This window comes from Rana temporaria, chromosome 11 (assembly GCF_905171775.1).
Source record: "Rana temporaria chromosome 11, aRanTem1.1, whole genome shotgun sequence".
Lineage (NCBI taxonomy): Eukaryota > Metazoa > Chordata > Amphibia > Anura > Ranidae > Rana > Rana temporaria.
In genome coordinates this window covers 66,444,453-66,516,541 of record NC_053499.1, presented here as the reverse complement: position 1 = coordinate 66,516,541, position 72,089 = coordinate 66,444,453, and positions in this window count along the sequence as shown.

Genomic DNA, 72,089 nt, shown 5'->3' with positions numbered 1-72,089 from the left:
CAAACAACTGTATAAAGTCCAATGGTCTAATTATTTTTTATTTGAGAGAATATTCCTTTCTTTGGGGGCCGAATTAGAAAGAAATATGATCTGGCATAGCAATGGCCCCCCGACCCATGAAGTACTCAACATATTTGTCGCGTACCTCACGAGCTGATTGGGGGGCCAAGCCAGCGCGACCAGTGTCCAGCCCGGGAAGGGGATCTGAGGGTAGTCTTGCCTCAGAACCGATGTCGGGTAGGTACGTCTGGGAGTGCCTGCGTAAAAAGTTGTGCAAAATGCAGCAGGCAAATACAACGGTGTCCAATTTATATTCCGCCAGATGTATCAATGTCCTGAACAGGCGGAACCGGTTGGTGAGTATCCCAAAGGCATTCTCGACTACCCTCCGAGCCCTGGCCAACCGAAAATTAAACACACTCCTCTCTGAGGTGAGGGTCCTCTGGGGAAAAGGCCGCATGAGGTGAGGACCAAGCCCGAAAGCCTCGTCCGCTAGGAACACAAACGGAAGTCCTTCCACATTATCTTCATCTGGTGGCAATGCCAGACCACCAGCTTGGAGACGATCATAGAAATCAGTCCGTGCGAACACTCCCCCATCAGACATCCGGCCGTTCTTCCCCACGTCCACATATAGAAACTCATACTGTGCCGACACCACCGCCATCAACACAATACTATGATAACCCTTGTAATTATAATAGTAGGACCCCGAGTGGGGTGGGGGCACAATGCGGACGTGTTTCCCATCTATTGCTCCACCGCAGTTTGGAAAATCCCACCGCTGGGCAAATTGGGAAGCCACAGACTGCCATTCCTGTGGTGTGGAGGGTAGCTGTGGGGACAAACAAAAAAATATATTTAGTACTTTGGAATAAAAACATCCTACAAGCATCCTTGTGACACTTCAAAGTATTACAATTGCATTAGAAAAATGTGCATGGAGAATTTGGGAAATGAAATATATAGGGCCACTTCATTAAGAGACTCCACAGCCCTCTGATGGGGACAATTAAAGTTTGAAGGGGGGGGGGGGACACAAAAACCAAAAAGTCCTGTTTTAAAAAATGGCAAGGTGGGTTTGTCCCTAGGATAGCATGCTGGACAGGTTAATATTGGGTAAGGGACAAATATGCAGGTAGGCCAAGAAAAAAACATGTAAAGCTGATATCAACATGCATAGGGAGAAAAGGGAACGTTAGTTAAACACACAGCATATCTGGGAAATTAAAAATAAAGTTAGTTAGCAACATTATTACAGCCAGGAAACTTACCTTAATATACTCCTCATGCATAACTTTGATGATGGCAGCACACGTGTCCGGTATGATGACCCCAAGCGCCTGCGGAGAGATGCCTGTCGAGAACTTGAGGTCCTGCAGGCTCCTCCCAGTCGCCAGGTACCGCAACGTGGCAATAAGCCTCTGCTCGGCCGTGATGGCTTGGCGCATCACAGTGTCCTGCCTCGTGATATAGGGGGACAGAAGTTCCAGCAGACTGTTGAATACGGGGTCCGTCATGCGGAGAAAATTCCTAAAGTCATTAGGATTATTCTCCTGGAGTTCCCTAAGCAGAGGCATATGTGAGAACTGGTCACGCTGGCGCAACCAATTCTTGGTCCAGAAACGCCTCCGCCCCCTGTTTCTGGCCAAAGTACTGGAAAAATGAACATATCCAGCAGCCATCCCATAAACAGCACCAACTCGCGAAAATTGACGCTGCTGCTCCATCATGGCTTCAAACCGGCCGGCTGGTCAGTCAAGAACACACTGAAACAGAAAGCACTCGCAAATCCAGCACTACCTGCGACAAACGCGTGACAAACAGATACGAGCGCACAGGATGCAACTGCTAAAGCAGAAACAACCTGCTAGCCTATAGCCGAATGACAACTACGTTACCGCAAGCACACGCACTGAACCCGTGAATACACGCTGTCAAAGCCTGGAGACCGAGAAGCGCGAATCAGCTCTAACCAAACCTTCACTAACACGAGCAAACCCGTAACTAGCAAAAGAGGAACAGAGGGCGGCGCCATTAAGTTTGGTCTTCCCCTTTATAGTGACGTCGTACGTAGTTTACGTGCACGCGTTCCGGTACGACGGTAATTTGGTCCGCTGGTGTGTACAAGCCAGCGGAACCAAACAAAAATCAGCCTAGTACGCCGGAAACTGTCGGGCAGACAGTTTCCAGCGCACAGATCCGGTCGTGAGTACAAGGCCTCAGAGTTTGGCCCCATTCATTCCTTCAAGAAAGTTGTAGGGATGGTTGCCACAGATGGTTTCTCAAAGTATGTATGTTTTCATAAGAAACCAATGGGGCCAGGGCACATGTGCATGCATAGCTATTTTTGGGTGAAGTGCTGTGCAGGGCCATACAGTAAATATTGCTGAATCTGCACTTTAGGAAAGCATTTCAATCAAAAATAAATGAAAAGGTTATAGCTGAGCTTTAACCACTTCATTACCGGGCCTATTTTGGCACTGTTCTCCTTTATGTAAAAATCACAATTTTTTTGCTAGAAAATTAATCAGAACCCCCAAACATTATATTTTTTTTTTAGCAGACACACTAGGGAATAAAATGGCGGTCATTGCAACTTTTTTTCTCGCACGGTATTTGCGCAATAATTTTTCAAACGCCTTTTTTTAGGGAAAAAAACAGTTTCATGAATTAAAAAATAACAAAAACAGTAAAGTTAGCCCAATTTTTTTGTATAATGTGAAAGACGATGTTATGCCGAGTAAATAGATACCTAACATGTCACGCTTTGAAATTGCGCACACTCATGGAATGACGCCAAACTTCGGTACTTAAAAATCTCCATAGGCGACGCTTGAAATTTTTTTACAGGTTACTATTTTTGAGTTACAGAGTAGTTCTAGTGATAGAATTGTTGCACACGCTCTAACGCACGCGATGATACCTCACATGTGGGGTTTGACCGGTGTTTACATATGTGGGCGGGACTTGCATGCGCGTTCGCTTCTGCATGCGAGCGACCGGGACAGGGGCGTTTTAAATTTTTTTTTTTATTATTTTATTTTATTTTTTTACTTCATTTTTTTATTTTTACACTTTTTTTGTCATTTTTTTTTTTTGATCACTTTTATTCCTATTACAAGGAATGTACACATCCCTTGTAATAGGAATCACTGTGACAGGTCCTCTTTATGGAGAGATGTGGGGTCAATAAGACCCCACATCTCTCCTACAGGCTTACAAGCATGAAATCGGTGAAAAACATTTCACCGATTACATGCCGACAGCCGCGATTGCGGATTTGTTTACTTCCGGGTACCGGGCGTGACGTCATAACGTCGCGCCCGGCCCTCCGACGGCCATAGAGATGACTGTGACCGTCTGGTCACCAGTCATCTCTATGGTTCAGCAACGCGCGCCGGCCGATTCGTTCTCCGGGCCCCCGATGGCACGGGAGAGCCCGGAGAAGCACCGGATGGCTACGGGAGGGGGGGGACGTCCCCTCCCGCTGCCTAGAAGAACGATCGAGCGGCGGAACCGCCGCTTTGATCATTCTTCTGGTGCACAGAATCGCCGGCTGAAGACAGAGATATCTGAATGATGCCTGCAGCTGCAGGCATCATTCAGATATCACCACTCAAAGTCCAGGACGTCCCAGGACGTCCTACGGATCTGAAGTGGTTAAATCAGCTGATTTATTAAGCTGAAGTTTTACCTGTTTATATTATGCCTTTCTGAGTTCATCTCTTCCCCCTTGCTAATGAAATTTTATAATAAAACCTTTCTGTTTTCATTGAATAATTGGTTTGAGGCCCCGTACACACGGCCGAGGAACTCGACGTGCCAAACACATCGAGTTCCTCGGCCAGTTCAGCCCTGAAGCGGGCCGAGAGCTCCCATAGAACAACGAGGAAATAGAGAACATGTTCTCTATTTCCTCGACGAGTTCCTCGGCGGCTCCATCGGGCCGAAAATGTACAGACGACAGAGTTTCTCGGCAGAATCAGACTCTGACCGAGTTTCTCGCCGAATTCTGCCGAGAAACTCTGTCGTGTGTACGAGGCCTGAGAGTAACTTAGTTTGAGAGCATTTTGCAAGACAAGCAAAATGTTTTAATAAAGTGATGTCTTGATACAAGTAGCGTCACTTCACAACTAAGTATAAAAGAGAAGAGGGCCACTTCTAAAGCCTCGTACACACGCAAGGTTTTCTCGACAAGAAAGATTTTTGCCGTGAAAACCGTGCAGATTTTTCTCGTCGGGATTCTCGGCAGAGTGTTTCCTGCCGAGAAAGCAGTTGGTGTGTATGCTTACCTGTCCAATGGAAACCTGTGCATGCTCAAAAAGTCTTTGATGCATGCGGGGTAGCATACAAGGGCAATGTAGGGTGTAGCAAGATGACGGCAACAGCATCGAATGTTACGAGCACAGGCTCATCGTAGTCGATGACATCACCGCGTTCTTGCCATTCAAAGGAACAACGGTTCTTTTGAATGACCGTGTGTACACAGGGCTTGGCAGGGCTAGCTTGCCGGGAATCCCGTCAGGAAAACTAATGTTTTTTTTCCCAACGGGATTCTGCCCGTGTGTACAGGGCTTCAGTGTAGCAATATTAGTTACATTTAATGGAGGTACAACATTTAGCATCAAATTGTTACACTTAGAGGCACCTCTCTTTTCTTTTATACTCTGTAGCAACTGATGGATTTTCTTTATAATCCCTTTGTGGAGGCTTCCATTTGTGGATGGAAATTTGATGGTTATACAACCTATCACATTCCTTTAATCTTTTTACATGGACGATAAGCTGAAGGATTTATGAATAAATGGTTGTGGAATTAATCCATTATTTCTTATGGGGAAATTCGCTTTGATATACAAGTGCTTTGGATTACAAGCATGTTTCTAGAATGTATTATGCTCGCAATCCAAGGTTTTACTGTACCTCTTTTTAGACTTAGTGACGCTATTACTAGATTGGAGGTAAAATTGGATTAAATCAGATTGAATAAATGTGCTTTGTATTAAAACAATGTTTTTCATATTTGTCAGGAGTGTTAGATATAGCAAAGCTTATTTAGAGGTTACCTAATAATCACTCTCTTACAGGCACGTTGCCTTTTAAAAAATACCTATTTACATACGTTTTAGAGGGATCATTGCCTGTACACAAGTTACATGTACATGGTACTCCAATTATACCATGCTAACCACAATTTCCTTGTCCTCAAAAGAGCTTCTGTACTTTAATGAAGCAAAGAGTCATATTTTGTGCTTTGTTGCATCCTGAAATCAAGTAAAAATGCACAACAAATGTTAAATATATCCATAAGAATTTTTTCTAATGTGTATCACATGCATTCATCATATAGTCCAAAAAAATATATGATTATCTGCACACAAAAGCTCAGGTGTGAACATAACGTAACTGGCAAGCAGTGCAATAGTATAACCTTTTATTGCCACCATTAAAACATCTTAATTAATTTCCTACATAGGCTATGGGTTAGTAAAATTCCTCAGCTTCACAACCTCATTAACACAGTTTCAATGTTTCTTTGGCAAAAGTGTGTAGGAAGCACTCTGTTTAGTGGGCTTATATATTACATACTATATAGTACAGTGAATGTAAGTGTGCAGGCATCAATGATTTTGTTACAACTAAATCAAGTCATATAAGATCTTTGGTGAGAATGAACAAAAACTCAGACATTTGCTTGTCTATTTATTGCTCAACTAGCATTCAAATTCACCATGACCTTGCCTCCTGACATTAGTGGGCATACATAGCAGAGCACTTCTATGTAATATCAGTCATTGCTACTTATCTTCCTCCATCCAATAATGCATGTGCTTCTATGGCACGCAGCTATGTGCACTTCCATGTGACTCACACTTTCTTCCCCTTCTTGGGTTATTTAACTTGCCGCAGCTTCTGGCTCACTGCCCGAGCAACTCTTTTGAAAGCTAGCTGCCATTGATATATCTTCCCACTATGGAATCTGTATTCTCCATTGTTTACCATGTACCTACTTCTGGCGTGTTCCTGGTTATCATTGTCTACTGCCTATTATGTCCTTTGGCTTGCTCCTGATTATTCATGCCTGCTGACCATCCATTCCTATAGCTTGTTCCTTATTATCTGTCCACAGCCAGCCCTGACCTCTAGACAATTCTCAATGACCGCTGACCTATGGCTTGTGGTAGTCAAAACAGGGTAAATTCAGGGGCCGTGACCTGAGGTTAGCATGCAGTGAAGCCCAAACCCTCATGAGGGAGTTATTGTTGAATACTGGCTGGTTCATCATCCATAGGATTGGTGTCCAGTTGAGTCACTCCCAGTATTATCATATGCCGATACATTTATGCTGTGCTCTGTAGGTAGACTCAATATTCGTGTTTCTAGAAGGACATGAAGCACGGGATAAACCTGAGTTGGAAGAACAGGTACATACAGTACTAGTGAACATTCCAATATCAGATGTACATCTGGAGAAGATAAGACACCAAATAGGATAAGGTTCTAGAAAAACTGACTTGTGTCATGTGCAATGGCTGGCCAGAAAAATGAAAGAACTGAACTACAGGGATTCTGGCCTATGAAAGATGGCCTCATTCGAATATCATATTTATGGGTGTGGAATACTCCTTCACGGGCTTGGCAGAGACTGGCTCCAGATATTTTTCATTTTGAGGGCAACGATTACCTGATAGTAGTAGATTACTACAGCAAATACTTTGAGCTAGTACAGCTGAGATATTTAAAAGCATCAACAGTCATATGGGCCTTCAAAACAATACTTTCAAGACATGGAGTGTGTGAAGAACTTGTGTCCGATAATGGTCCACAATTCTCATGTTCTGAGTTCCAGTGCTTCCTGCGTGAATGGGGAATCAGGCACAAACCCACAAGCCCCTATCACCCACATGCCAATGGTCTAGCAGAGAAGTATGTTGGCATAGCCAAATCCATTATACTGAAAACGCAATCATCAGGGCAGGATGTGTACCTAGGACTATTAAACAATTGTGCAACACCTATTGAAGGTTTATGCTCACCTGCACAGCTGCTAATGGGTAGAAAACTGATGACCACAGTGCCTATTGCACCACAGAAATTACAGCCTCATTCTATTCCACAAGATCTAGTAAAAACTCAGAGGAACATAAACCTGAAAAGGTAAAAACTGTATTTTGATAAATCTACAAAATCCCTTTGTCCACTCTCTGTTGGGCAAGCTGTGCGAAACAGAGTCACTAGTAATACATGAGAACCTGCTTGAATTATCAAAGAAGCCAATTCACCAAAATCATATATAATCAAGACCAAGTGTGGTCAGAAACTGAGACAAAACAGGCGTCATCTTCGTCCAGACACTGTCATTAGAGGAACCGAATGACAATGGGGATAAAGAACAAGCTCATGATGGCACAGGAGTTCTAAACACAGATATTGAGTCTACTGAGGATACCGAGGACAGCATAAACATATCGGCATATGATAATGCTAGGAGTGACTCTCAACTGGACACCTGGATTAGCCAGCGGTTACTTTCTCTCGCTATGATCGAGCTATTAAACCAAAAATATGGAGGGACTTTGTCTTCTATTAAATGTTTCATACTTGAGAGGGAACATGTAATGATGTGTATGCTTTATGTTATACCTCAAGTTCAATTGTTATGCCTAGTTCCTTATGCATGTTAGGAAACAGCTAACAGTTTTAGTCATGTGATCTGGGGGCGGGAGCTGTGATATATTTTAATATGGATGCTGCTTAATAAACACCAGGTTCATGTTTAAGTTCCTTGCTGTCTGCCTATACTTGGTATTAAAACGTCACAATGGGGAATCCTGCTTCAGGCATTTTCATGTGGGACCATCCTCCTACTTCATTGAGTCCTGTTCTAACTCCTAGGTGTTATCCATTCTAGAAGTGATCCTAGACTTGTTTCCAAGATAGGGTGGCCACCTGTCCGGGATTCACCCGGACAGTACGGGTCTTGAATCATGTGCCCGGGTTTTGTACTGCTTGACACCTGGGCATATTACTCAGCGCAGACTAGGGCTAGAACATCTGGGCAGGGGGAACATTAGAACACCTGCCACTGTGGAGACAGCAGAAAAGGTATTTCTTCTAAATACACAGTGCATGTGGTGTGTGTTGAAAATCCGAAGCTCCTTTCTGTCTCTCTCTCTCCCCCCACCTCCAGTTTCCTGCAGACAGAGTCTCTCTGATCTCTGACTGAACCCCCCCAATCACCAGTGCGGTATAGTGAGAGAATCGGGAGGCAGAGCTCACTATAATTTCTGTCAGCTGGCTGCTGTTCACACTGCATGCAGGGAGAGGTGAGCTGAGTTTTTTGTGACAATTCTCCATGGGTGGAAAGTTGTAAACTTTCAGGAGGATTTTTTTTTTTACTGATGCATTGAAGGGTTAAGATGACATTAGAATCGGAAGAGATAGTGAGTGTGTGTGGGGGGTGGGGAATCTGCAGCCCAATCACAGCTAAGAGTCTATCTCCCAAACCTGAACACTTGTCTGTACAAACATCCCCAAATCCTCATTCCAGATAATGTGAAGTCATTTATGACCATTCATGTAACCCTGTGTGTATATGGTCTGATTGTACACTCAGAGCTTGGATACAACAGTGTTACGTGAATGGTCATCCATTAACTTCACATCATCTAGGTATACAGAGTGCTAGGAGCTGCTTTACAGTATATAGATATATACTTCTTATACCAGATTGTTTTCACTGAGCAGTATTGTATATAGTAGTGGATGAGATTTTTTTTCATTATAGACATCGCTATCGCACTTATTCTCAGCCCCCTACTCCCCCCAGCTTACATCACCCCCCAGACCAGTTCATTCAGACACCACTCATAGCTGCTTCCTACCCCCCAGCTGAGAGACATCATTCCATGGTCACTTTCCTTCCCTTCTCTACCCAACACCGCTCCCTGGTAACCCCATAGACACTGCAAGAAATCTTTCCCCATACTGCCCCCATCATACCCACCACAGTCCTCTCCTATATGTACTGCCCCCATCATACCCACCACAGTCCTCTCCTGTACATACTGCCCCCATCCTACTTACCACATTCCTATCCTGTACATACTATCCCATCATACCCACCACAGTCCTCTCCTGTACATACTGTCCCATCATACCCACCACAGTCCTCTCCTGTACATACTGCCCCCATCATACCCTCCACACTCCTCTCCTGTACATACTGCCCCATCATACCCACCACAGTCCTTTCCTGTACGTACTGCCCCATCCTACCACCACAGTCCTCCCCTATATGTACTGCCCCCATCATACCCACCACACTCCTCTCCTGTACATACTGCCCCAACATACCCACCGCAGTCCTCTCCTGTACGCACTGCCCCCATCATACTTACCACAGTCCTCTCCTGTACATACTGTCCCATCATACTCGCCACAGTCCTCTCCTGTACATACTGCCCCCATCATACCCTCTAAATTCCTCTCCTGTACATACTGTCCCATCATGCCCACCACAGTTCTTTCCTGTACATACTGCCCCCATCATGCCCACCACAGTCCTCTCCTGTACGTATTGCCCCCATCGTACTTACAACAGTCCTCTCCTGTACATACTGCCCCCATCATACCCACCACAGTCCTCTCCTGTACGTACTGCCCCATCATACCCACCACAGTCCTCTCCTGTACGTACTGCCCCATCATACCCACCACACTCCTCTCCTGTACATACTGCCCCCATCATATCCTCCACGCTCCTCTCCTGTACATACTGCCCCCATCATACCCACCACAGTCCTCTCCTGTAAGTACTGCCCCCATCATACTTACCACAGTCCTCTCATGTACATACTGCCCCATCACCCCCTCCGTACTCCTCTCCTGTAAGTACTGCCCCCATCATACCCTCTGCACACCTCTCCTGCAGATTCAGATTAGGGATGAGCTTCGTATTCGAGTCAAACTCATGTTCGACTCGAACATCGTATGTTCGATCGTTCATTGAATTACGAACGTTTTGGGCCGTTCGTGCCAAATTCGAGTGGCGTGTCACGGCCCATAATTCACTGCAGCATCGCAGTGCATTTCTGGCTGACCCGCATGCTTGGCCAATCACAGCTTGCAAAAAACGGAGAGCCATAATTGGCCAAAGCCAGGGTGGCTTTGGCCAATTATGGTTTAGGGGGTTTAGTACACACCCCACACTAAAAAAGGCCGCCTGCAGGTCGGCCTTGTGTAGTGTGTTGCAGTGCTTAAGAGAGAGAAGACAGAGAAAGAGAAAGAGAAAGAGAGTGTAATTTGTTGTAGGTAGATAGAGCAGGCAGGTAGGCAGGCAGGCTAGTCAGTTAAAGTTACAGTGTGTGGAGGATATATATGCATCCCAGGTGTTGTATATATATTTATACACTGTATAGTTTAGCTAGATCCGCTCTTCCTAATTTGCTGACAGGCAGGCAGGTGATTGTGCTAGCTGCAGTATTCTCACGTGGTGTACTGTCTGTGTCCTCTGCAGTGTGAACCTAAAGATATGTGGTGTGTGTACTGCCTGTGTCCTCTGCAGTGTGCACCTAAAGCTACATGGTGTGTGTACTGCCTGTGTCCTCTGCAGTGTGCACCTAAAGCTATGTGGTATGTGTACTGCCCGTGTCCTCTGCAGTGTGCACCTAAAGCTATGTAGTGTGTACTGCCTGTGTCCTCTGCAGTGTGCACCTAAAGCTACATGGTGTGTACTGCCTGTGTCCTCTGCAGTGTGCACCTAAAGCTACGTGGTGTGTGTACTGCCCGTGTCCTCTGCAGTGTGCACCTAAAGCTATGTGGTGTGTGTACTGCCCGTGTCCTCTGCAGTGTGCACCTAAAGCTACGTGGTGTGTGTACTGCCATTGTCCTCTGCAGTGTGCCCCTAAACTACGTGGTGTGTTTACTGTCTGTGTCTGTGCTATTTTTCTCAATGATTTTCATCCATATTGCAGGGACCAGACATTACATTAAAGCCGCAAGCAGTTTTAAATTACTTTTTTCTTATAGTAATCTCATTTTGTGCAGGGACAGTTCTAAACATGTGCCACTTCACAGGCATACTATAGACAACCAGCAGGTACGATATTTAAAGGAATTTATCATTTTTTTTCACGTTAAGCATCATTAAAATCACTGCTCCAGAAAAAAACGACCGTTTTTACAACTTTTTTTCCTTTTTCCATTGATACATGTTCCCTGGGGCAAGACCCAGGTTCTCAAATACGTTGTAAGACAATAACTTGCATATTAGGCTTTAAAATGAGCACTTTTGAATTCGAACGTTCGAGTCCCATAGACGTCAATGGGGTTCTAAATGTTCGCGCGAACGGCCGGTCCGTTCGAAGGTTCTGGTGTGAACCGAATGGGGGGGTGCTTGGCTCATCCCTAATTCAGATATAAAGGGAAACTCTGTGGATTCAGATGTAGAAGGGGAACTCCTGTAATTAACTCCATATGATTAGAGTTTGTTTTTAAACACAAAATTGCTGTGCATTGCTTTGTACAGAGGTAATACATTGAATGTACTACAATAAAAATAAATTGGCATGAGCTGCTGAAGTGTTCGGGTTTGGCTTGATGAAAAGGTGGCAACCCTATTCCAAGACCTCATTATTTATCCAATATTATACTTAGATTGCAGGAATGGTAGACTATAAATGAGTGAAAAAAAGATTACCATAGAAAAATGAACACACTAGGAAGAGAAACCTATAACATCCTTATTACAGAGTAAAATCTATTGGACAAAAAAACTGCACCAAACACATCCAAAATTCATACAGCAAGGGCCATTTTACAACTAAAGATGCACTTTCACTTTGCACATTCAGGGCAAAGTGACAGTGCCTATGCAAAGCCCAAAGCCCCCAACCACTTTATACCTTTCTCTACAGCATTTAATTTGTACTATGGCCACTACTGAAAATACTCAGTACTTCTGAATATGGGGGAGCATGTGACCCCCATCCAATAATGAAGTGCAGTCAGCCACTAGACCCAAACACCTCCATAAGCTGGTATGGGTAATTTCACAACTCCACCTGATCTTTAAAACTAACTGATGTGGGGTATTTTAGGGAATAATGCAACAGAGGAAGCATCAGTGAGTGAGCACTGGAGAGATGCATATCAAGTGGTTAAAGGGGCTTTATACGTTGCCTTGAATGAGCATAGTGAATGTGTATCTTTAAGTATGTTTTTTTTTATATTTGAAACTCTACAAATAAAGAAATAAAATAACGTTGACATGCTTAGCTTTGAGATCTTATGAAACATATATTGGACTGCAGCCACATCACATTAACTTGTGGTAGAAATTTCCTTTTCCTAGGCCACCCACCATTATTCTACCCAAAGGCATGGCATGTCTATTAGATATTTCCTTATATACATGGTTTGTTTTTGTACTAAATATACAAATCAATTAATAATGAATTTGAGATCTTCATAATGAAAATATATTTTCGGTATAATTACTCAATGTTGCTAAAATGCGTCATATGTTTATTAAACCTCTTTGGAAAAGGTCCACTGTATACCTTATTTAGGTTAAAAGGGAAAATATTGATGTCAGCCCTGACCTGTGTTTAGCTCGGTTTTCCTTTTCCTTACCAACCAGAGACAACTGTCTCAAGTTAATTGTTTGATTAAATATTTTTTTTGTTGTTCTATGGTAACGGTACAAAAAAGCCTTTTTCTTAATTTAAATGAAAAATAAAAGAAAATGGAGTTGATTGTAAACAACCTAACTCAGGGAACAGCTGAGTTCATAACTTAAAAACAGAAGTTTAACTCATTTTTCCATTACTGTAAACATATTAAATGCTATTTATTGTGATTAAATGTGTGTGGCCAGCTACAGTCTAAATAGGAACATTCTCATGGCTAAAATATCTAAACATCCCATAAGTTTAACATCATTATTAGAGATGGAAAATCTAAATATTAATTTTAATCCAAAGGTTAAAAAATTCAATCTTTCCAAACTAAACCCATTGTAATAACATCCTTTGCAGTGAGTTTGCCTGTGTTCACAAAGATTCAGGCTACAGGTGGTATAAAGAAGTTGTTTATGTGATATTTTGACATGTGTAGTAAACAAAAGCATTAAGAAAAATGCTTTTCTTAAGCAAACATTTTAATAGCATCATGTCATCGTGAGCTAGAGAAATGCAAAACAACAATTTATAAAAATGTTAATGAGCCTTGGCCTGTAATTTTCTGAATATGGAAACAATAATAATCCTTGTTACCCATACCCCATTTTTGGACAACCACCTGTAGGATGAAAGTTAGGCAACGTTTATAGCAGAGATTTTTTAACCTATGTTAAAGGAAAGCTTCAGTATGAAAACAAGTGCGTTCCACAACACAAAAGGGCTTTGTACCGAGCCCACATTATCACCAAAAAATTCAACTATATGCTTACGAATTTTGTCATTCGTCTCCTGCACCTGTAACAAAAAAGTGTGAATAAGAGTGATTGATGTGTCCTCTGTTGCATCAGGCACCTCATCCCTATGAGTTATATTATGGGGTTATGAAAGGGAATGGGAGGGATTATAGCGGTACCTTAAACAAGTCACAAAAAGTATAGTCAAATCAGTAGATAAATATAAGCATTTTATTGAAAATACAAAAATAGTATTAAAAACATTAACAGTAGACTAGACTAGAATTGACATGGGCTGTTACAAAGTCCCGACATGTTTCGGCAAAACGTTGCCTTCCTCAGGGGAATGAATCAATCAATGTATTTTGTACAATCTATTAAAAGATACATACAGGTAATTAGCTCAGAGAATATGAAAAAAATGAATGTCTCAAAACAGGGTTGCGTTCTCAGAAAATAAATGAACAAATATGGATCCAATATGTGGAAAATAACCATTGTGAAGGAGCTGAGACAGACGCTGTACCTACCCCGGGTCCACACTGGAAGCAGAGCCAGATGCAGCAAATTGCAAAGTCACCCAAAACACCAGTCAGACCTTAGTGTGGTTTCAGGGGGCTAGTATTGCATTCTAAAAAACAAAAATTCAAAAATGACTAATTAGGGATTAAAAGGACCACAAAGTAATAACCTGTGGTAACCTATCCCCAAGCAGGGGCTAACATAGCCTCCATTCATACCTGGGTTTAAACATATTGAGATTTAAATGCATGGGCGCTGAATAGACTGCCAGTGGTGAAAAATGGCAGCAGTTTAATCAATGAATGGATTGCTCAGTCTTACAGCACAATCCAATGATTATAGAGGCGAATAGGGATGAAACCTAGAAAATATAAATAGAGACCATTCATAAGAAGGTCCTAAATTACCAAGGATGACAATCAAGTCAACCGAGAAAAATGTAAAAGAAATACCAAAAATGTTTTTATAAAGTAGCAAATAAAAGTTACCTTTTTACCAGACAACACCAAATGTCAGCGCCCAACAGGCTCAGCAGCAAACAAATGCTGACTGAGCCTGTTTAAATAGCCCCCCAGCTGATCAGTGATTCTCATCACTGAACAGCTGCGGACAAACGAGTGGCCACTGCGCATTGTATTTTCAATAAAATGCTTATATTTATCTACTGATTTGACTATACTTTTTGTGACTTGTTTAAAGCACCGCTATAATCCCTCCCATTCCCTTTTATAACCCTGTAACAAAAAAGTGTTAAGCCTCCAAACAGAACTCGGTCTAGACGAAACATGGTCTGCAACAGACAATACAATAGATGCATGGTCACTCCAGGATATAGTATTAATAGACACTGATTTAGTTTGCAGCAAAACTTGTTGGTCTACTAAAAAAAGGTAAATTCTGGTATATACTCGATGAGGTGGGGGAAAAAATGTAAAATCCTTCTCGTCAGCATGTAAGCAGCACCAGGCATCATAGACGTTATGCTTGTGGATCAATGGTAATAAAGCAGGATGGTGACGGTTGGTTTAGTAGGTGGAGTCCATCGCAGGGTCAGGGGTCACATTAAAGTCTCCACAAACAATGAGTAAACCTCTGCGATGCAATTAAACTTTGTTGATCAACCTATTGAAAAAACTAACTTGGTGTTTGTTGGGGGAATAAACATTAACTATCGTGTAAGTGATAGAGTCCAAATCACATATTAAAATTAGAAACCTCCCCAAAGGATCTCGAAATTGGTCATGACACCTTTGGACTTGGAGTCTGCATTAGCTGTAAACACATGCGGACAACGTCCATGGGAGCACTTCGGTGGTGCTTTGTTGTTAATGTCTGTCTCCTGGGCACAGAGAACGTCACTCTGATGTGTAAGTGCTTCCTTCCATAACGATTTCCGCTTTACCGGGTGGTTAATTCCTTTAGCATTTATAGATAAGACGGTAATTGGCATAATGGAAAAGGAGAGAAGATTTCTGGTGTATTGGCCAATACCTCAGGCTGATGGCCCAGGGTTTCACTGGAAGACATGATCCTGGTACAAAACCGCAAGATATGCGATGTACTTACAGACCTTGACGTAGGTTAGGAAGAATAGCACTGAAGTGACCCGGTCAGGCACAGTCACTGATTGCTGCAATTATTAGTATGAAAAAAGTTTAATACAAATTCCAGTATATATACTATAGTTTGTAGATGTTATAAATTCACGCAAACCAACCAATATACACTTATTTCGATTTTTTTTAATAAAGACATGTACCAGAATACATTTTTGCCAAAAACCTTCCAGAACTAAAGTGGCTAAAAACAGTGCAAATAAATAAAATTCTGCCTCTCATACACTGAAATCCTAAGCAATGTTGCCTGCACGCCTGTACGTTTATCTGTTGGACTACAGAACACATTCCCTTATGTTATGGAAATGATGAGAGGGAGGAGGTAAACATGAGCTGGTCAGGGCACTCAAATAGGTAGTTAGACACAAAAAAATGATTGGCAGATCAACTGGTTTATTTGTATTACTTTTTTTTTAAGGTTATAAAAATAGATAAGTACCTGTATGCATGTATTGCAGAGATGTACAGAACATGTTTTTTTTATTTTGCCCAGGCATACATTTTTATGTTTTTCCAGATGTCTGTATACAGTTTATATGATAAGCACACCTGTGGATCAAAACATGTCATTATGGCTTTACCCCAGCCTACCTCTACAAAGCTGTCACGTGAATTGCAGATCCAAGATCAGACTTACACTGTTTTAAAGCCAGTCAATGTTTCTGAACATCAGGGGCCACCACTTTTACTGTACTGCATTTAGGCTCCCATTCACAGAGTTGCTTATCTCTTTTTGCAAAAGTCATATTGTTATGTTAAATACAGACTTTCCTTTCTAGCGCATGATATATTTTGCCTGAATAAAATTGGATAAGGATTGTTTTACTAAAGGAAGCAACACTGTTCACTTATTGACTCATATGAAACTAGGTTCACTTTAATCACCCTAGTAGTTGCAACCAAAAATATGTTTTTCCTATTTTTGGCTTGCACAGGACTCAAAGAAACTCTTCTTTCTTTTTTTTCCTCTTCTAATTTCCCATGTGAACGGGCTTCAAACTCCTTTTCTGACTTCATCCCCAGCTTCTGATAGGTGCCAGAACTGAATTGTCAGAATCAAAATTGGAAATGGTAGTCAGAATTAAACGGACTAAAATGTCAAGATAGTTGGTACACAACAGGAACCAGAAGTGATGTATGAATCTTCATGGGTTACATTTTCTAAAGGTTTCACAATTTGTTTTTAAAATAAATAATTAAGAAACCAAAGATGATACAGTAGTGTAAAATTGTCTAGCAACAACACATATTAATGAGGAGAATATGCAAGAATAAAAAGGACTGATGCGTATTGCATTTGGTAGAAGTTAAGGAATGTCCACAATAGGTGCTCTTTGCTGTGCTCTTTATTACCCAGTCGGGTAAAAACAATAAACTTGTGGTGAGGAAAGTAAAGTTGAAGAAGAAAGGAGAACCACAGATTCAGGCATGATGATAGGGAAACAGTCCTGCTCCCAAGCGTAACACTTTTCTGCGCCACTCCTGCCTGAGTGGGTTTAGTTTATCCGGACAGGCCTCGCTCACTGACCTGGCAGCCAGAGTATCACTCGAACATTTGTAGGATAGAGTCTCTGCCACAGACCCTCCTTGGTGAACTTGAAATTGAGGAAAAGTCTCTGCCACAGACCCTCCTTGGTGAACTTCAGAGAGACACCTCTGCCACAGGCCCTCTCTGATAATCCTCCTTAGATGAATTACGCTGGGATCTCCTTAAATTTGTCGCCCAGGTACCGACTGTCAGGTGATCAATCCTTCAGTGTCTGGCTACCTTGATCTCCGGTGGTTTGTTGAGGCCCTTTTGGATCGCCAGCCTCTCAATGGCGGACTCCCCACCGAACAGCAATACAGCTTGGGACCCTCAAAGGTGGGAACCCAGTCACACACTGGGTCCCCGTTGCTGTTCAGATGCTCTGGGCCAACATAGTCCCCTAACCAGGAACACCACGTGGCATGCACACCCCGGCCAGGTGGGCCATATCGCCGGGGTGCTGTGATGTGGTCACCCTAAAGGTGGGTGCCACACTCGAATAAGAAGACCCAGAACCAATGGCGTCTGCCCCAAAAATACCCCTCCCCAGAATGCACAGCGAGGTCAAACCCTCCTGATTGGCTGCTGGGAAAGAGCACCCAAACCTTGACTCCACTGCTGCCACCTGCAGCACCGGGGTTGGAAGAACACCCCAGCACAACAGAATAAGCCCACAGCACAGCCAAGCTGAGACAGAGACCCTGTTTTACACATAACAATTTGGATCAGAGTTTAACTACACTCTGATCTCCCTCTAAATTTAGATAGCACCGGTACCTAAAGTAACCAGGCGCTACATGTCATACTTACCTCCACTGTGCAAAGTGGCCCCAATCGTCCTCTTCTAGGGTCCCACAGCGGCTCTGTCGGCTCCTCTCCACAACAGCTAACCCCCTCTGGGAAGCTCTCTTCCGAGGGGGTTACCTTGCGGGCATGCTCCCGTGTCATACACTCTGCATCCATAGACGCCAAGTGTATGACACCGTCCCATCCCCCGGCGGCTGCGTCATTGGATTTGATTGACAGCAGCGGGAGTCAAAGGCTGCACTGCTATCAATCTATCCAATCATTGCCGAGACTCCGTGGAGAAGAGGATGCCGGGGATGAGCTGAGCAGGTGAACTGGCTCAGGCAAGTAAAACAAGGGGGTTGGCGGGCCGGTGCTTGCCATGTGTTTTTTCACCTAAAAGTGAAAAAACACAAACCTTTACAACCTCTTTAAGATACTGCAGAGGATACAGCAGTGTTTTTACTGTTGTACTGTCCAGCAGCAGGACAGTTTTATTCAGGTATAATACACCTAACTCAGGTACTGTATATATAACTTATTTTGTATCTAAAGGGAATAAAGGAGTGTGGTGAAAGGAAATTATATATTGGGACATATCTCATGTTCACACTTTTATTGCACTTTTTTTTTCAAACAGTACAGTGGCATGCTGAAACAAAAGGCAGCTCCACAAGTAACAAGTGCATGCTCCTATTTGAGCACTCAAAACTTATAAAAAAGGTCCTAGGAACACAAAAAAATAAAAAAAAAATAAAAGTCCCAAAATGCCTGAAACAAAAGCTGATTTTAAAGGGAAGCCTTTAAAGAAAAGTATAATGTGGCCTGACACAACCTAATTATAGCAGTGGAAAACCTCCATCCCTAATATTTGCTTAAACAAAAAAGGAAGAGGAAAGAATGGGACTTTTTACGAGACTAAATAAATATCTAGTTTGTATTGATCATTAAATTCTGTATTAATTCCAATCAAGTTTAAAAGTATCAATAATCTTTGGTAAAAGATGTGATATACTGTAAATAACAGTTCACTTGTATACACATACAAATATTATACAAAGTAAAATACAACACAATTAGCAGTACAATTTCATAGATCATTGATCCATTAATAATAAACATAAGCAATTGCTCTTAGTGAGCCAAACTTGTCTGGGTATCAGTTCAAAATGTAATCGACGCATGTTTCATGGCTCTTGCCACTCATTAAGTGTAAAATGCTCTGAAATTAAATCAATAACATATCTATAAATATAGTATACCCTTTAACCACTTCAGCCCTGGACTATTTTGCTGGTCAATGACCGGGCCACTTTTTATGATTCGGCACTGCGTCGCTTTAACTGACAATTGCGCGGTTGTGCGACATGGCTCCCAAACAAAATTGGCGTCCTTTTTTTCCCACAAATAGAGCTTTCTTTTGGTGGCATTTGATCACCTCTGCGGTTTTTATTTTTTGTGCTATAAATAAAAATAGAGCGACAATTTTGAAAAAAATAATAATATTTTTTACTTTTTGCTGTAATAAATATCCCCCAAAAATATATAAAAAAAACTTTTTTTTTTCTCAGTTTAGGCCAATACGTATTCTTCTACATATTTTTCGTAAAAACAATTGCAATAAGAGTTTATTGATTGGTTTGCGCAAAAGTTATAGCATCTACAAAATAGGGGATAGTTTTATGGCATTTTTTTAATATATTTTTTTACTAGTAATGGCGGCTTTCGGCGATTTTTTATTGGTACTGTGACCTTATGGCGCACACTTCGGACACTTTTGACACATTTTTGGGACCATTGGCATTTTTATAGCGATCAGTGCTATAAAAATTCATTGATTACTGTAAAAATGTCACTGACAGGGAAGGGGTTAACACTAGGGGGCGAAGAAGGGGTTAATTATGTTCCCTCATTGTGTTCTAACTGAAGGGGGGTGGGACTGACTAGGGGAAATGACAGATCGCTGTTCATACATTGTATGAACATGCGATCAGTCATTTCTCCCCCTGAAAGGACCGGGAGCTGTGTGTTTACACACAGCTCCAGGTTCTTGCTCTGTAACGAGCGATCGCAGGTGACGGGCGGTGATGCCGCCCGTTGGGTGCCCCCTAGTGGCTGAAATGCAAAATCATGTTATATTACGTGATTTTGCACAGCCGAGCCGACCTGCCGCCGTAAAAGTACGGTGGGCGGTAGGCAAGCGGTTAAAGAGAGAACCATATCTCAAAAAGGGGGGTCTATAACTTACAAAATGGTCCAATAGCGATGCCCAACCTATATCCAAGGGATGATGGGGGACAAGGATGATGATCTCCCCTGGGGCTGAGGTGAGGAATCCCATCCAAATCGGGGACAGCGGCCGGTTAAGAACAGGCGACTATATCACAACCATGTGAATCTTGCGTGTGCTTGACAACCCACACTGCTCTGCAAGGATATGTAAATGAGACAATGTGAGATGATAAGGTGAACCTATACCAGTGAATAAATGGAGGTGATATATGGTGTGTTCTAACTAAAAGGACTGCTACCATTATGTATTATGTGTACGCATGTACCAAGTCCAAACCCATCATTTGATAACTATGTGCACTCCATAATGATGGTGAAATATAATAATTGATACTAAAATAGACCTTAAAGGAGTTGTAAAGGAAAAAATTTTGTTTTTGCTCAAATGACTGTTTACAGGGTATAGAGACATAATAGTTAACTGATTCCTTTTAAAAACGAATACAAATTGATAAAAAAACAATCATATAATGTACGTTTAGTTTCAGTTTTGTTTTTGCATGTTATCCTGTCTCTGTGCTGTATAGAGCCATAGAGAAGTGAGGGTTTGGAAAACGAAACTAGAAGCTCCCAGTACTGTGGTCCAAAGGAAACAGACAACCAGGAAGTGTCCAGAACAGAGCAGAATTACAGCAACATCAGAGCAAAAACGAACAATGAGGACATGAAACCAGGACTGCAGTAAGGTAAAGGAAGCTATTTAGATAAAAAAAAATCCTTTAGTGACCCTTTAAAAGTGTTGTGTGTGATATAAATGAGCCTCTGTTACCTTATGTCAGGGGTGCCCAACCAGTGGCCCTGGGGCCACATGTGGCCCACGGAGCCCTCTGATGTGGCCCGCGACCTTCTGCTCTGGAATGGAATACTGTTATTAAAGGTCAGTTTATTACTAAAATCAGTGTATATATGGGCATATCTGTTCTGCAGGGGTTACTGGACTGCTTTCAAACTAATCCGCAGAAGCAGAGTAGCGCACCTGCGGGTTACCTGCACTGAGCCATAGACTTCTGTTATTACCTGCAAGTTTGGTGAGCTTTCTGAAAGTGCACCAAACCTGCAGAATATAATAGAAGTCTATTGCAAAGTGCAGAAAAGCCAAAGGCACACTGCGTTACACCCGTGGTGTGGGTAAACCGCAGCACATCAGTGTGAAAGCAGCCATGGGCCCCTTTCACACAGTCAGTCTGACCCAATTGGACCCTCCATTCACCTTCAAGGAATGGCAGATGTAAACCGACTTGTGTCCTACCTCCAATCTGATCCGATCTGCATATGCAGAGCGGACATGGATCTGCCATCCACCCCCTCCGCTGATTGTGGCCCACGACCAGTAACCAAGTCACTTAAGTGGCCCTTGCGCTTCAAAAGGTTGGGCACCCCTGCCTTATGTGTATCATTCCTTGGATGTGAGCATGCCTGGGATCCCTCTCATACGAATGACCCATGTGGAATGGTCAGCTGGCCAGTCCGAGCCACTCTTATCTCCGGTGAGGGACGGGTCTCCACCAACAGCATGAAAAAAACCCACCAATGCAATGGGGAATAGCGACAAGCTTTGGCTTCATCAGCAGCATATGAATCCACTGCGGAACCAAGCAAATCCCACCCCCGACTAAATGTAAAGGGGGGAGAGAATTCACCCCATGCACAGGCGTGATGACGCAAACCGCAATGCCGATGCATAGGAGGCAAGGCCCCACCCCCAAGCCTGTTTAAAGGAGAAGGGGGAAAGGGGAAAGACTGCCATGCATCACATCCCCTGGGGTCAAAAACCATCCTGTCACCATCAGGAGGGTTAACAACATAAAGTAAAAAGAAAAATACCTCCAAAAATGTATGAAAACTCCAAAATATCTCCTACAAAAAAACGCTCCCAAAAGTTTGCAATTGTCGGGAGACTGCACAAAAATGACTGCTGACATCAGATCAACAACAAAATAGAAAAAATCTCCCAAAATAAGGAAAATGGCAGCAAAGAGGTAATTGCCCCAAAAGCTATCAATCAGAAGGAAAGTATTGTTTTCTAACTGCCCTAATTTCTCTATTTGTATTGTTGTTCAGCCTTTCCTATGCTGTTCCTACAATAATTTACAATTCCTTGACATTATGGCTGCTCTGTGCCTTCCCTATTTTATTGGGTTAGATTGTTTAATGGAAAAAAAAGTATGCATTGGCCCTTATAAGCCTGTTGGCCATAGTCAAAATGTCATAAAGTGAATTATGGCTTAAAAATATTCTCCCATGAGACTATGCACACAATTTCACCAGGACTATGAATTTCAAACCCTAGAATATTCTCCTCTTTTTTTCTTTGCCTTTTGATCTGTTAAATATACCAGTGGACACACTTTTTTGTATCTGTTTTATGAAGCAATAAGAAAAAAAATGTCAATCTTGTCTGAAATTCTAAGCTGTCCTACAGTACCTGCCGCCGAGAATGTGTTTTTAGCACGACGGCATCGCGCTGATTCTCGGCGACAGGGTGCCGACATCTCGCACTCGCTGCAATAGTAAAAGCACATTCCAGCAAGTGCGTCATAGAAGCAACGGGAGATCCGACTTGGATTCCTGCCAATTCTACACGTGTGCGGCGTTTGTTATGAATCCTGAGGAGGAACTCCCCGCCGGATTTTAAATAAAAATCTGGCATGGGTTCCCCCCTCAGGAGCATACCGGGCCTTTAGGTCTGGTATAGGTTGTAAGGAGACCCCCCTACGCCGAAAAAACGGCGTAGGGGGTCCCCCTACAATCCATACCAGACCCGTATCCAAAGCACGCTACCCGGCCGGCCAGGAAAGGAGTGGGGACGAGCGAGCGCCCCCCCCTCCTGAGCCGTACCAGGCTGCATGCCCTCAACATGGGGGGGGGTTGGGTGCTCTGGGGCAGGGGGCGCACTGCGGCCCCCCCACCCCAGAGCACCCTGTCCCCATGTTGATGAGGACAGGGCCCCTTCCCGACAACCCTGGCCGTTGGTTGTCGGGGTATGCGGGCGGGAGGCTTATCGGAATCTGGGAGCCCCCTTTAATAAGGGGGCCCCCAGATACCGGCCCCCCCACCCTAAGTGAATGGATATGGGGTACATCGTACTCCTACCCATTCACCTGGAAGCAAAATGTTTAAGTTAATAAACACGACACAAGGGTTTTTAAAATAATTTATTAGTCTGCTCCGGAGGCACCCCCTGTCTTCTTTAGCTCTTTTCACCAGGGGGGGCTTCTTCTTTGACGTCTTCGGGTGGGGGCTGCTCTTCTTCGCCGCCGTCTGGTTCTCTTCCACCGCCGGGGGGGGTCGCTTTTATAAAAGCGCCCACCCCCCGGCGGGTTTCCTCCGACGTCTTCGGCGGGGGGTGGTGTGCTTCTCAGGGGGGGCTTCTTCTTCCACTATCCGGGGGGGTCTTCTCCGCTATCCGGGGGGTCTTCTCCACTCCCCGGGGGTCTTCTTCTATGTTCGCCGCTCTCTGCTGTTGACTCGGCGCACCCCGGTTCTTCCTCCCACTGTCCGGTGCCTTCTCCTTCAGGGCTGAATGTCTTCTTCTTCTTCTGTGCTGTGACGTCTTCTTCTTCTGTGCTGTGACGTCTTCTTCTTCTTCTGCCTTCTCCCGATGTTGACACGTCGCCTCTTCTCGCTGCAATGACAGGTGCGCGGTTTGCATCTGACTTATATAGGCCTCACAGTCCCATCATGCTCTGGTACCTACCCACGTGGGTAGGTATCACGTGGGTACCGGAGCATGATGGGACTGTGATAAGCCTCCCGCCCGCATACCCCGACAACCAACCGCCAGGGTTGTCGGGAAGTGGCCCTGTCCTCATCAACATGGGGACAGGGTGCACCCAAGCCGCTCGCTCGTCCCCACTCCTTTCCTGGCTGGCCGGCTAGCGTGCTTTGGATACGGGTCTGGTATGGATTGTAGGGGGACCCCCTACGCCGTTTTTTCGGCGTAGGGGGGTCTCCTTACAACCCATACCAGACCTAAGGGCCCGGTATGCTCCTGAGGGGGGAACCCCCTCAGGATTCATAACAAACGCCGCACACGTGTAGAATTGGCGGGAATCCAAGTCAGATCTCCCGTCGCTTCTATGACGGCTTTGTCTCCATCGCGGCAAGCCAGCTCGGCGCTGGCTCCCGCGATGGGGCTCGTAGGTGGTCAATCTCGCTGAGAAAGGGAGCGAGATTGACACAATATCGCGGTCACCTACTGTATGTCTTCTGCATACTTCTACACAAGAACAACTAGGCGGGAGAAACAGACTCTTTGAGTTAGACATGTGAAGTTCCTTTCATTCCGAATATAAATTTGGACACATTTGAGTTATTCAGAGATTTGGGTGCACATGAAATTCCAAATTACATTTCTAATGAATTTTACCAAAATTCTAGAAAAAAAATAAATTTTTTTTTGAATTTATGAAATTCGACTCAAAATTTGATTCTGATTGTAACTTGAATTGCACCTGAATTCAAGAGAGATTTTGAACTTTAAACATATTGCTGAAATCAAAAACTTTAGGCGTTATTTACTAAAGGGAAATTCATTACAAGTGTACTTGGAAGTTCAGTCACTGTAGATGTGAGGGGGACATGCAAATACAATAAAAACAGCATTTTTACTTGAGCATGATTGGATGATAGGAATCAGCAGAGCTTCGCCACATTTTAGATCTTCCCCTCAGATCTACAGTGACTGTACTTCCAAGTGCACTTGTAGTGAACAGTGGATTTGCCTTTAGTAAATCAACCCCACTGTGTCTTATTCGGGTACCAATTTGAAATAATGTTGTTTTTTGTAAGCCAAATGGGATTTCAAGATTCCTAATGATTATTTGATGAATAATCTGAATTATATTTGATGGATCAGAACACAATAGTCTAAGTTGGTAAAGTAAAATTAGAAAAATAAATACAGAAAACTATTTTTCAGAAATAAAAAAATTATAATTGGCATGCGCTTATGTATTCACACCCGTTGTTATGAAGCCCATAAAAAGCTCTGGTGCAACCAATTACCTTCATAAGTCACATAATTAGTGAAATGATGTCCACCTGTGTGCAATCTGTGTGCATGATCTGTCATTACATACACACAACTTTTTGAAAGGCCCCAGAGGCTGCAACACCTAAGCAAGAGGCACTACTAACCAAACACTGCTATGAAGACCAAGGAACTCTCCAAACAAGTAAGGGGCAATGTTGTTGAGAAGTACAAGTCAGGGTTAGGTTATAAAAAAATATCCAAATCTTTGATGATCCCTAGAAGCACCATTAAATATTTGGAATAAACATATTATTCATACAAGTCAATCATTGGAACACAGAGTTAGTTGATCGATTTGTCGATCGATTTGTCAGTCAGTTCCAAAATCAAACTGCACTTTTTAAATGTAAACATTTCGGCTGTTGCATTCTAATAACAAAAAAAATACATTTTCAATTTGGCCGATTTCAAATTTATTGATTCAAACATTTTGAATCTAAAAAAAAAGGGGTGAATTCATAGAAAATTTGATAAAATACCTAAAGCAAATTCTGAATACAAATCCTGAATACAAATTGAACGATTCAACTGAATTTCACTCAACTAAATAACTAGAATAACAAATATAAACAAAACAAAAAAAACAACGAAAGCATTTTGTCATCATGCACATGTTTACTTTGAGTTAACACATAACACAAAGAGTCTGTTCCTACCCCCTAATTGTTATATTGGACTACAAAATGACTAGCCTTTAGGTTGTAGCGACCTGAGAATGGGAGTGGTTGAATAGTTTAGAAAAAAGACAGTGGCCAACCTCAGACATGAAATATGAACAAAGCATCTCAAATCTCACATCCCACATCCTAGAGAAAAAAGGTGACAGGTGAGAGAGCTCCAGCACACAGCCTGTAGTTGACAGCCTCAGCTCTGTTATTGTGTGCTGTCTGAAGGGGCGTGTGTCCCTTCAATCCAATCAGGGCTCTTAGCTCCCTTCACTAGCTCTGCACAATGTAACTTCAGCTTCCCACCCCCACTTTTCAGAGGGGAGAGATTCTGAGTAAATTTTGCACTTTCAACGGCTGTAGAGAAAAGAGGGCTACCAATCAACAGGTACAACTTATGTAGGAGGATTTGTTTCACCTCTGTGTATCACCTGAGGCCAGTCACTTCACTGGGTATATGTAAGTGTTGTTAGTGTTTACAGCTTTAAACAGAAAAATCTGATCAATCTCTATGGGAAAAGTCTTCACTTCTGTCAGAGGTGTATTTAGGTTTTGTGCTCCCCTACGCCTGACTAAACTCATGCGCCCCCTAATTTAAATACGACCCACCCTTCCTGTCAAGGACACACCCCTTCCTATTTAAGACCCACCCTGTCCTGCCAGTAGCTTCTTTGCAGCGCATTAGGAGCGGTGAATACACTACTGCTAGCAATACTCGGTCCTGTTTCTTCAATACATGATATACATATCCCTCGCTGCTCACTCAGCCCCTCATGATCAATTTGTACCTGCTGAAAAGCTGCCTGAAGGACTCCACCATCGTTCTATTCTCTCGCTCCTCCTCCTCTGTTTACAGAGAGACAACCCGTTCCCACCCAGAGCTGGAGCCTGGAGAGCAGATGAAAGGCTGAAGGCTGGTAGGCAGAGCATTAGGCTCCGCCTCCACCAGCTAAATACGTGCACGGTGCACCCACAAGGTGTATGGCCAGTCAGCGATCATTCCTTTTATGGGGCCGGCCACGGCAGTTGCTCCCCACAGTATGAGGCGTGTGCCCGCCGCCCGTGACATTGATGAAAGTAACAGTAACACACACAGCAAGGCAGCCAGTCGCGGGAGGCGGCAGCGCCGCGGGAATCGGCCACGATAAGCTTAATCTGAGTCGGGACTCGGGGGGAACCGCGAAACGCCAAGATACAGCTCTGACTTCTGTGCAAAACATTGTTTTCTACAGTCTTAATAAATACGACCCAGATGCCAAGATTATTTTGCAAAGAAACGTTTATGATTTTTTTTTTCCCTTCTTGTATTCCTTATTTAGAGGATTGAAATACCTTTGTGCAGAAAAAAAAGATAATACTAAACAGTTTATTATAGTTAGTTCTCAATGGTAAACTAAAGTTGATGTATTGCTTGCAAAGTTTGTCATTATTTAATCTTTATTTATACAATACATTTTTTTTTCTTTGAATAATTAACTGGTAATTCTAAGGGATTAGGTTAAGAGGTCAGATATAGTTTGGCAATGATTTAACTGGAAATGAGTCATTTCTCTTAATAACAAAATGTCACTGAATATGACCATATCAACAAGAGGTAAGAATTATTTTTATGGAATACATTGTTAAAACCCAGATATTTGCATTGGTAAAATGCAGGCATATCAGCTTACTGAACAGTTTATATTTATGATGAAATACAATAGGTCCGGGATTTATTTTATGAGTGTACAATTCTACCTATGTAGCTAATCTCAAAGTACACAAGTTATGCTTTGAGCGTCTAGACGTAATTGCATGTTATTGTTTCGGTTTCACTGTGTCTACATTACGATATGTTACTATAGCATAGATCCTATTGCTAAATGCATATATTCTGTCTTTATGGAACACTGGGAGATGTGTTGGTGCAACTGTTAGGTTTAGTCCTACAAACCATATTTTAAGATGGAAAAAAACATTTCACCTACAGTTCTATCCAAGGGTTAAAACATTTCAAATGTTTGAAAAATTATCATTATTCACGAGTATAAAAACTTTTGCAATTTTTGGATATCAACTAAATTTACTTGTATATTATTATTGAATATTGTCTTATTTAGAAATCAATAGTTAGTGTCTTTTTTATACATAAACTACATTTATATGTAACTGTAAAAAAATATATATGTCTTTTTTTTTGGGTGGATTCAAATGAAGTGGCCTAAAAACGTGATAATCTTCTCAATATCCTACTAATGTCCAATGCTGACATATATTATATTCTGTAGTAGTTAGTAAACGGTCAGATTTTGAGAAATGTTTAAGATTCACAATGAAGGTTTGTATTAAAAAGCAATTCCAAGCAATTAGTTAACGTATAGTATTCGTATAGTAACTTAGATCAGAAAGTTCAAGCAGTTTAGCGCAATCTGAATTCCATGTAATTCTCTGCAAAATAGGTACATACAGCTCTATAGACGATCAATAGGAGGGTTGCAGTCCTGTAATTTCTGACACCTCTGCTGTATAACTACCTCTTTTTTGTATACTGCATTACCAATAAAATTTTAACTTCCAAGAAAGATTTGAAACTGATCAGTGTCTCTTGAACCATTCACTACATCAGGGTTTCTATATGCAATAACTTGTAAAGCGAGTGTTCTAGCATTACTAACAGGTGTGTTCAAGGGCCTTCTAAAAACAACCAACAGGAAGTGGGATAGATTGGAGTAGTAATGCAATATTTTTTTTAAAAAAACTAAGCTATTCAGCAGGTAAGCTGAGTTCTAAAATTTAAATGTTTAATTGTAAGTGTAGTGGTGAAAAAATAACCGCCTAAACCCCCACTTGCAACCCCTAGTTAGTTTTCAGATTTCAAAGCAGCCACTAAACCAAACAAAGAATAAGGTGACTTGTGTCTATTTCCTTATAGTTGCTGTGACACCTCAGTGCTCTCTGGCAGCTCATCTTACTGCTGTAAGGTAACAGCATTAGATAAATGGGTCTTTCTCTAGGGGCCATATGTCTCTGTCCACCTCCAAGAATATTTTTAATAGTGAACACAGCCTGTGGACCTCTGAGATCAGAAAGGCCTCCTCAGTGAGAATCCCCTGATGAAGTCACGTAGATGAGCCGATACGCGTCGGGATTGGGGGCGTTAGGCACACCGGAGGTGACGTAGGAGGATGAGCTTGACACTTGTGGATTATATTTCTGTTTTATCGATTTAAATGTGAGTAATAAATAAGCAGTTATTTAAATAAACTTTTGAAAATGTACTACACTATTGGAGATCTCTTCCTTGCATATCGCTATTGAGGAAAGTATCGGGTAGGTACCCCAGGATTCTCACAGAGAAGGCCTTTCTGATCCCAGAGGTCCACAGGCTGTGTTTATTATTGAAAGGAGGAGGGAGGAGACATATGGACCCCTAGAGAAAGATCCATGTATCTAATGCTGTTATCTTACAGCAGTAAGGTGAGCTGCTAGAGAGCACTGAGGTGCCACAGCAACTATAAGAAAATAGACACCAGTCACCTTATTCTTTGTTTGGAAGAGATGGTTAATCTACCCCTTCAAATTTAAATTGATTACTATTTGCCCCTTGGTGGTAATCAACGCCATGAATAGCCAATGTGCCACGTCCTAATAGTAAATGAATAGAATAATGGACACAAAATGGCCTTTGTAGGCACAAATAAAAAATATAACAATTTTTAATATTTCACAATTGTGAGTAATAAATTAGCAGTTATTTAAATAAACACTGCTGTGTCTGCACTTGGACTTTATTTGGTTATATATCAGTCACTACACACGCTTATGGTTGGCATGAGTGTGGTCACTTTGCACATTGCTGCTATTATTAATCTTTGCACTTATTTATTTTTCTGTGAATGTGCATTATATGTTATTGGTTGTTTTTTTACACATATACATTCATTTTGACCACTTGTTTGATATATTGATACTTGACAGCGCAACACCATCACTCACTGCACTTTTTTAGCCATGGATTTACTAACCATTGTTTGCGGCAGTTAAGTTACACATTTATTTAAAGTGATAGTGCAGGAGCATCACATGTTCACTAAACCAAACATCTCACACTTATTTTTTGTAATATTAGGGCTAGGATAATCATTTAATGCCTCTTCTAACTGATATTCCAAGGAGCACTCCTGCTGCAGTATCACTCTTTTCTTCCCCTGCTCAGATCTGAAAAACATCTTAAGCCTATGTTAGAAGTCTAAGGCCTTGTACACACAACCGTTTTCCTTGACAGAATCCATCAAGAAACTTGGTGGCAGAGCTTTTTTGTTGAGGAAAACGGTCGTGTGTATGTTTTTCGTCGAGAAAACTGTCATAGAACTCAACGAGAAAAAAAGAGAACTAGTTCTCTTTTTCCTCGTCGAGAGTCTCAATTTCCTCGTTATGTTTCTCGTCGGGCTGGTTTACGAGGAGAAACACATTTGTGTGTATGCTTAGAAACCCGCGCATGCTCAGAATAAAGTATGAGATGGGAGCTCACCTTCGGTAAAAGTAGGGTTTGTAATGGAGATAGCACATTCGTCACGCTGTAACAAACTGAAAAGTGCGAATCGTCTCTTACCAAACTTTTACTTAACACGCAGTAACATGAGATTAGCAAAAGCAGCCCCAAGAGTGGCGCCAGTGGAATCGAACTTCCCCTTTATAGTGCTGTCGTATGTGTTGTACGTCACTGCGTTTGAGAACAAGATTTTGTCTTGACAGTGTGTATGCAAAGAAAGCTTGTCAAGGTTCTCGATAAGCCTAACAAGAAACTCGTCGAGGAAAACAATGTTTCATATACGACAAATTCCTCGGTCGTGTGTACAAGGCCTTACCTTTGGTCACAGTAGAATGTCTTCCAGGTGAGCTGGTGGTTTCAGAGCCTAGAAGTAGTAGCTCTGCCTTTGTTCTTCATTCCCAGGACTGTGTGTGAGATCTTTTATGGATTTTCGAGCCTAAATCTTTCCAACAATATATACGAGGCAAAGTCTTATCTCATAAAATGTAACTCTTGATTCCTCTTCTTTCAACATAAAGTCCTCAAGCCACTCAACAAAAAAAATTAAAAAAATGGAGAATGAATGCAGCACAAAATCTTCACATAGAGAAATGTCTTAAAGGTCACAATTGATAAGGTCAGCAACAATAGTTATTTAAAAAGTTCCATCCTTCTTGTCTTAGCAGTCCCATTTTTTTTTAATATTACAGTCCTTCTTTTCTTATCTTAGCAGTGGCTCCAAATGTAGCCCCTTAGTAACCTATTCACACACTTCAGTGTGGCTACAAACTTATTTTGTCTATATACAGGTATACTGAACTGAATGTATTGTGGTGCCTCCACTTAGTTGAATCTTGTACAGTTATATTAGACCCTCCATTTAAGATAAATTAAGACATGTTACTTACTTCTGAATCTTGAATAAAATCATTAACTTTCTTCTCTTTAGTGTTATTGCAAAAACCTGTAAAAGAATAAGGGTACATGGAATACTTGATTACGTGCAAACAGTCCATGGGTAATGCTCAGACTTCCCCTTACTGATCTTTTCTCACAGCAGGATAAAGTAGCTACTACAAATCAGAGGTTTGTATGTTATTTTTGCACCCGATGTTACAGCAGCAATTGACTATTGGAGGTTCAAGTTTTACTTCAATGTTCCACCTCTGTTGTGCTTCACTCAGGAATAGCATGTGTAGCGCCTGGTTACTTCCAAGTACCGGTGCTTTGTTAAATTTAGAGGGGGATCAGAGAGTCTCTGCTGGCTCTGATCCAGTTAATCTATTCAAATTGGGTCTCTGTCTCAGCTTGGCTGTGCTGTGGGCTTATTCTGTTGATCTTGGGGTGCTTTTCCCACCCCAGGATGATAGGTGGCAGCAGTGGAGTCAAGGTTTTCCCCAGTAGCCTATCTGGAGGGTTTCTCTTCGCTGTGCATGCTGGGGAGGGTTTTTATTACTTACTGGGTAATAAAGAGCACAGAAAAATACACCTCTCGTGGACATTCCATTAATGCTACATCCACCATACACCCTTATGCCGCGTACACACGGTCGTTTTTGTGATGAAAAAAAAATAAATTTTTAAAAATGTCATTTAAAATGACTGTGTGTGGGGAAAACGTCGTTGTATGTCTTCTGAAAAACGAGAAAAAAAAATTGAACATGCTTCAATATTTTTTATGTTGTTTTTCAAAACGTCGTTTTTTGTGTCATTTAAAATGATAGTGTGTGGGTAAAACGACGTTTAAAACAATGTTTTAAACTACGTTTTTAAACCCGCGCATGCTCAGAAGCAAGTTATGACGCGAGCTTGAATGGAACAGAGTGCCGTCGTACGTGCTGAACGTAACCGCGCTTTGCTAGAGCATTTTGAAAAAACAATGGTGTGTAGGCAACTTCGTTTTTTTAAATATGAAGTTTGAAAAACGTTGTTTTGTTTCATGATAAAAAACGTCGTTTTATTTCATCACAAAAAACAACCGTGTGTACGCGGCATTAGACGGCGGAGGAGCCATGAGGTAACATGCCACCCAAAACAAACCAGCAGTTCCTTCGGGGGTAGTGCTACACATGGGTTAGGCCTTGTACTGAGCAAGTTCCTTAGACACTTTCTCAATACTCAGCCATTGGGGCAGAGCTTTCAGGGTCCTGAAGCCAGAACAACATAACAGATTGCCTGACCGAACCCACTGGATATAATCTCTCCAGCAATGTGTGTATATAGGAATAAATCGATCGATAGAGAGATCGATAGATAGTTAGATAGATAGATACGGTAGGTAGATAGATAGATAGATAGATAAGTAGATATATAGATAGATAGATAGACAGACAGACAGACAGACAGACAGACAGACAGACAGACAGACAGACAGATAGACAGATAGATAGATAGATAGATAGATAGATAGATAGATAGATAGATAGATAGATAGATAGATAGATAGATAGATAGATAGATAAACACCTTTGCAATAGAGAAAAACTTCTCAGGATCATAACTGGTTTAATAATATAGGCACTGGGGAAAGGCAGATTTTACATTCCTGTGCAATTTCACAATGATTATACTAGCTGTACACTTCTTTGATTTCTATATGGAAATAGTTTAGGGCCAGAAAGAGTGAAAGACTTTTTATATACATCTCATAGAGAATACCACCTAAGACAAATTTTGACCGTTGTCTCATGACAAGAGGCCCTGATGCCTAGAAGCTGCAGTTGCCAAGTATCAAATAATAGATGACGTGATCTAAACTTGCCACCCACTAAGAATGTTTAAGTCTTTTCTGAGGTCCGTTTGTTAATCGTTAGTGTTAAACTGTTATTTAATAAGGAAGTAGAAGTAACATCATCACCATCATGCCTCCTACAACAGATTGAACAGCTCTTATAAGTTAAAAGGAAAATTACTACATCATTTAATTTCAATCCTAACAAGAGCATTTGCAAATCATGGAGTAAAAACCACAGGAAAAAACAAGCCTAATATAAATAAGTATTGTGCTGATCTACTTTAGTTTAAATTTAGATTACTTGGCAGATTAAAGACTTAAAAGAGATTTTACTAAATGGAGCAAACTTCCTTCAAAAATTGTAAGAATTAACTTCATTGTTTGTTCAAATATAACCAGCAATAATTTGATTTGTAATGTATTTCATCTGTTCTTAAACTGTCCTATATTAGGGGGAAAAATGGCTTTCAGACACATTAAACTGGCCTTCCGACACAATAATTATCATGCAAGTGACTGATTTACTTTAAAATAAACATGAAGGGCCGCTGGAGCAGGAATTTCCTGCCCCACATAATGTGCATAAAAGAAATGAGCATCAGTAATCATTGTCAACAGCTTCTTGTAACTAAGAATTGAATCATTTATCTGTCTCAATGTGCAAATTATTATCATTTTCGGCCCCAAAGAGAAAGTCGAGAATAATATATGTTATAAAATAACAAAGCATAAGGTAGGATGGAGAATATTTTATTTATATGTGTTAGGTTTTATTTGGCTGCTACATTTCATAAATGTCTGTGGATTCATTTTGTGTGTATATAGCATGTTAGATTGTTATGTCAAAAAAAGCAAATATGCATGTAATTATAAACAGCCACCCAATAAATATGACATCTAAGATTTGTATTTTCAAAACATAATTTTATTTGCTATAAAAAAAGCCATTTTATTTCATTAACACATCATGCTATATCCTAGAGAAGGTTTCCTGCTTGCACTAAGAAATCAGAGTTCTTCCTTAATTTAGCATTATAGCACCTCATCCATCTACCAAAGGATTCTATAGGATTGTACAGTTCAATACCTTTGACAATAGCACAAAAATAAAACCAAGACGATTAACTGCTTGCCGATCAGCCGCCGTTATACGGCGGCAGGTCGGCTCGGATGCACAAGATCACGTAGCTATACGTCATCTCGCGAATCAGATCGTTACAAAGCGAGAACCGAGAGCTGTGTGTGTAAACAGCGATCAGTCATTTCCCCAAGTCAGTCCCACCCCCCCTTCAGTTAGAACACACACAGGGAACATAATTAACCCCTTCCTCACCCCCTAGTACTAACACCTTCCCTGCCAGTGGCATTTTTATAGTAATCAATGCATTTTTATAGCACTGATCGCTATAAAGATGCCAATGGTCCCAAAAATGTGTCAAAAGTGTCTGAAGTGTCCTCCATAAGGTCGCAGTACCAATAAAAATCACTGATTGCCGCTATTACTAGTAAAAAAAAAATATTAATAAAAATGCCATAAAACTATGCCCTATTTTGTAGACGCTATAACTTTTGTGCAAACCAATCAATAATAGTTTTTTTTATATATTTTTGGGGATATTTATTACAGCAGAAATTTTCGCTCTAAAACCGCAGAAGTGATCAAATACCACCAAAAGAAAGCTCTAAAAAAAGACACAATTTTTGTTTGGGAGCCACGTCGCACGACCGCGCAATTGTCAGTTAAAGCGACGCAGTGCCGAATCGCAAAAAGTGGCCTGGTCATTGACCAGCAATATGGTCAGGGGCTGAAGTGGTTAAACAAATGGACAAACAAGACACCCAGACTCCAAAATGGCCAAGGCACTTTATTGGGATTAAATATAAACATTTGTTAAGTAACCAACTTTAAATTTTAAAACACATGCTACAGATTTAGCCCCAAACCATTTAAACCAGCATCAGAGTCCATAAACCACATTGTCCAGACCCCCATTGCCCCCATTGCCAATCCTTAAAACAGCAAAGTGGTGAAGAGTTGAGATGATAAAAGAATATGTATGCAGAAAAATGCATTCATTGGCGAGTATATTTCCTGCCGAAATGCTGAGGTCAATGATAGGTCAGTAGAGCTTAAACTTTTTTTTTTGTTTTGTGACAGTTTGTTCCTTTATATATCCTTCCCATTAACACAGACTGCACCTGCAAAGACCAACACAGAGACAGCCAAATTATATTGCAGACCTTAAAGGGAAACATACACTGAATTTTTTTTAAAAAGATAAAGGGTCTGGCAGCCCCATGGGGCCACAATATAGCATGTACTCCAGGGAGTTCAATCCTATACTGTTAGTTACCATGTAACTGATTAAACATTTTTACTTCATGAGGTGTTTCTATTATTTATTTGTTTTGCATATCAGCTTGGAGTTTAAATCTGGCCATACACTAATAGATTTTTTTTTCTTTAATGGATTCCTCCATCCACACTAATGAGGGCATACAAATCGTCCATGCTGGCTCTGGCTAGTGTGTTCTGACAGCCAGCACCTGCAGCTTTCAGAATACCAAAATACTTTTTAACCTAACTCTTTTATCAAAAGTAATTTGAACAATCCACATTTGTAAAGCCAGGTGGTGCAGACAGTGACACCCAACGCTCAAATTTTGTCTGATTCAGCAGGAATTGGACAAAAATTGAGCCAATGTGTGGTAGAATTAAGTCACACCCTTTAATAAATAATAAAGTAGAACTCCACTCTTGTTAAAAGAAAAATCTGTCCCCTCTTGGTAATCTGTGTATATTACAGGGATTTTAAAACCTTTTTGCAGATTACTACCCTTTTCTGCTTTGAAGAAATACCTGTTTGTGTCAGTCCTTTGCAGACTGATTCAGAATGATGAGATGCGGTTCATTACAATCACCTGGTACTCTTTCAGTGTCCCAACAAGGAAAGCTTCCATGTCTGCATAATTTTTGAAGTATTTAACCCTTGGGGAATATCGCCAATTAAAATTCCTAATGAATGAGATTGCCTAAAATGTGATTTATCATGTTGCAGACTTGTTGGAAATTGTCACAAATAGAACTTTCATGTTTGGTTGGTGATCATGGACCCTCTGTGCAGCCTGCATGCTGGATGGCAGTGTGTTTTATAACATGAAATGACACATACAGGGGTGGGAGGCAGTGTGTTTTAAAGCAGAGTTCTACTCAAAAGTGGATCTTCCGCTTTAGGGATTCCTAACCCCCTGACATGTCACATTTGGCATGTCATTTTTTTGGGGGGAGCAAGGAATTTAGTTTTGACAGGTACCCAGCTCCCACTTCTGCTTGCACTGCCTAGATGACTCCTCCTCTCCCCTTTCCTCCCTGCAATCTTTTGGGACATGTCACGGGCCCCAGAAGATTTCTCGGCCATTTCGGAATGCGCAGCACGCAAAGCCGGAAGCTGTCACAGCCAGGTGCCAACACTAGTGATGCCGGTGGCAGGGAGAGGTGGGGGAGAGAACAGAGGCTTCGGGCAGCAACATCGCTGGACCGTGGGACAAGCGAGTGTGTTTTTTAATAAGAGTCAGCAACTACACTTTTTATAGCTGCAGACTTTTAAAGTGGATGTAAATCCCAAATGTTTTTTTTTTTTTTTGATGTCACAATGTACAGTCTAAGATTTCCTATCATCTGTGCCCATTCTTGCCACAAAGAGTTAATCCAGCTCTGAGCAATCCTCTTTTATTGTTCAGTGAACAAAAACTGACTTACAGAGAAAAACCTTAGTCCGTTCCTCCCCCTTGCTGTGAGTGACAGGTTATTTACATATCTCTTGCACTAGCCTTATTTTTTTAATTCCCACCCCCACTCCTTTTCTGAAGTCATGTGGTTACTTTTCTGGATGTTGACTGGATGTTAGTGATCATAGCAGAATTTAGTGTAAGGAATACACAGCAAAAAATGCATGTTGACAAGGGGAGTGTAGAGAAGGGCATGGAGTCTACTGACATCACGACTCCACCCACAGAGCTCCAGACAACAGATCCACCCACAGAATCTGCAGTTTTTCAGTTCTTATAATAGCCAGAGGGGAGACATTTGATAGGAAAGGATACATGCAGGAGACATCTATATCCTTATAGATCAGCACTATGGCAATAGTTTAGAAAGGATGAGAGTGGGTTTACATCCACTTTAATAAACAGAAACACAAGTGGAACTCCCCTTTAAAAAATTCACCCATGCAGGGTACAACTACAGCTGGTCAGGAAGGCAATAAAGATTAGACATGTGCACACTGAAATATTTTGTTTCGTAATTTCGTTTTCGTCCAAAAAATACATTTATTTAGTTACTCTCGAAATTCGTTTTTATTTATTTCGTTTTTCGTTAAATGCATTTGTCCGAAAATCGAAATTAAGGTTGAATCTGTCATTGAAGGCTTATGGTGTCTGTCGAATGTTCTAAAAAAAAAAATAGATTCGATAGAATCTTTAAAAAATAAAAAATAAAATGTCGACTCTTCAGGTCTCTCTATGTCGAATCTTTTCTCTCTATGTCGAATCTGTAATTGAAGGCTTTTGGTGTCTGTCGAATAGGGTTTTTTCGGGAGCAGTGAATTTAATAATGCTAAAAGTGAAACAATAAAAGTGAAATATTACTTTAAATTTCATACCTGGGGGGGTGTAAAGTTAGCATGTGAAATAGCGCATGTTTCCAGTACTTAGAACTGTCCCTGCACAAAGTGTCATTTCTGAAAGGAAAAAAAGTCTTTTAAAACCGGCTTTGCGGCTATAATGAATTGTCGGCTCTGGCAATTCAGAGCAAAACCAATCATAAAAAAAAATAGCGTGGGGGTACCCCCAAATTCCATTACCAGGCCCTTCAGGTCTGGAATGGATATTAAGGGGAACCCCGCCGTCAATTAAAAAAAAATGACTTGGGGTTCCCCCCAAATATCCATTCCAGACCCTTCAGGTCTGGTGTGGATTTTAAGGGGAACTCCACCCCAAATTAAAAAAAAAATGGCGTGGAGTTCCCCCAAAAATTCACACCAGACCCCTTATCCGAGCACGTTAACCTGGCCGGCCGCAGAAAAGAGGGGGGGACAGAGTGTGGCCCCCCCTCTCCTGAACCGTACCAGGCCACATGCCCTCAACATGGGGAGGATGTCCCCATGTTGATGGGGACAAGGACCTCATCCCCACAACCCTTGCCCGGTGGTTGTGGGGGCCTGCGGGCGGGGGGCTTATCAGAATCTGGAAGACCCCTTTAACAAAGGGGACCCCCAGATCCTGGACCCCCCCTATGTGAATTGGTAATGGGGTACAATGTACCCCTACCATTTCACGCAGCAAGTGTAAATAGTTAAAAACAAACACACACACACCTAGAAAAAAGTCCTTAATTAATAATAAAAAAGAAAAACAATCCAGCGGTGACACTCGTTCCCAGGCTTCCTGCTCCAACATTGTCTGTATCCAGCGACGGGTGCGGGTGATCTCCGGTCCAGCGATGAGAAGATCCATCCATCCAGAGCGCAGCATCGCTGACCTCCTCTCACCGCTCGACACAGCCCAGCGAATGAGTGGCTGAAGCTGTGACATTTCTTATATAGGGGAGGCGGGGCCACCCGTCACGTGACCCCGCACCCTCTGACGCACCCTCTACTACGTCACTGGGGAAGCCCAGCAAAGGGGAAGACTGGATACAGACAACGTTGGAGCAGGAAGCCGGGAACGAGTGTCACCGCTGGATTATTATTATTTTTTTTTATTAATAAAGGACTTTTTTCTAGGTGTGTGTGTTTTTTTAACTATTTACACTTGCTTCGTGAAATGGTAGGGGTACAATGTACCCCATTACCAATTCACATAGGGGGGGCAGGATCTGGGGGTCCCCTTTGTTAAAGGGGTCTTCCAGATTCTGATAAGCCTCCCGCCCGCAGACCCCCACAACCACCGGGCAAGGGTTTTGGGGATGAGGCCCTTGTCCCCATCAACATGGGGACATCCTCCCCATGTTGAGGGCATGTGGCCTGGTACGGCACTCTGTCCCCCCTCTTTTATGCGGCCGGCCAGGTTAACGTGCTCGGATAAGGGGTCTGGTGTGAATTTTTGGGGGAACTCCACGCCATTTTTTTTTTTAATTTGTGGTGGAGTTCCCCTTAAAATCCACACCAGACCTGAAGGGTCTGGAATGGATATTTGGGGGGAACCCCACGTCATTTTTTTTTTAAATTGACGGCGGGGTTCCCCTTAATATCCATTCCAGACCTGAAGGGCCTGGTAATGGAATTTGGGGGTACCCCCACGTTATTTTTTATTTTTTTTTATGAATGGATTGCCAGAGCTGACAATTCCTTATAGCCGCAAAGCCGGTTTTAAAAGACTTTTTTTCCTTTCAGAAATGACACTTTGTGCAGGGACAGTTCTAAGTACTGGAAACATGCGCTATTTCACATGCATTTTTGTGCATTGATACATGTGCCCTGGGACAGGACCCAGGTCGATAGAATCTTAAAAAAAAAAAAAAATTGACTCTTCATGTCTCTCTATTTCGAATCTTTTCTCTCTATGTCGAATCTTTTCTCTCTATGTAGAACACTATTGTACTAATAGTTAAGGTTAGGCACATTCGACCACAAAACGAAAACGAAAATAAAGCATTTTTTATGTCGGATCTTTCGGTTTTTGTTTTCTGTGCTTTTGTTATCGTTTGTTAAAATACCTGAAATTCGGACGAAAATGAATGCACATGTCTAATAAAGATGAGGATCTAGGAAAGCACAGAAAACTGGACTTACAAGAATGACAGGAATATAGTTCAGAACTGGGTTGCTGGACAAGAGAACAGGGGTACTGGGGTTACAAGAACACTGGGGTCATGATATTGATTAGGATCATGGAGGTGTACAGGGGTCCCAGGAAAGGGGAGTAAGGGCACTTCTGAAAGATTTATTCCTCCTGTACCAACAGCAAACTTCCAATGGGTATAAGAAGCAACAAAAGATAAAAGGAACATCACTTGCAGCAGCACTTCATCGAGGAGAAGCAACTGTAATAGAAATCAAAGAAATAACAGATGTTTCTTTACAATGCATTATAGTGTGGTTACAGTAGCTGTGTGGCCATCTTGCTCCTCTCTTCTTCCCTCTGTATAACACATACAGATGCTGGCAGGCTTATCTCTCCCCAGAGGCACAGGACTGAGCAAGGACGTTTATAAGCTGACATACCTACCTATATCATGAATCTTGTAAGAGTTTTTAACCATTGTTCTTAATTAAACAATGTGAATGCTGCACTTAGAAGCGCTTCGGGACTTTCTTTCTTTTTGATTTACAGGGCTCTCAGTAAATGCAGGTACATAGGATATAGTAAGGGTGCCCATTGAAGGGCCAAGTCAAGCTAGACATGTGCACACTGAAATATTTAATTTTGTGATTTCGGGTTCGTCCGAAAAATACATTTATTTAGTGTCTCCCGAAATTCATTTTTATTTATTTTGTTTAGTTAAAAAATGCATTTGTACGGAAATCCGAATTAATTATGGTTGAATCTGTCAATTTAAGGCTTATGGTGTATTTCGGATTAAAGAACATTCGATGAAGCAGCTAATCTGTACGACGCCACACTCATACATTTCTGGTTGAACGCCCTGCCCACAAGCTATAGTAGAGTTCTGAAGAAAGGGAAACCACCGCTCCAGGTGAGTGCAATGAGCAATCAATGTCCTCCTCAGACACTGTGGGTGCTGGCAATGCACAAGGCAGAAATCAATGGAAAAAATTCATGAACAGCCGCACACCAAAATAAACCTTGAAAGGTAGCCTTTATTGGTGCAAAAAGGATAAAAGCACTACAAAACACAGCACAGCAAGCAGTGGGATAAAAAACGCATCAGGTTGTATCCCACTGCTTGCTGTGCTGTGTTTTGTAGTGCTTTTATCCTTTTTTGCACCAATAAAGGCTGCCTTTCAAGGTTTATTTTAGTGTGCGGCTGACCATGAATTTTTTCCATTGATTTCTATAGTAGAGTTCTAATGTTGTTTGACTAGAAATAACAAACAAACGGGGGGCGTGGCTTGGCACGCGGCTTGGATGGCAGCACACTAGACGAGCTGTCTTCTAACCTGATTCCCAGCCACCAAAGCACCGATACTGGGTAAAAAACTACTTTATACACCCCAGGCTCGATCCCGACGAGGACAGTCAACTCCGGTGGCACGGAGCATTGCCGAGCACTTTCCACAGAAACAGTCAGCTCAGCATGGCGTGGCCTGCTCTAAGATGGCGCCGACATAGCACCACGAGGAGGACTTCAGTGGAGACTCTGAATCCGCAGCTGAGGACACAGGTAGGGGCAGGTCTCGCTCCAACAAACCCCTTACTTATGCGGATATGTCAGGTTTTACAGCGGACATCAAGTCCACCTTTTCAACTGCCATTACAGATTTAAAAACTAATCTTGTGGTGCTTACTGAGAAGCTAGCAGTAACTGAGCATGCAGGAAGACAAATGGACAAAGCCATACATAGTTTAGAGGGGGTCACGGTCTCTCATGCCCATCATTTCATTGAAATGAACAGACATTTGGTGGACCTCGACAATAGAGGAAGGAGGAATAACATTAGGCTGAGAGGCATCCCAGAGTCTGTGGACTCAGACCAGATTATCCCTGCCCTCCAAGGAGTCTTTAACAGCCTGCTTGAAAGACAGGAATATACAGAGATAGAATTTGTCCGTGCACACAGAGCTCTCAGGCCAAAGGGTTCAGATACAGCTCCTCCAAGAGATATTATTTGCTGCCTCCCGAAATTTCAGTTGAAAGAGGAGATAATGAGGAAAGCCAGGAGGAATGATCGCATTGTTTTCAATGGTGAAACCATAATGCTATTCCAGGATCTATCTCAGATTACCCTAAGGAACCGCAGGGCACTGCGTCCTCTTTTGAACATCCTGAGGGAGAGAGAAATCAAATATACCTGGCGCTTTCCCTTTGCACTTATTGTATCTGTCAATGGTCACCAACATGTTCTGAGAACTCCGGCTGATTTGCCTGAATTCTGTGATGGTCTGGGACTTGACCCAATTAAACTCCTGGATTGGTATGCAGATTTTGCCCTGCCACCTCGAGACAGGAGTTCAAATCACTCTCCATTTTCCTCACCAGAGAAAAGACAATCTAAGAGGATGAAACACAATAAAAATGGAGGAGCCAAGATTGGAACACCAAGTCGGAGACCTGCTCAGGCCCGGGAACAAGCGGATGAATAATACAGGCCCAGGCTGGCCGTTGCTTTTTTGGACACTGTTTTTCTGACACCCACAGTCAACTCATAATTTGTTGGCTCTTCAGAGATCGCCACGTGCCTGGTTTGTTCCCCTGTCCCCCTTGTTTTGTTTTTTCCCCTCCTCCTACCCCCCCCCTCTTTTTTTTTTTTAGGCCGGTGCACTGGAACGAATCTCATGAAAAAGGATGGACTTTCTTGTGATGTTGACTGTTTGTTCTTCTCTTTCCCAATTATTGTTCCGCTACATTCCAGCATAGTGGTTAACTACTGGGTTTGGTTTTCCTAAAAGTTTTACTAACGGCAATCCCACTTTTAATTTTTTTTCCTTTTTTGCTTATTGATTGTTATGGCATCTGCCCACCTTCTGGGAGTTTTTTTATCGACCCAGGCACTGGTGGCTCAGTATGGGGATTGTAGCTTGAAGGCTGTATTCTTAAATGGGTCATTTTTTGATGCTTTAACTAAAATTGATTCGCAACTTGGTTGCGTTTAGCATTGTTGTGGAGGGTCATCGGCACGGTGCACCACTCTCTAATGGGGGGCGCATGGTGTCATCGACTGGTCGGGTTAATTAATTTGTTCTTTACATTTGTCTAAGTACAAATAGCAATTTTTAAGGCTGTGTGTTACTAGGAGGGACGGTTAAAGGTTTACTTTTATTACCATTATTTTTTGGCTGTTCAGTTACACTCACAGGGCCGGAGCTACCACTAGGCAGACTAGGAGACCACCTAGCGCCCAGCCACTGGTTATTATACTCTGAGTCCCGCACTGTCCTCCACAGAGCTTGCACTATCCACCAGGCAGCCACCCTGACATGTCAAGCAGCAGCGCCGACACCCCAGCGTGGCTTGAGCTCTCCGCTCTGAGCCTCTGACACTGTGTCACGTGAGTCCAGCAATCCCCCTCTACACTCTCCGTTCAGAACCAGGCAGCCGCCCCCCCTCTCTGCTCTCTGTGTCCACAGGCCGCTCTCACTCCTCTCTACAGTGTCAGGCAGCACAGCGCCCCCACTCTTCTAGCCGTGTCTGGAGCGGACATGGATGATGCATCATGGGATATAGCATGGCACTGGCACCTGGCGGCGGCTCCCTAGCTTGGGGACAGGTGAAGCCTGAAAGAGGTACCAACACAGAGGAAGCAGACAGGTACACAGTACAGCAGAGTTGATCATGCGAGCGAGGGACAGGCAGGTCACCGGTCATATTGTTAAAAGTTTGCTGAGCCCAAGACCGTCACCTGGTGACACTGGTGTGGAGAGTAAAAACTGTTGTATATCGTATATGTGATTGTGATGACAAATTCTTGTGTTACTGCATTTATGAGGACTCCTGTTGATCGCTAGTGTCGTTTTGGAGTATCCTGATCCCTGAACCCCTCTCATGATCAATGCCATGAAATTTTAAAATGGGTATGTGTAATCAAATATCTGCCAAATGCCCCCCCCCACCCCCACACTGCATTGATTGGCACTGGTGACACTGCATTTGATGGGCGCTGGTGACAATGCATTTGATGGGCGCTGGTGATGCTGCATTTGATGGGTTCTGGTAAGGCTGCATTTGATGGGCGCTGGTGACACTGCATTTAATGGGCGCTGGTGACACTGCATTTGATGGGCGCTGGTGACACTGCATTTGATGGACTCTGGTGAGACTGCATTTGATGGGCGCTAGTGAGGCTGTATTTGAGGGGCGCTGGCGACACTGTATTTGATGGGCGCTGGCGATGATGTATTTGATGGGTGCTGGCGACGCTGTATTTGATGGGTGCTGGCGATGCTGTATTTGATGGGCGCTGGTGACGCGGTATTTGATAGGCGCTAGTGACGCTGTATTTGATGGGTGCTGGTGACACTGCATTTGATGGCCGCTGGTAACACTGCATTTGATGGGCGCTGGTGACGCTGCATTTGATGGGCGCTGGTGAGGCTGCATTTGATGGGCACTTCATTAGAAAGGTGGGGTATACATGGGCAGGGCAAATGGGGTCAGGGGTGGAGCGGCAGAATTAGGTTTCGCCTAGGGTGTCAAAAATCCTTGCACCAGCCCTGTACACTCATAATTATTTGAGTGAAGGGGACGCATTCATCCACTCACCAAGTGGCCGTCTCCCTCTCCCACACAAAGTGTTTTGGTCCTCGCGGTCCTTAAAGCACTATTTTTGACCTCAATAGGTAGGGCTCTATCGTGAGGTAGTTCATTAACTCTCCTTTTTCTCTCTCAATCTGTCCTTTGCTTTTTTCTCCTTACCTGTCTGTTCTGGATTGACTGTCAGATTCTATTACTGCATTTCACTAAATTGCATTTCTATTTTTGTGTTTCAGGTTCTTTTAGCTGGGTGTTCACTCCTGAGTCCGAATTATGGCGTATTCTTCCCTGGGTCGTGCTTCGCTGGTGATTTCTCACAATTTGAGAGGGCTGAATTTACGAGAAAAGCGATCCACGTTGCTCCGGGAACTCAAAAAAGGTAAACCTCATTTTGCCTTCTTACAAGAGACACACTTTAAAACTCACCAGGTGCCCAAACTCACCGATTCAACTTTCTCTAGCGCATTTCACGCTACTAATGACCATGCTAAGTCCAAAGGGGTATCCATCCTAATACATAAGGAAGCTCCCTTCTAAATGACAGATCAGCTGATAGATCCCGAGGGCAGGTTCTTATTCATTAAAGGGCACTATGGTGGTACACCTCTACCCTAGTGAATGTGTACTTCCCAAACAAGGCACATCTAACTTTCTGCAGTCACTTGGTGCAACAGCTGCAATGCTTTGCGTCGGGTTGCGTAGTATTGAAAGGGGACTTTAACATCCCACTGAACCCCTTAGTAGACACATCCAATGGCAAAACTAGCATGAAGTATAGGACACTTAAACGGATTAAGTCCCTTTTGCACTCTCTACAGTTAATCGATGAGTGGCGTTTCCTCAACCCTGATGGGCGAGACTTTACGTTTTACTCATTTCCACATGAGAAGTACACACGCATAGATTACCTTTTCTTGACACAGAAAGATCTCCCGGTGCTAACAGAGGCTTATAAAGGTATTGGTTCAGTCTCTGACCATGCACCAGTTGTGATATCTCCTGACCTACTTACAAAACAACCGAAATCTCAGACCTCTTTGATTTCGGATCCGGTGCTATTGGAGGAAATCAAAGACTCCCTTAAACTTTTCTTTGAGCTCAACCGCACGCATGATATGGATCCCTTAGCAATATGGGAGGCACACAAGTGCACCATCAGAGGGGAATTAATAAGAATGGGTGCCAAATGCAAGAGGGGCAGGGAAAAAGAGATAAAAAAAATCTCCAATCGTATTCATGAACTAGAAACACTTCATAAACAATCTCTTTCCTCTCGCACAGTATCTGAGTTGCTGGACGCCAGGAAAGCATTGCAACAGATTCTGGATAATAGAGCTAAACGCTTCTTGTTTTTTAGAAAGAAGATCTATTATGAGTCTGGCAACAAAACAGGCAGATTTCTTGCAAAGGCCTTGAGAGAACATATTAATAATAACAATATCATGGGAATCAAAAATGGGAATGGCAATTTGGATGTGTCTACGGAAGAGATCGCAAAGCACTTTCAATCCTACTATAATGGCTTATACAATTCACCGCAGCAACACAGGCAGCCGGGGATGGTGGGAGACAGAGCCCAGATTATTAGAGATTTTTTAACCAAGAGTGGACTTCCCACAATAGATAGCCTTGAGACTACTGCACTTGAGGGCCAAATCACCCCTGATGAGATCCAAAACATCATGAAACATCTGAAACCAGGCAAGAGTCCAGGCCCAGACGGCTTTACAGCTATTTACTACAAATCCTTAGTGGATCTACTTTCGAAACCATTAGCATTGGCATTGAACTCACTATCGGGTTTAAGGGAAGAGACCCCAGATTGGCTCTCGGCTTACATAACCGTACTTCCAAAACCATATAAGGATCCTTCCGAGTTTAGATGTGAAAATGTTCTCTAAAATACTCGCCAACAGGTTACAACCTCTCTTGCAGTCGATAATAGGTCCTGAGCAGGTAGGATTCATGCTGGGCAAGGAGGCTAGGGATAACGTTATGAAAGCCATGCTTTTAATACACTCAACTGGTCTGCTTAACATTAGGGGCCTTCTCCTGTCCACGGATGCAGAGAAGGGCTTTGATCGTGTAGCGTGGGAATACATGCTGGCTACATGCGCTCATATTGGTCTAGGCCAGACCTGGGCAAACTACGGCCCGCGGGCCGTATACGGCCCAGCGGACCTTTTAATCCGGCCCTGCCTACTGTTATCACCGCGGCGGGGAACATTACAGACAGCGTTCGTTTGAACAGCTGTTTTCCCCACCGTGCATAGACACTCCCCCTTGGACGGATCTGTCCAATCGCGAGCAAGGGGGAGTCACATAGACACTCCCCCTTGCTCGCGATTGGACAGATCCGTCCAAGGGGGAGTGTCTATGCGCAGCGGGGAAAACAGCTGTTCAAACGAACGCTGTCTGTAATGTTCCCCGCCGCGGTGATAACAGTAGGCAGGGCCGGTACAAGGCAGGGGCGGGAGGGGCGAGTGCTCCGGGTGCTACCATTTAGTGCAGGAGGGGTGCGCAATCAGCCAGTGTGTCACTCACTGTCACAGCGCGGGGCCACGGGCAGCGGCACTTTACACATTGTGTGCCGACTGCCTGGCTGCCGAGTGCGCTCCTGGCTCCCTTTCCTCCTGTCACTTTGTGTGCTCGTCGCTCCCCCCCCATTCAGTTGGTCGTGCCGGTTCATTTCAGCGGCGTGCACCGCGTGACGTCACACCGGAGGCGAGGTCACGAGGTGAGAGAGGGAGGACTCGTCTCTGCGCGGGGAGCTGTGTGTCTGTCGGCGCTTGCAAAGAAGGACAAGTCACGAGGAGCCTCCTCAGCCTGCCAGTGCCTAGTCCTACAGTGCCTAGTGCTGTCTGCAAGCAACAAAAGACTGAAGTAGTCAGTGTAAAAAAAGTAAGAAAACACTCCTTAAATAATGAAATTACTGTATTGGGGAGGGGGGGAGGCGGACTGAGGTGAGGTGACCATCATTTTTTTTAATAAATAAATGTCAGTTTAAAAAAAAAAATTGTGTTATTCTTAGCCACGTTCGCCGTCTCTGACTAAAAAAAAACATTAATCGCAGCCACTGTGCCATCAATTGTCGCCACTGTGCCCATCACACGCAGCCACTGTGCTAACACATGCAGCCACTTGTGCCAACACACGCAGCCACTGTGCCACCATAAATTGTCGCCACTGTGCCCATCAAACGCAGCCACTGTGCCAATCACACGCAGCCACTGTGCCAATCACACGCAGCCACTGTTCCCATCAAACGCAGCCACTGTGCCAATCACACGCAGCCACTGTGCCAATCACACGCAGCCACTGTGCCAATCACGCGCAGCCACTGTTCCCATCAAACGCAGCCACTGTGCCAATCACACACAGCCACTGTGCAATCAATTGTTGCCACTGTTCCCAAACGCAGCCAATGTGCCAATCACATGCAGCCACTGTGCCAATCACACGCAGCCACTGTGCCAATCACACGCAGCCACTGTGCAATCAATTGTCGCCACTGTTCCCAAACGCAGCCACTGTGCCAATCACACGCAGCCACTGTGCCAATCACACGCAGCCACTGTGCCAATCACACGCAGCCACTGTGCCCATCAAATGCAGCCACTGTGCCCAAACGCAGCCACTGTGCCAATCACACGCAGCCACTGTGCCAATAACACGCAGCCACTGTGCCCATCAAACGCAGCCACTGTGCCAATCACACGCAGCCACTGTGCCCATCAAACGCAGCCACTGTGCCATCACATGCAGCCACTGTGCCAACACACGCAGTCACTGTGCCATCAATTGTTGCCACTGTGCCCATCACACGCAGCCACTGTGCCATCAATTGTCGCCACTGTGCCCATCAAACGCAACCACTGTGCCATCACACGCAGCCACTGTGCCATCACATGCAGCCACTGTTTAATCAATTGTTATTGATTAAACAGTGGCTGCCTGTCCCCAGCCTCTGTCCCCCTCCTGTGTCATGTCCCCAGCGTCTGTCCCCCTCCTGTGTCATGTCCCCAGCGTCTGTCCCCCTCCTGTGTCATGTCCCCAGCATCTGTCCCCCTCCTGTGTCATGTCCCCAGCGTCTGTCCCCCTCCTGTGTCATGTCCCCAGCGTCTGTCCCTCTCCTGTGTCATGTCCCCAGCGTCTGTCCCCCTCCTGTGTAATGTCCCCAGCGTCTGTCCCCCTCCTGTGTCATGTCCCCAGCGTCTGTCCCCCTCCTGTGTCATGTCCCCAGCCTCTGTCCCCCTCCTGTGTCATGTCCCCAACCTCTGTCCCCTTCCTGTGTCATGTCCCCAGCCTCTGTCCCCCTCCTGTGTCATGTCCCCAGCCTCTGTCCCCCTCCTGTGTCATGTCCCCAGCCTCTGTCCCCAGCCTCTGTCCCCCTCCTGTGTCATGTCCCCAGCCTCTGTCCCCCTCCTGTGCCATGTCCCCAGCCTCTGTCCCCCTCCTGTGCCATGTCCCCAGCCTCTGTCCCCCTCCTGTGCCATGTCCCCAGCCTCTGTCCCCCTCCTGTGCCATGTCTATAACAAGTACTCGTACCAGTTGTCCAACAATGATATTTAGTGCTTTTTATTAAGAAATACAATTGATTTTATGCAGTATTGAGTTTAGCCTTTTGGCCCGGCCCTCCAAAATATTTTTAGTTTCTCATGTGGCCCCATCGAAAAAATAATTGCCCACCCCTGGTCTAGGCTCTAAGATGTTGGCTTGGATATCCACGCTGTATCAAAACCCAACAGCAAGATTAAAAATAAACGGCTCGCTTTCAGGCAAGGTACACATCTCAAACAGCACAAGACAAGGTTGCCCGCTTTCGCCATTGCTGTTTATACTTTCTTTGGAGCCCTTCATTAGAACTATTAATGAAGACGTTTCCATTAATGGATTTAAAGTGAAGGATAGAGAATACAAGGTGGCTGCTTTTGCGGACGACTTGTTATTTTTTCTCACTAACCCACACACCACTATTCCCAATCTGATAAATACATTTTCACAGTATGGCTACATTTCCAATTTAAAACATTTTTTTGCCAAACTATAAGATCTTCACGAGATGGTATAGGACACCAGAAAAGTTAAGCAACATTTTTGCAGAGGTATCAGATAAATGCTGGAGGTGCCAGGGAAGCAAAGGAACTATGCTACATATATTCTGGGAGTGCCCAATGCTAAGGAGTTTTTGGGCAGAGATTAAAAGAGCTTTACAGTTTTGCTCAGATTATGAGATTCCGGAAGATCCGGAATTCTATCTTCTGCATTTAAACCAAATACCAGAAAAAGCCTATAGGGAAATGATTATATGCCATCTATTAGATGCCGCTAAGGCCTGCATAACGAAGAGGTGGAAGTCACCAGTTCCACCAACAGCGGAGATGTGGATATGTAAAGTTAGGGAAATAAGCAAATTAGAAGAGTTAGTCCTGACAACACAATATAAAAGGGAAAAATATTTAAGAACTTGGACTCCCTGGAAGTCCTATATGGACTACAGGGGGGAAGGTTAAGGGGGATAAGGCTGAATGGTATAGAAGGAGCCCAGGAACTTGGATTGGGTATATGTGGGACCTAATGAGAAACCACAGGAATATGGAGAAGGGTCAGAGGAGAGGGAAGTAGGGTGGTTTTTTTTTTTTTCTCCCTTTCTTCTTCTTTCTCTCTCAGGGATGTTTGGAAAGGGGAGAGATACGTAAGAAGGAGATATATGTTTGATTTTGACAACAAATTAAAAGGGGATGTATAATAATAAGATGGACTGTGACTGTTTTGTAAAAATGTTCTGTTATGTATTTTTTTGTTTTATTTCTATTTTTTATATATATGTGTTGTACTGATTTGTTTTAAAATAAAAAAAGAATTATAATCGAAAAAAAATAAAAATTCCGAGGCCATGAACATCAGCCTTTCAGAACAGTCACTTGCAGCTATCAAAATGAATTCAGCCTTTTGGTGGGATCCCAAGAGTTTGAAATACTTGGGGATCAAACTGACGCCACAATTATCCTCACTATTTAACCAAAATTTCACTCCACTTTGAAAATCTATAGAGAAAGATTTAGACAGGTGGCACAAAGGCTTTTTTTCATGGTTTGGGTGGGCAGCTATCATTAAGATGACCATTCTCCCAAGATTTCTTTATTTAATTTGCTCTTTGCTGATAAATTTACCTTTCCGTTTTTTTAGAGCCCTCTGTAAAGTCCTCCATAAATTTTTATGGGCCCACAAAAAGCCAAAAAATAAAACACATTACGTTGCTTAGATCAAAAGAACAGGGAGGGCTGGGTCTACCCAACTTCAGAGATTACTATCTGGCAGGTCACATGACAAGGGTCATTGATTGTCACTGTCATCAAGATTCCAAAGATTGGGTCACCCTGGAAATGAACTTAAACCCCATCCCCTTAAAGTTTTCCCCCTGGATTTCTTGGCTTTCCTATCCGGCTGAAATGAAACAACACCCTCTGACAGGCTCCACTCTAATGGCATTTCATGAGGTAGCTCAGAAAACAGACATCACATCCTCTTTGGGCCCACTCACTCCTTTAAAGGATAATCCTGGCTTTGCTCCAGGGGTGGGCAACATACAATTCTAACCTACCACCGGGGAAGGCTTTCTCCTAGCTAGGGACTGTTACGAACAATCCAACTTAAAAGAGTGGAACACATTAAAAATGGACAGCAACCTTTCTAATTTACCTCTTTGGGCATACTTACAGTTGCGTAGCTTCCTCTACAGCAAAGACAAACTGGGCTTATTCTCTAGACCGAAGAAGGAAAACTAAGTATTGGGACTTTAAATGAAGCACACTGCTAATTGAATGAACCAGCTAAGGTATACATATTTAATGATTGCAAAGAGGGTATGACAGACACATAATAAATATACAATAAATAAGGTAAATAAGAGCCTCAACAAAATAAAGTCTAGACAGTGCAAAATAATACCTATTAACAATTATGCACACATGGTAATGTATAGCAATCATATTGGGGATGGAGGCACATACCAGGTATGGCCTCATTTAAAGTCCCAACCTAGCTTTAGTATAGCCAATTATTCTCTAGACCCATGACAGAACTTGAATCGGTGTGTTACACAGGTGAACTTCTTCCCAGGGCAACGTCAGTCGCTTACGCATGGTTGCAAAGGGAGACGTTTTAAACCCGCGCATGCTCAGAAGCAAGTTATGAGACGGGAGCTTGGAACAGAGTGCCGTCGTACGTGGTGTACGTAACCGCGCTTTGCTAGAGCATTATGAAAAAACGATGGTGTGTGGGCAACAGCGTTTTTTAAAATGAAGTTTGAAAAACATCGTTTTTTTTCATGATAAAAAACAACGTTTTTTTACAAGACAAAAAACGACCGCGTGTACGTGGCATAAGAAGGATCAGCCGGCATGAATGGTCAGACTGTCAGATGCAGAGCAGGTTGTGTCTCTGACACTCAGGACTCAGAGAGGAGCGCCCCCCCGGAGTCTGCCTCCATACATGGGATGTGGAGGGTGAGTTCTGCAGGAAAGCTGCACTTTGTTCAGTCTGGGAAGGATTTGTCTAATCTCCTTAGACTTGGCCTCATCATTACCCACCATAAACACACACAAGAGTCCCATTCATCGGGAAATACACTCAGGGAGTCCTCACTGACCTGGGATAACGGGGGAGTCCACAATGGGGGCACGGTGAGCCTGCAATGGGGGCACGGTGAGTCCGCAATGGGAGCACAGTGAGTCGGCAATGGAGGCACGGTGAATCGGCAATGGGGGCACGGTGAGTCGGCAATGGAGGTACGGTGAGTCGGCAATGGGGTCACGGTGAGTCAGCAATGGGGTCACGGTGAATCAGCAATGGGGGCACAGTGAATCGGCAATGGGGGCACAGTGAATCGGCAATGGTGGGCAAAGTGAGTCCACAATAGTGGGGACGGTGAGGCTGCAATTGTGGGGACGGTGAGGCTGCAATTGTGGGGATGGTGAGGCTGCAATGGTGGGGACGGTGAGGCTGCAATGGTGGGGATGGTGAGGCTGCAATGGTGGGGATGGTGAGGCTGCAATGGTGGGGACAGTGAGGCTGCAATGGTGGGCACGGTGAGGCTGCAATGGTGGGCACAGTGAGGATGCAATGGTGGGCACAGGTGAGGATGTGCTGAGGGGAACTGATAAAGTTGTTGTTAATATTTATTTTTGCAACTTAATTGTGCATAAAACATTTTACAAGATAATTTATGAGGGCAGGGTTGGATGGGACAACTAGTGGCTAGTAACCCTTGAGGCCTGGCTAGTAGCTCAAGACTTGAAATTTTGAGCCCTGCTCATTGGTACCTAACACCTACTAAAATGCATAAATGGAATCCGCTAGTGAGCGACAAGTGTTGGAGATGCGCTAGTGAAAGAGGTTCCTTAAAACACATTTGGTGAAACTGTCCTTCACTACAATCATTTTGGACTAAGGTTAATGAATTAATCCTTGTGATCACAGAGACCAAATTACCACTTAATGCTGCATGCTGTTCTGCATATTTCAAATTGGCCCTTGAAAAAGTACAAGCACTCTCTCACGAAACACCTTCTGAATGCGGGCAAGTCGCTCATTCCGGGTCTTTGGAATACTCTCCGGCCCCCCTGTTCCTCAGCAGTGGAACAGGCATCACAGGTCAGCAAGGAGTACAGTCCAAGCTGGAAGCAGTGCACAAAAACACACAGAGGCACTGGGAATTGGTAGTAGTGCATGGAGTCACTCTGGCTCACTAGGAGTGAGTAGTAATGCAGAGAAACCAACAGGAATACCTAGGAGCAGTCAGAAGACCACAGGGGCACTGAGCAGGAAACAAACACAAGGAGAGTGGTAAGTATTTAAGTGCAGCGCTAAGTAAGTAAATATATTTTGATTTTTGTGACCATCTCAAGGGTTTTTCCCACGCACCCCACATTGTGTCTATCCCGGATACCACTCGAGGCTATTTCACTCTTCCTGTGTATCCCGGGTCAGACACAAACAAGGAGCCCCTCTGCAGAGGCAGAGGAGTGCTCGTTCGGTTTAGGTGTACATATTTTGCCTGTAGTTTCAGGAAACTCTCTTTTTTTCTTTTTCCTTTCTCCTTTTCTCTCCTCCCTGTTCCTCTTTCCCCTCGGGTTGGCTGGCACTGTGCTAAGATGGCCTATTCTTCTTTGGGCAAACATCCTACCCTAATCTCTCATAATCTAAGGGAGAAATAGAGGGGTCTCAAGGATTCCCCACTTAACCCCGAGACTCCAATGAAGTATTGTGGGCAGGGAGGACTATACCGGTACTTGATAATTAGGTTCAAAAGCCTGAATAATTCATGTTTGCGAAAGTATTTATTAACAAATAAACATTGAAAACAAGGATAAAAATACACAACATAAAAACATTACAAAAAATACAAACTTGACCACAATCAGGTCACCGGTTGTGCAATCCCCATTTAGAAGACGGGGTAAATGTCAGTGAAACAATTGAAATCATGAGACCATTAGTCTCGAGTCTCGACTAGTTTCGCTTTCGCTTCGTCAGGAGACGGTCTAAAAACACAACATAAAACAAACATCAGGCATTTAAAAACAACACAATTTGTTATTAATAACGGGGGTCTTTTGTGTAAAAAGACTGCCCGGTACATACTATAATACCCAGGGGGATTTTTTGTCCAATCATGTCTCATACCTAGAGGCACAAGGTCTCTTGTTCCCAGAGAGAGGGTCCCAGTTGAACGATAGGTGCGTATGAACTATGACCAAGTCTAATGAAACAGACCTGGATAATACAACAATATATAGTAAGTTGAATGTATATATAAATCTCAGTTGTGAAGGAGCTTCTGCAGGTGCAGAATGCATGCAGTGATGTGAATAAAAAGAGAATGCAAAAGCAGGGGGAAAGGAGGGAAAAGAAAGGAAAGAAAAAAAAGCACAGGGGGGGGAAAAATAAAAGAGTGGGGGAAAAAAGTGAACTCAACGTGTATTAAGGACTGTGACCTAGAAAAGAAAATTAGGTCCAGATAAAGTCCAAAAATATTACTTATAAAAACGACTAGTGCATATATGGAATATGCTGTGAAGAGCATAGTGGATACCACCCAAGATATAAGTGAGTGGGATGTGAAAGGAGAAAGAAGGGGTACTTACTTTTGGTAAGTACAGTACAAGGCTACTTCCATAGAGGGGGCATTATACCCCCACTTAACACTGGATGACTGAACATGGACACTAACCTTTTGATGACTGTTTGCCATCACTTTTCTAGGCTCACCTGATGGTTATCCCCACTGACTGGTAACTGATATATTACCAGCCTCCTGCATTGGCCCTCTTTACCTGGCCACTACTGTGAGCATTCCTTGGTTTACAGGACCTTTATGTCCTGGGACCCACCACTACCCCTTTAACTTTTGAAGGCCCTATCAGGCACACAGGTATTGAGATTTTGTTATATCCTTCACTGCCTCTTCACGGGAACTGGACTTAATGATTTCTTTCCTTCGGCACTATTGTACTTTCCAATTACACACTTGGTGGACCTCTTGGTCATTTTGAGCTTTATTGATTTTTTCATTACATCTGCATTGGCACTTCCCAGCCAAGGCTTCCTAGTATGTATCCTGATGGTGTCTTTCTTTCCTCCTCCACCCCTCTCCCTCTTCCCCCATCCCCCGGTTTTTCCTCGCTTCTTCCACTGTTTTTTTCCTCTGTGTTCCTCTGTTTCCTTCCCCCCTCCCCCCCCTTTTTCCCCCTCCCCCCCATTTTTTCCCTCCCCCCTTTCCCTTTCCCTTTCCTTTCCCCCTTTTTCTTCCATCTTTCCTTCCCTCCATGTCACCCCACTGTGTCCTCTTTCTCCCTTTCCTTTCCCCGCCCCCCCCTTTTTTTCCCCCTTCCCCCCCCCCCTTTCTTTGCCTACCCTTTACCTAAATGTGTCTTTTCTCTTCCTTTCCTTTCCCTGGCCTCTCGTTCCCCCCCCCCTTCTTTCTCCTTTCACATCCCACTCACTTATATCTTAGGTGGTATCCACTATGCTCTTCACAGCATATTCCATATATGCACTAGTCGTTTTTATAAGTAATATTTTTGGACTTTATCTGGACCTAATTTTCTTTTCTAGGTCACAGTCCTAAATACACGTTGAGTTCACTTTTTTCCCCCACTCTTTTATTCCCCCCCCCCCTGTGCTTTTTTTTCTTTCCTTTCTTTTCCCTCCTTTCCCCCTGCTTTTGCATTCTCTTTTTATTCACATCACTGCATGCATTCTGCACCTGCAGAAGCTCCTTCACAACTGAGATTTATATATACATTCAACTTACTATATATTGTTGTATTATCCAGGTCTGTTTCATTAGACTTGGTCATAGTTCATACGCACCTATCGTTCAACTGGGACCCTCTCTCTGGGAACAAGAGACCTTGTGCCTCTAGGTATGAGACATGATTGGACAAAAAATCCCCCTGGGTATTAAAGTATGTACCGGGCGAGGCGCATGCGCGGCAGCTCCCAAGATGGCCGCCGTCATCTAGAGCTCCGCTCCACCACGGCCTAACGAGTCCCACCGGAGCAGTCTGAGCGCCCCCGCAGCCGTACCACTGGGATCACCTTGCAGGGGAAACACCCCCGATTCCGCAGATGTCCTCGCCGTCCGTCCGGAGGGACCTGACAGGGCAGATGGCGGCGTCTCCGGGCCCCCTCAGCTATGCCAAGATGGCGGCGACACGAGGCCTGCCTGAAACGGAGCAGCAGGAGGACTCCATAGCGGACCAGGATCTGCACCCCCCGCAGTCCCCAGGTACAGAATTCCCCCCCTTGGCAGCAGCTGCATCCCCAGCATCTACCGAGTCACTGCTGAAGAGAGTGGGAGCTGGATTCCCCACTACCCCCATGATGGATCCCCATACAGGGATGCTGCTCTCTGTGTATGAGGTGCAGGAGGAGGCCCCCATCCCCACAGACTTTCCTTCTATGATGTCTGCCTTCTCCCGAATGTTATCCAAAAGCCTAGCTGTAAACGCAGCACAAATCACATCATCCATTCATGCTGATTTACTGCAGCTGGGGATGAGGATGGACACTATTGAGCAGAAAGCTGACCAGGCGGTGGTAAGGATTAATCAGAACACTGCCAGGTTACAAGACGTGCAGGATCAATTGGAAACAGCATTTGCAAAAATAGACGACCTCGAGAACCGTTCGAGACGCTATAATTTTAGGGTGAGGGGGCTCCCCGAAACTGATAAGGAGGTACAGGTCGCAGTGAAAACCCTCATTAAAAGCCTCATCCCTGATATTGCTGAGCACCGTCTTGAGCTGGATAGAGCTCACAGAGCATTGCAAGCCCCCCGATCGGATGGCTTACCCAGAGACATCATTGTGAAACCACACTTCTATGCGGTCAAAGAGGAGGTGATGAAAAGGGCAAGGCGTTCTGACAATCTCATGTTGAACGGTCACAAGATTCACATTTTTGCAGACCTGTCCCCCTACACAGTACAAAAGCGGCAAGCTCTGAAACCGTTGCTGCAGGTCCTTATGGAAAAGGAGGTCACATACAGATGGTCTTTCCCGATCCGTGTGAATTTCACCTACAGAAATAAAAGCTATGGCTTTTCAACTTTCGCGGAGGGGGAGCACCTGCTGGTTCAACTTGGACTGATTGCCCTGGAACCCCCGAACCCACAGAACAACAGAGGACCCTCTGCTTCAACGAAAAGGCCTTCTCCTGGAAGCCCGCTGCAACAGAACTGGATGAAACAGACCCACAAGCGTTCCAAGGAGAACTTCCATACCTGAGGATCGGTTGCTGATGTCCCTTTCTGTCATTCAGGGGTCCTGACCCGGGAGGGTCTCCCCTTCCTAGAGGGGACTTGGGGTTCCCCCTCGCTTTTCTCCCAAGTGACTGCTCGGAGGGGGGAGGTTCCCGGGGTACATGGACCTAACACCGTAAAAATTGTATTTAATGTTTTTTTATCTTCCTTGTTTTTTTTTTTTTTTGGTGTTACTTTCCCCTCCATCGGAACTGGGGCGGTTACCCTGGACTCGGGGGAGGGGGGGGAATTGTTCGGAGCCACAGTGCTCCTGGGGGATGCATTTCTGCAAGGTTACACTGGGGTTAGAGTTAATAGCAGGTATAGCCATGCTACTCAACGGTTACAATATTGGCATTGCGTTAGCATAGGATCTCTTGGTGGGTGGGGGGGGGGTGCCAACCCCGGGAGGTATCATCCTTCACAGTATATGCACCGGTTTTCGTTATGGATGGGCATCCTGGCTCCCAAGGGGTCACTCCCGCTCATGAGGGGCGTTCAGTTTATGGGAATCACGGGCTCCTAGTCAGCCCTCAGTTATGGTTTAATGGTGATGGGGCCGTGGTGGACCCAGTGCACCTCCATTGGATCGAGAGCACCATGGGTGCAATCGGATCCGTATCCGGTCTTCCGGCGTTAGGGAAGCTTCAGTTCCCTAATAGGGCAGGGGTAGAAGCGGGCGTGCCCACTTCACCCCGGGGTGGGGAGGGGTCGGGGGACCCCCAGGTTCAAGTTATGCACTGTTTATTCCTGGTTTTAGCAGGTATGCATCGACGCAGACATACATGCATAATATTGTCTCTTCTCTCTTTCCTCTCCTTTTCATCTCTGTCTTCTCTGCTTCCCTTTCCTAATCCCTGGAGTGCTCTTAGGTCCCACGGCAGGTTCCGGTCCTTCGTCCCGGGTCTCGTGACCAGTGTGCCCCGATGGTCCGTTCTCAACTGGAAGCTCTCTCTGCAGGCTCAAGGTAAGCCGCGTTTGTCTGGTATAGTTTCTGCACCTCTGATCCATGACTGACACACAACCCCCCCCACCAACCCTCAAACTCATCTCCCATAATGCACAGGGACTAAATTCACCCGTTAAACGCAGGAAGCTCCTCCAACTCTACCACTCTATGCACGCAGATGTCCTCATGATTCAGGAGACCCACTTCCCATCCTCCTACAAACCCACGTTCCTACACCAGCGTTACCCCCAATTTTTTCTATCATCAGCAGAGAACAAAACGAAAGGGGTAGCTATCTGTTTTGCTAGACACATCAACCTCTCCCTGGTGGAATCGATTGTCGATCCTCTGGGTCGCTATCTTCTGGTATCAGGACATATAGATGGGGAACTTTACACGTTCGTGTCTTACTATACCCCTAATAAGGGCCAAAAATCCTTTTTTGACTCCTTGCTTCGGAAGCTACAACCGCACCTTAAGGGTACAGTCTTCATGGGAGGGGACTCTAACACAGCTTTTGACTTCTCACTAGATAAATCAGCGGATGGGAAATCTAAACCTAAACGCCCTTCCAAACAGAGCTCTAAAATAGCTAAACTCCTTCACTCAGCAGGGTTGATAGACATCTGGCGGGAAGCCAACCCACGGACGAAGGACTACACACACTTTTCGGCACCACACAACTCTTACGCCAGGATTGACCACATTTTTACCCACGCCACGACAATACCCCTAATACGTAACGCCAGGATAGTAGACTCCCCCCTTTCAGACCACTTCATGGTGACGTTGACAACTCAGAGGCCCACAGGAGCTAGGAACCCACCTCGATGGCGCCTGAGGGAATCGCTGTTGAGCGACCCAATTCAGTGCTCCTTGCTGGAGAAGGACATCAAAGAATACTTTCTTATTAACGCGACAGGAGAGGTCTCTACTTCCACGGTCTGGGCGGCGCACAAGACGGTGGTCAGGGGGAAATTGATTCAGCTAGCAGCTAAGCTTAGAGCGGAACATAGGGCGGACACGCTTAAACTCGAGGAGGAATTTCGCACATTAAAAAAGACTCACAAACGCCACCCCACGACTGAACTGCTCTCTCGACTGGACAAGGCGCGGGCCCTACTTAATCTCTCCCTAAAGACGGCGGCCGAACAACACCTTCGGTGGACCGGGGCGAAATTTTATTCCCAAACTGACAGGACGGGCTCCCGGCTGGCCACTAAATTGAGCCCCAAACAGCGATCATTAGCCTTCCCTAAAATCAAAACGGCCACGGGAGAATTGACGCAGAACCCGACCAAAATTATGGACTCCTTCCTACGGTTCTACTCGGACCTTTATAAACCGGCCGGTTCTCCCCTCAGCCCGGCAGGGAAAGAGTTTCTGGCAGAACTTCCTCTGCCTTCTCTTACTGAGGAGCATAGGGACCTTTTGGATTCCCCGTTCACGCAGGAGGAAGTATTGGCGACCATTAAGACCCTGAAGCTAGGCTCCTCCCCGGGGCCGGATGGCTTCTCCACGGGGTACTATAAGAAATTCGGCACATGTTTGGCTCCCCACTTGACGCGACTGTTCAACTCTCTCAGGGATGGAGCCCGGCTGGGGGCTGACTTAAACTCAGCCTACATTTCGGTCATACCGAAACCAGATAAGGACCCTAGCGAAGTGTGTAATTACCGCCCCATATCTTTGATTAATAACGACATTAAAATTATGACAAAAATCTTAGCAAACAGACTATCGAGTTTCATCGCATCTTATATACACAAGGATCAGGTGGGCTTCATCCCTGGGAGACAGGGAACGGATCAGATCAGACGCGCCATTGATGTAATCTCCCTCCTTAAATCACAATGGGATGGAGGTGCACCCCAAAAGGGTTTCCTGCTGTCCATAGACCTCCACAAGGCCTTCGACTCCATAGATTGGGAATACTTAAATGGAATTCTGGGTAGGTGGGGATTTGGTCCTAGCTTCCTTAGCCTCATACAGTCGCTTTACTCACGCCCCTCTGCACAGGTACGCCTAATGGGCAGATACTCGGAGACATTCGCCATAGGCAGGGGAACCAGACAGGGGTGTCCGCTCTCCCCGCTCCTTTTTGCGGTGGCCATAGAGACTTTGGCAGTGGCCCTGAGAGCAAATCCAGACGTCAAGGGGGTTACCTGTGGTCCAATGGAACACAAATGCGCCCTATACGCGGACGACCTCCTGCTCTTTGTCACATCACCCCTGCTGTCCACCCCAATCATTCTTAAAACACTACGGGTTTTCAGTGAGATTTCGGGTCTGCAAGTTAATTTGGGTAAATCCCTAGCTATGAATATCTCTGTCCCCCCCGATCTACTCAAACAGCTTTCTAGTAATTTTACCTTCACCTGGACCCCCACGCACATCCCATATTTGGGTATCAAATTGACGCCCGACATCAATGATCTTTTCAAGGCCAACTACCCCCCAATGATCCTTCGATGTAAAGGGGATATAATGCGTTGGGCCAAATGTGGGCTGTCATGGCTGGGCAGAGTGAACGCGGTTAAAATGACCCTTCTCCCACGTCTTCTGTACCTTTTCCGCGCCCTACCAATCCCGGTGAAGAAACAGTTCCTTAGCAAATTTCAATCGGAGATTGTCCGATTCGTCTGGGGGAAAAGGGGGTATAGATGTCCCTCGGGCATACTCTATCGGCTACGGACGGAGGGGGGAATTGGGCTTCCCAACCTTTGGGGGTACTATAGAGCGGCACAATTGGCACAAATATCGGCAGTTTTCTCGAACGGACCCAAACCGGACTGGATAGCCATGGAGTGACAAGCCATCCCATTACACACCATTGATTTCATTTTAGGGGGCGACCCCAGACGCAGACCAGCCATTCTATCCCCTACACTGTCCCACTCTGTTGCCCTCTGCTCCAGACTCTACTCCCTTCACTCCCTGATTTCCCCCCTGAAACCCCTGAGACATTTGTTTCATAATCCCGAATTTCCACCAGGGTTGGATATTAGGGCATTCCGGTGGTGGACAGACAAAGGATTATACAGGATAGGACACTATCTCTCCCCAGCGGGACCGCTTTCCCTCCCACACTGTAGGAAAAAACTGGATATGCCCGACAGCGAGCTCTTTCGGTTTTCACAAATCTCCCATTATCTCCACTCCATTAGGACGGAGAAGTCGGTCCCCCCCTCCATAACCCCCTATGAACACTGGTGTGCAAACACAATGGATCAGAGGGGTGGAATATCCTTGATTTACGTAGCATTGATGTCTAAGACGGAGAAGCCATCGTATGCACGGGCCTGGGAGGAGGACATGAACAATTCCTGGAGCACTGCGGTATGGTATCGCGCCTCCACAAGGGCGTACAAAGGTATTATGAATGTGTGCCTTATAGAGGCGAGCCTAAAACTTTTGGTGCGGTGGTATTATGTCCCCTCCAGGCTGGCAAGAATGTTCCCAGGGACCTCTCCACAATGTTTTAGGGGCTGTGAATTGGGGGGCTCCATGTACCACACGTGGTGGTCCTGCCCGCGCATTAGACCCTTCTGGAAAAAGGTTTTCCGTGCCACCGGAGCCCTGCTGGGGACAGTGATATCGCCGCAGCCTAATGTTGCACTGTTGAACCAGTGTATCCCTGGTCTACCTAAACAATCCCAGAGCTTAGCATTTTTCATACTGTTGGGGGCCAAAATGACCATAGCTAAGGCATGGAAGAAGCCTTCAGTCTCCTTCCTGGCGTTTAAGAGAAAAGTCTCCTGGATAATGTCACAGGAGCAAATCGTAGCAAAATGTGCGGACCAATCGGAGAAATTTAGTGCCGTGTGGGAGCCTTGGGCTACATACTGCGGGGTGTCCCTTCTACCAGGGTTACAGCCTGGGGGTGGGAGCACTCCACTCCACACATAAAGGCATCTCTCTGTCCCTCTTCCCCTTTCTTTCTTCTTTCTTCTCTTTCTTCTTTTTTCCTTTCCTCTCCATCCCACGTGTCTCTCTCTCTCTCTCCCTGCTTCTGCACCTCTCTTGGTGCGCGGTTCAGTTAGCAGGTCATTTAGTCATTTGGTGACATTTACCCATATTGACTGCATGCGCAGTTGCAGGCAGACACCTTGAGTCACATAGGCCGTGCGCTACTATATGGGGCAGCGTGGGACTCCGGGGCCTTGGCTCCCAGGGCACAGTGTGAACCCTAGAGGGGCGTCCGGGGAGATGAGTGTCACGGGGCCCGCGCAGCGGTAGTATACGAGCCAGGCTGCCTTACGGGCAGACACAAGGCCGACAGCACAACCATGGACACTATACTCTGGCTGAGATGATATGTTATGTTTGCATTGTCATTAGACGTATAACTCCAGTACTCTGTTATAGCATAAGCTATGTACTTTAATGTGCCATTGTCTTCTGGCATTTTGTTATGAGAAAACCTTCAATAAAAATCATTAAACATAAAAGTATGTACCGGGCAGTCTTTTTACACAAAAGACCCCCGTTATTAATAACAAATTGTGTTGTTTTTAAATGCCTGATGTTTGTTTTATGTTGTGTTTTTAGACCGTCTCCTGACGAAAGCGAAACTAGTCGAGACTCGAGACTAATGGTCTCATGATTTCAATTGTTTCACCGACATTTACCCCGTCTGCTAAATGGGGATTGCACAACCGGTGACCTGATTGTGGTCAAGTTTGTATTTTTTGTAATGTTTTTATGTTGTGTATTTTTATCCTTGTTTTCAATGTTTATTTGTTAATAAATACTTCCGCAAACATGAATTATTCAGGCATTTGAACCTAATTATCAAGTACCGGTATAGTCCTCCCTGCCCACAATACTTCATTGGAGTCTCGGGGTTAAGTGGGGAATCCTTGAGACCCCTCTATTTCTTCCATAGAACTAGGACGATGGTACACCCCCTATTTACTTTTATTATCAAAAAATAAAAAGGTTTTGATCATAATCTAAGGGGCCTTAATATTCCAGAAAAGAGGATAGCCCTTCTAAGAGAATTAAAAAAGGTTCAACCTGTTTTTGTATTCATTCAGGAGACACATTTCCAGTCCTCGTCTGTGCCTAGATTATTTGACAGACACTTTCCTGAGGTATACCATGCGCCAAAAACTAAGTCTAAGTCTAAAGGTATGTCCATTTTGTTGAATAAAAATGCAAATTTTAAAGTAGTTCAGCAACACATAGACCCCATGGGACGATTTTTGTTCCTAAAGGGACTGTGGCATAATAAAGAGGTCACATTGGCAAATGCTTATTTTCCTAATTCAGGCCATCTTGCATTTTGCCGTCATTTAATAGACGAATTAAAGGGCTTTGCCTCAGGTTGCATTATTCTGGGGGGGGATTTTAATATCCCTCTGTCACCCCTACTGGACACTTCAAACGGCAGGTCTAGCATCTCATATGCTACCATAAAGAAAATTAAATCACAACTGAATTCTTTGGCCTTGGTTGACGCTTGGCGCCTGGTATACCCAAAGGATAGAGACTTTACGTACTACTCTGTGCTGCACAAAAAGCATTCCCGTATAGATTATGTGTTTATTTCGCAATGTGACCTTCCATTGCTTCAGACAGCCAGTATAGGCATACAATCCCTTTCAGACCACTGCCCGGTATCGATCTCCCTTTTAAAAACAGATAGACCCCCTAGATCATACAGTTGGCGGCTAAATTCCACCTTACTGACAGACCCCTCTACCTGTCAACAAATCCATGAGGCAATTAAATTATACTTTCAACTTAACGACACATACGAGATGTCACCATTGACGGTCTGGGAGGCCCATAAGTGCGTGCTACGGGCGAACTTATGCGCCTTGGTTCCGTTAAGAAAAGAGAAGCTGAAAAAGTGATCTTGGCACTGGCAGAAAAAATTGCGTTTTTGGAAAGTCAACATAAATAGTCACTTATGGAAACGCACTTGGTGAAATTGTCAAAGACTCGGGAAAAACTCAACTCTATACTCAATCTTAAAGCAAGACATATTCTCTATTTTAAGAAAGGCTTTCATTATGAACATGGAGATAAATGTGGCAAATTCCTTGCAAAAGCCCTTAAATCAATCACACATGTGCATTCTATTTTGTCTATTAAGACCCCGGAGGGCCAACTTGTACAAAAAACGGATCAGATCGCGTCACAATTCCATGCCTTTTATACAAAGCTGTACAACCTCCCTGCGGCACATAAACCCGCGGAGGTTGGGGGAAATAGAGAATCCATCCTGCGGGAATATATTGAGAAGAGTGGTAATCACCGATTTCCGAAGAAGAATTGCTTGGGGCAATAAGGACTTTAAAACCGGGCAAGAGCCCAGGCCCGGATGGGTTTACTGCTCATTACTATAAAATCTTTATAGATATCCTGAAAACCCCCCTACTCCGGGCTCTATGATTTAATACGTACTTCATCATCAGCCTCGACCTCCTTTACGACGGCATATGTAACCCTGATTCCTAAACCAGCCAAAGACCTCACTGACTGTACAAAATATAGGTCGATCTCATTGTTGAATCTTGACCTAAAAATACTGGCTAAAATACTGGCGGCCAGACTGACATCCTTCCTTCCAAAACTTATAGGTCCAGAGCAAGTAGGATTCATGCCGGGGAGGGAAGCGCGGGACAATGTCATAAAAGCTCTTAATTTGGTTCATTACGCACATACCCGGGGAATCGAGGGCCTTCTCCTATCAACTGATGCGGAGAAGGCCTTTGATCGTGTGGCCTGGGACTATCTGTTTGCTACCTGTAGACATATAGGGCTAGGACCGCACATGATGGCGTGGATAGCCGCTTTATTTTACAAACCACGGGCTCAGCTTAAAATTAACGGATCTCTATCGGAAGCAGTGAACATAAATAATGGTACAAGGCAGGGATGTCCTCTTTCCCCTCTTTTATTTATTATATCATTAGAACCTTTTATTCACATTGTTAATGCAAACTCAGAAATACAAGGCTTTGTGATAGGGGAGCGAGAATACAAAATAGCAGCATATGCGGATGATCTCTTATTTTTTCTAACACGGCCCCTGGTCTCAATTCCGAACCTCTCTAAAGCCTTTAAAATGTTTAGCTATATTTCCAATATGAAAATAAATTATTCCACTACCCCCAACTCAACGGAGACTTGAACTAAGCTCCTTTATTTCCAATCATAATGTCAGGTCACCTGTGGCCAGGTGACAAGTGCACCCTGTAGGGGTCAGGGATGCACCGCAGGGAAGTGAACCCTATAGCCGACTACTGCTGGCAGGGAGGAAGCGTGACCCAAGATCACCCAGGGCGCGGAGTCTAAGACCCAGTTTTGTATTCACCAGAGCCCTTGGTGGTAGGGATGGTCTTGGCCGCAACTGGGTCCAGGTCGCGTTCCCGGGATTCCTCAGGTCACACTGCCCAGGGAGAAGGGGGAAGCAGCCAGCAAACAGTGGTGATGGACAGGCCGAGGTCAGGGCAACAGGCAGACAAGGATAACCGTGGAACATGCAAATAGTCAGGGGCACAGGCAGACAGGGAAGTCGGGAACAAGCCAAAACGGTACACGGAAGATGATCGTAGCACTCTGCAACCAGGAACTAGCAATACACTGCAGACAGGAACTGAGCATTGGAACACTGTTGAACAGCACCGCAGACCTGTAGAGCAACGGTTAATATAGGCTTCCTGGGATGGACTAGGGTGGAGCCATACAGGAAGAGGAAGTGATAAAAAGGGAAACCAGAACAGGGTCAGCCTCTAATGAAGACATGGAGATCAGGTAAGCAGACAGACTTGATGCATATTCATGACAGTACCCTCCCTCTTAAGGCCCCTCCCCCTCCCCAGCCTGGAGCCAGGGCTAAAGGGGAATCCCAGAAGAAACCTCCTTGACAAATGGGGCGCAAAGATCTCAGATGCAGAAATCCAAGACGCCTCCTCAGGACCAAATCTTCTCCAAAGCACAAGGTACTGAAGAATGCCTCTGCAGAGACGAGAATCCAGAACTTGAGTATCCTCCTTGACCAGAACCGAAGTAGGGACAGGAGGAGAGGATTTATTGAGGACCAAAGGCCTTTTAGAAATAAGTAAGGGCATGAGAGGGTCAACAGGAATCCGAGGAGGATCAAGCAGACCCTTAAAGATGAACTGGGGATGAAGCACAGGACCATCAGACTGGGCAGAGGTCAGAGGAACCCTGAAGTCAGGTTGGTTAGAAGGTGACAGGGCACAGGAGTCAAGCTGGATAGCAGGGAAACCAGCAGAATGCAGAGAGCCCTGAAAACAAGGTAGAAAACCCCATTTGGCCGAATGAGGCAATCTATCCAAAGTATGGATTGAGCCCCTTAGACGGGTTGCAGGAGGGCCTGAACAAGAAAAGGTAGGAGGCTCACTGGGCATGGGCTGACCTGACATAGCTGATGCAGGGGCCGATTGAATAGCATAGTCAGGTGTAGTGATTACCCGAATCGCATCACAAGGCGTAGTGACTGCAGAACTCGCAGACAAGTTAGCCTGGCTGTGCGTTTTAGGGACTGTCAACGGTAAACTGGAGTGAATGATCAGCTCAGGTTCACAGACAGGCTCCTCATCCAGAGAGCTACATTGGCTAGAAAGTGCATCAGCCTGACTATTGCAGGACACATTCCGGACACCACTATATGTGGTAGGACGAGCAAAAGATTCTGGAATGGTGGCAACAGGAAGTTTCTCTTTTGGGGCAACCTTGGGTAGGCAAGACGTGGAACAGGAGGGACCCCAAGCCAGGATCTGTCCGGCAGTCCAGTCAATGTGAGGAGAATGGAGTCTTAACCAAGGAAGACCCAAAACGATAGGAGCTGAGGTCTTAGGTAGAACAAGGAAGGATATCCACTCCTGGTGAAGTGTGCCTACTGACATCTTAACAGGGACTGTCTGGAAGCGAATAGGACCCCCCGGGAGAACAGTGCCATCAATCGCCGAGACCACCAATGGTGTGGTGAGGGGCAAAAGGGTAAGTCTCATGGACGATGCGATTTCCCAGTCTATGAAATTGCCAGCGGCTCCGGAATCCATATATGCCGAGACCGAAAGAGAAGAAGCACCAAAATGAAGGGACACAGGAAGAAAAAGACGAGAAGGTGAAGGAGATATTTCTGGATCCAATACTCCACCTTCCAGATGTATTGAACCCGAGCGTTTCTCGGGGCGAAGAGGGCAAGTGTCACGAAAATGACTTTTGCCCCCACAGTATAGACACAGGCCTAGAGTTCTGCGCCTGGCACGTTCCTCAGGGGATAGCCTGGTCCGACCCAGCTGCATGGGTTCCTCAGTTGGCAAGGGATGCTCCACGGGTCGAAGAGAGGGGAACTCAGGCTGACTAAGGGCCAAGGGATGTTGGCGTCGCTTTTCTAGGGTCCTTTCCTGAAAGCGAATATCGATCTGATTACACAAGGAGATCACTCCGTCCAGATCAGTGGGGATGGTTCTTCCTGCTAGTTCATCCTTCACTCTATCAGATAGGCCATGCAAAAAGGTTGCGACTAAGGCCTCATTGTTCCAGCTCAGTTCAGCTGAGTGGATACGGAACTGAAGAGAATATTGTCCCACTGAACGGGATTCTTGGCGGAGACGTAAAAGGGCGCTGGCTGCTGAAGAGACACGAGCCGGTTCTTCAAAGATATTCCGAAAAAGTTTCAAGAAAACAGGCAGGCTAGAAACCACTGGATCATTCAATTCCCACAGAGGGGCAGCCCAGGCTAAGGCTTCCCCGGAGAAGAGAGAAATGATATAGGCTATCTTGGCCCGATCAGACAAGAAGTACTGGGGCAGGAGCTCAAAATGAATAGTGCATTGGCTAAGGAATCCCCTGCAGGCTTTGGAGTCTCCAGAAAAGCGGATTGGAGGTGATAACTTCAGTGAATGCGACTCTGCGACTGGTGCAACAGGTGCAGCTGCTGGTTGTACTTGGGGTTGCGGATTCGGGGTTCCCAGCGAGGTCTGAAGCTGATCAAAGCGGGAAGCCAGATCCTGAAGGAAACGCATCACCTGATCCTGATTAGCTTCATGCGTCTCGAGTCTGCGAACAATGCACTGTAATGGATCATCTGCGGGGAGCGGCATGTCGGCCGGATTCATGGCTGTTCAAACTGTCAGGTCACCTGTGGCCAGGTGACAAGTGCACCCTGTAGGGGTCAGGGATGCACCGCAGGGAAGTGAACCCTATAGCCGACTACTGCTGGCAGGGAGGAAGCGTGACCCAAGATCACCCAGGGCGCGGAGTCTAAGACCCAGTTTTGTATTCACCAGAGCCCTTGGTGGTAGGGATGGTCTTGGCCGCAACTGGGTCCAGGTCGCGTTCCCGGGATTCCTCAGGTCACACTGCCCAGGGAGAAGGGGGAAGCAGCCAGCAAACAGTGGTGATGGACAGGCCGAGGTCAGGGCAACAGGCAGACAAGGATAACCGTGGAACATGCAAATAGTCAGGGGCACAGGCAGACAGGGAAGTCGGGAACAAGCCAAAACGGTACACGGAAGATGATCGTAGCACTCTGCAACCAGGAACTAGCAATACACTGCAGACAGGAACTGAGCATTGGAACACTGTTGAACAGCACCGCAGACCTGTAGAGCAACGGTTAATATAGGCTTCCTGGGATGGACTAGGGTGGAGCCATACAGGAAGAGGAAGTGATAAAAAGGGAAACCAGAACAGGGTCAGCCTCTAATGAAGACATGGAGATCAGGTAAGCAGACAGACTTGATGCATATTCATGACACATAATTTATATGACACATGGAGGTGTCTTCATGCCTCGGAAAAGGACTACACCCATTACTCATTTCCGCACCGTGCATATTCCAGAATAGACTTAGTGCTATCGGACCTGCCTTTACTACACAGAACGTTATCAGTATCCATTCACTCCATAACTTGGTCGGACCATGCTCCTGTGTCTATAACTTTACATGATCGAAACTCAGCTTCTCCTGCATACCTATGGAGAAACAATGTGGACCTGCTGTCTAATGATGCCCAGGCAGATAAGATTGCTTTACAGTTAAAATAATTTTTTATGTTTAATGACACTGTTGATACCAATATAGCATCCTTGTGGTGCTCGCACAAAGCATTTAGCAGGGGTATATTGATACAAGCAGCAGCTAGGGAAAAGAGGAGGAAGGCGGAGCTGTTGAATGGATTGCTTGAGGAGCTTAAGGTGTTGGAGTGTCAACACAAACACCAATCATCTCCCAATCTAGAGGCCAGTCTATTTACATGCAGACATAAACTCTGCATGTTCCTGATTGACACTCACCAAAACCACCTTAGAAGAATCAAAGCGACATACTATGCACAAGGGAACAAAGCAGGGAAATTGCTAGCAAAATACCTTAACAAACGCCAACAACAAGCTAAACTTCCCCACATCACAGACCCTCACTCAAATAAATTAGTGTATCATCCGACACATATAGCAAATGCATTCATGAAATATTACAGAGACCTCTACAACTTGAATACAGATCCCAATACTACACAGCCTACTGAACATAGCATTGATACGTTTCTTAGTACACTCACCCTGCCCACACTTCAGGCGGATCATCTTTCCGCACTTAATGCCCCGATAACCCTTAAAGAAGTAGTGGATACCATCCAGGCCCTTCCAAACCAAAAGGCCCCGGGCACAGATGGTTTCTCCTCGGAGTACTATAAAGCCTTCTCACAAATCCTGGCTCCATATCTATGTACCCTGTTCAACAGCGTTGCCTCCTCCTCCACACTTCCGAAAGAAATGCTGCAAGCTACTATTGTGACCCTGCCTAAGCCAGGGAAAAAAACAGACCTCCCACAGAACTTCAGGCCGATTTCACTTTTGAATACCGACCTGAAGGTCTATGCGAAAATTATTGCTAATAGGTTGGCATCTATCACGCCATACTTGGTCAAACCAGACCAAGTGGGGTTTGTTAAAGGGCGCCAAGCCCCGGATGGTACGAGGCGCTTAATTAACCTGATGCATGTTCTAGAAAAAAGACGGACCCCAGCGGTCTTTTTGGCACTGGACGCGGAGAAAGCCTTCGATAGGGTGCACTGGGGTTATCTCAGAGCTACCCTGCAAAAATTTGGTCTGCAAGGCAACATTCTGTCGGCAATCTCTGCATTATATACTTACCCTTCGGCTAGAGTCTTCTCGTCCAGTGCCATATCTGACCAATTCTTTATTACTAATGGTACACGCCAGGGGTGTCCACTATCACCCATAATCTTCACCCTCATGATGGAGCCACTGGCCGAAATCATTAGAACGACCGGATCAATCTCAGGGATATCCATAGCAGGAGAAGACCACAAAATAGGCCTTTTTGCAGACGATGTGGTCCTGACATTGACTAACCCAGCCTCCTCCCTGACAGTAGTCCAGGACATTTTACAAAGATTCGGGGAAGTGTCGTACTATAAGCTTAACATTACCAAATCGTGTATATTACCTATTAATATATCTAAAAAACTGATTGCAAGGCTCAAGGACAGATTCCCATTCCAGTGGATGACTGATTCATTGGCCTACCTAGGTGTAAAAATAGTTTACCCTTCCGCACGTACTTACGACATTAATTATAATACTCTTCTTCAGACCATTAAAATAGACTTAGCACATATAGAGATCTTAGAACTATCGTGGATAGGAAGAATAGCTGCATTAAAAATGACCTTACTACCGAAACTTATATACTATTTTAGAACTATTCCCTCCGCAGTACCAGACTCATTCTTTTTGACAGTAGATAAAATGTTTTGTAAATTTATCTGGCAAGGCAAGATCCCTAAGATCACATTCTCTACGCTCCAACGACATAGAAACATGGGGGGAATGGGATTCCCGAACTTACGGAACTATTATAGAGCAGCAATCTTGGACCAAATGAAAGCATGGTTTGACCCTAGCCTGTCCAAACTGTGGGTCAGGATTGAGAAAGCAACTATTAAAGGTAGGGACCTACCTTCCCTTTTACTAGCCAAGCTGACAAAATTACCTTTGACACACTGCACATTACCCTCAATAGCAGCTACACTTTCTGTATGGGGAGATGTCCAACCTAATATAGATGTATCGACTAAAAATAAACGTACGATCACTGACATCCTGACAATAGAACACCTAATCCCGGAAATACGGACTGCCTCCTGGAAAGAAAACAAATTAACGACTGTCCAGGAAGTATTGACAAGCAACCCAGATGTACAGACATACTCCTATACACAACTGAAACACTTTCAAAAGACACACTCGATGACGCATTACGATCTTCCAACTGACGTATGGACCTACCTCACTACAAAACATGATAGACCGAAGGGTATATCTTGGTTCTACTCCCTCCTACAGTATTCCAAAATTCCCTCCAAGACATCTCACATGATCAATTGGGAAAGAGACTGGGGCACTACATTCTCCATAGGAGAATGGAACGCCGCGATTCGCCTAACATATAAATATACCCACTGTACAAACCACTGGGACAACATGTTGAAGATATTGCATAGGTCATATCTCACCCCAGTCAGACTGTCAATGATCTTCCCATCAGAATCACAACTTTGCTGGAGACTTTGCGGATCTAGGGGACACATTACTCATATATTATGGAACTGTAGAATAATACGTAATTTTTGGACAGAAGTCTTCCAGCTGGTCTCCTCTGTCACTGGGCATATCGTTCGCCCCAATCCACCATTGGCCCTCCTTAATATTAATGCTATATGTATCCCACCCCAACTAAGGTACATGTCCACACACATTTTCATAGCAGCCCGTTTAACTATCACCTCTAAATGGAAGTCGGCACAGGTGCCTAAAATTGATGAGGTTATACAA